General features: G+C 38.7%; 1 pseudogene across 1 annotated transcript; it reads right to left on the bottom strand.

The window, feature by feature from the left end:
• Positions 1 to 14,374: 14,374 nt before the first annotated feature.
• Positions 14,375 to 71,258, bottom strand: Sirpb2l1 (signal-regulatory protein beta 2-like 1; annotated as a pseudogene). The gene is given in 4 exon segments (NR_190565.1): positions 14,375 to 14,569; positions 15,556 to 15,669; positions 26,755 to 27,111; positions 71,199 to 71,258. The product of NR_190565.1 is annotated as a signal-regulatory protein beta 2-like 1 (transcript).
• Positions 71,259 to 72,089: the final 831 nt, after the last annotated feature.

Below are 72,089 nucleotides of genomic sequence, written 5' to 3'. Positions count from 1 at the left end.
TTCCTGTTTTTCCGGCAGACATCCCCCTAATCCCTCCCCCTCCCCTTCTTTATGGGTGTTCCCCTCCCCATCCTCCCCCCATTGCCGCCCTCCCCGCAACAATCTAGTTCACTGAGGGTTCAGTCTTAGCAGGACCCAAGGCTTCCCCTTCCACTGGTGCTCTTACTAGGATATTCATTGCTACCTATGAGGTCAGATTCCAGGGTCAGTCCATGTATAGACTTTAGGTAGTGGCTTAGTCCCTGGAAGCTCTGGTTGCTTGGCATTGTTGTACATATGGGGTCTCGAGCCCCTTCAAGCTCTTCCAGTTCTTTCTCTGATTCCTTCAACGGGGGTCCTATTCTCAGTTCAGTGGTTTGCTGCTGGCATTCGCCTATGTTTTTACTGTATTCTGGCTGTGTCTCTCAGGAGAGATCTACATCTGGCTCCTGTCAGCCTGCACTCCTTTGCTTCATCCATCTTGTCTAATTGGATGGCTGTATATGTATTGGCCACATGTGGGGCAGGCTCTGAATGGGTGTTCCTTCAGTGTCTGTTTTAATCTTTGCCTCTCTATTCCCTGCCAAGGGTATTCTTGTTCCCCTTTTAAAGAAGGAGTGAAGCATTCACATTTTTATCATCTGTCTTGAGTTTCATTTGTTCTAGGCATCTAGGGTAATTCAAGCATTTGGGCTAATAGCCACTTATTAATGAGTGCATACCATGTGTGTTTTTCTGTGATTGGGTTCCTCACTCAGGATGATATTTTCCAGTTCCAACCATTTGCCTGCAAATTTCATAAAGTCATTGTTTTTGATAGCTGAGTAATATTCCATTGTGTAGATGTACCACATTTTCTGTATCCATTCCTCTGTTGAAGGGCATCTGGGTTCTTTCCAGCTTCTGGCTATTATAAATAAGGCTGCTCTGCTATGAACATAGTGGAGCACGTGTCTTTTTTATATGTTGGGGCATCTTTTGGGTATATGCCCAAAAGAGGTATAGCTGGATCCTCAGGCAGTTCAATGTCCAGTTTTCTGAGGAACCTCCAGACTGATTTCCAGAATGGTTGTACCAGTCTGCAATCCCACCAACAATGGAGGAGTGTTCCTCTTTCTCTACATCCTCGCCAGCATCTGCTGTCACCTGAGTTTTTGATCTTAGCCATTCTCACTGGTGTGAAGTGAAATCTCAGGGTTGTTTTGATTTGCACTTCCCTTATGACTAAAGATGTTGAACATTTCTTTAGGTGTTTCTCAGCCATTCGGCATTCCTCAGCTGTGAATTCTTTGTTTAGCTCTGAACCCCATATTTTAATAGGGTTATTTGTCTCCCTGCAGTCTAACTTCTTGAGTTCTTTGTATATTTTGGATATAAGGCCTCTATCTGATTCTAAAGAAGCCCTCCACAGTTCTTCATCATGTGGGCCAACGACCCAGGTTCATGATCTTGTCACACTGCTGTTGACACAGAAAAGGAATCAGAAGCACACACAACAGTAATTGCAATGTTTAGAACTATGAATTGTGCTCACACTTTCTGACTGAGGTCATAGAAAATAACTTCCCAGAAACTTTGATTGATCCCATGAGCTTTAGCATGATGAAATGAGGACAGCATCTATGATTTTCATTTCCAGAACACTTCATCCTTACATTCAATTTTTCAGGTGCTCTACCTCTATCAAATCTGATCAGTATGACTCTGTGAGGTTTCCAGAGTCTAATCACACTTTTTAAAAGCACAAAGACAAAATCTTTCTCCCAAAATACTGTGTTCCTTAGTCTGAAACCAGAAAAGCTTGTATCTTGCACTCTCTCCCAGAGTAATAATATATCCATAAAATTCAAAGTCACACCCATCATGAAGACTAAACAATTTTTTAAAAAGGAAGTAAGCTAAACAATGAGCCTGATAGGCTTTTGTACTCTAAATCAGGAAATTAACCCAAAATTCCTGTGGAGCCCATGTTAAAAGAATTTGAGCTTCCTGTTGTGGTAAATATCAAAAGTAACTACAAACCCTTGCTAGCCAGCATCAACAAGCCATATGGCCTTTAGCAGGGTAATTCATAAAACAAACCAAATACCTTTTATCAATTCCAATATCAATAAGCAACACATCAAACTACGACTGTAGCCCAAAATATCTCAATCTGTTAAACTCTCTACCCGGAGCCACAGATTTTTCTTTAACCTTAATAACTTCTAAAATATACGCCTCCATTCACTCTCCTTGGTGTTATAGACATTTCATCACAACTCTTTTCTTGGAGGTAGTGACTAATTTTTCCTTATCTAAGTTCTGAACCATAGATGAAAATCTCCACGTGATTCGGGTAATCTCTTTACTCTCCTTAAAACAAACTTAAACACCTTCCATCAATCCTAATCCCAACAAACAACTTAAAACTCGGGAATTTAACCCAAAACATATCCATCTGTTAAGCTCTCTACCCGGAGCCACAGATTTTTCTTTAACCTTAATAACTTCTACAATATATGCTTGCATTCACTCTCCCTGGTGTTACAGACATTTCATCACAACTCTCTACTTGGAGGTAGTGACTAATTTTCCCCTACCTAAATCCTGAACCATGGATGAAAATCCCCACCTGATTCAGATAATCTCTTTACTCTCTTCTTTCTAAAAACAAACTCAATCACCTTTTAATAATACCTGTATTTAAGAAGTAGCTTGTCTAACTAGGATGTCAACCCAAAATTCCTGTGGAGCCCATGCTAAAAAGAATATGAGTATCCGGAAAGACTTTCTAAACAACTTTCTTTAAAAAGCAGCTTTTAATCTCTAACTCTCTGATCTGCCATTACTTCTCACACAGCAGGGGACCTACAGATGTCAGCGCAGGTGGCTTCCCCATTTCTTTGTTTGAATTCCTGTGCTTAAGATATCACATGACTTAACATGGTGCCGGCCTCTTCTTACTTAGAAAATAAAAACTTTCAACTCTCAGGATTACTAGTGGATTCTTGCCCATCACCTTCGCACGCCATCTGTGGAATTAGCATCAAAATACAGTAACTTCAGGGCAAACCACAACATTGTTATCAGTTTCCATTTGTGTGATGATGACAGTCATGTTCTCTGATTAATTTTATGGACACATCTAGATTGCAGTGTCATTGTCATTACATGGCATCAGTAGTTCTGTGGTCTGCAGGAGAGAAGGGTGGGACAAAGTGTCTGATTATCCATCCTGGCTACTCTTTGACAGGTTCCTGATACAATTATCCACATAGGGTCCTCACATGCTATCCTTTCTCTACTACTATAGATTGGCTGTACTGTGAGGATGAAGTTTATTATACACTTAGGGAAACTTCTGACTTGTAGAAAAATTTCATCACTATGTCTATTCAGAGTCCATGTGATCTTGGACTTTTCACTTTCCTGTTCCAGGGTTTAGTTATCAGTGAATTTCACTAGGGGAAAGGTTGGTGGCTCTCCACCTAGCTACTTTTTTTGCTTTGTCATACCCTGGGAAACAGAGTAAATTCCTATATCCTTTAATTGGTTTGATATGGATTTTGACATCTGAAATATCTAATGACTCCACCATTTTCCAATATACAGCTTGTGTTTGTCTCAGGTACATTTTGTGAAGCAACAACAAACATGTGTGATTTTTTTCCATTGATAGAGTTATTATCTTACATCAAGATTGCTTTGTTATACAACCCTTTGTGTTTCAGAATAATGTGGCTCAACCTGCAAAACACAAACCCTAATCATTAAGTAATGTGCCAGAGATACCTTTAAGAAAGGAAGCCCATGGTTCCTAAGGTTCAATGAAGACAGCCAGATCAACTTCATTTTCAGGGATCAACTTTCTTATATTGCACATGACTGCATTAGAACACCTTCTGGGAACAGCAATTTATACTTCACTGAGAACTCTACATCATTGATGCAATATGACCTTCTGTTTTCTCAAAGACATCTGTTCTCCATAATTGGTCCCTATGTAGAAAGTGCATGTGGTCCTGAGTGTACTGTAAAAGCTCCTGGCTAATTTAATGAGAAGATCAATAAGAAAAAAGGGAAGGATGAGAGAGTATGGGGGCTTCTATTCTGTAGGTAGCTTTTACATGGTAAGGGGAGGAAAAATCTAGGGTGTCACTATACTCTTAATGTATAGCTTTACTGCAGCCAATAATGGCAAAGCTATCAAATGCATGATCTCAAACCTACTAACAACTGCAGTAATAAGTGGGGTTTCTAAGAACTTGTAATTCATGAGATTATATCATCATTTTCATCTTTCTATGTTGGGGGCTTTACTCAGGACGTATGGCAAGGCATATTAATGGCATTAGCCATAGATTTAAATTAATCACCTGCTGAAGGTTAGAAGAGTTTTACTCTTTAGCATGTGCAGCTTGTTCACCCACATGCACTCTGATCTCAATCTCAACAAAGGTTTTGTCATTATAACCTGTGCAGTGAAAACTGCCTGGACCACTGCTCCCCTTACTTACATGATGAGGTCTGCAGGGCCCCAGGGGCATCCAACTTCAACCAATCTCTATGTATTCACTAATTTCTAGGTAAACCTGGGGTACAACCAGCAGAAATAAGCAACATCCTGCTCCCTGAGATCCATTCCTCTCCACCACCAAAATTCCTACTGACATTAGAAATACCCAGCCAACACAAGGGACAACCATATGATTTAAGGACAACTTAAGAACAGAATCAACAAGTCCCATGCCAATATGATACAACCATATGCTATTCTGTCACAGCAAGTCTTGGAAATACTAACACATCCATAGAAAAGAAAATAACCTTATTCAATCATATAAAGGTTATAGAGAACTTTAGAGTAAATAATTCCATTAAAGAAATAAAGGAAAACACAATCAAACATATGAAGGAAATGAATGTAAGTGATTAAGGCCTGATAATGGAAATAGAAGTAATAAAGAAAACACAAACTAAGAAAATCTTGGAGATGGAGCACCTAGGAAAGTGAGCAGAAACTACAGATCCAAGTACCACAAATAAAATACAACTGGAAGAGAGAATCTCAGGCATAGAATGCATAATTGAAGAAATCAATAAATACACCATTCAAAGAAAAATGTGAAGTCTAAGAATTGATGACAAAAATGCAAGATATCTTGGTCACTATGAAAAGACCAAAACTAAGAACAGAAATAAACAAAGGAGAAGATTCCCAGCTACAAGGACCAGACATTATTTTAAACTAAATTATAAAGAAAATTTACCCAACCTAAAGGATGATATGGTTGTACAAATAGAAGCTTAGAACACCAAATAGATTGCAAGAAAAGAAAGGAAGTCCTGTCACATAATAGCCAAACAGTAAATGTAGAGAACCAATTAAAACACTAAAATATGCAAGGGGGAAAATGTCAATAAAACATAAAGACAATCAGATGCTGGTAGAGTCTCTCAGAGAACAGTCAAGCTAGTTTCCTCTCTGTAAGCACAACATAGTGTCATTAATAGTGTGAGAATTTGGTGTCTGTCCATGGGGTAGATCCGAAGTTGGATTGGTCACTGGTCACCGTTTCTTCAGCTTCAGCTCCATTTTTGTCCCTGCATTTCTATTACAAAAATTTTGAGTCAAAATTTTTGAAGGTGAGTTGGTTTCTCCATCCCTCTACTGAGTTCCCTATCTAACTCTAGGAGGTGGTTCCATCTCCCCACTGTTGGTCATTTGGCTAAGGTCATCCTCATTGAGTCCTGAGATCCTCCCACACCCCAGATCCCTGGGATTTTTCTAGAGGTTCTCCCCTGCCACTCACCTTCATAGCTACATATTGCCATTCATCCTCATGGCTCTCTGGGCTTCTCTCTTATCTACCACAAACCTGATCTTGATTCCACCCACGCCCCCCTCACATGCACTTTGCTCCTTATTTTCTCTCCCACCCCAGTCTCTTCCTTTCTTCGGATTGTTTTCTTTTCTCTTTTAAGTGGGGCTGAAGCATCCTCTCTTGGGCCTTCCTTCATGTTTAACATCTTAGTGTCTATGTGGTATATCATAGGTATATTGTACTTTTGGTTTAATATACATTTATCAGTGAGCACATACTATGCATATCCTTCTGGGTTTTGTTTATCTCACTCGGGTTATTTTCCAGTTTCATCCATTTCCCTCCAAAATACATGATTTCCTTGTTTTTAATAGCTTAATAATATTCCATTGTATAAATAAATCATATTTTCTCTATCCAATCTAAAGTTGAGGGACATCATTATTTCCAACTTCTGGCTGTTAAAAATAAGGCTTCAATGAAGATAGAAGAGGATGTGTCCTTATGGTATGTATGGTGGAGCATCTTTTGGGTATATGCCCAGGAGTGGAATAGCTAGGACTTCAGGGAGAACTATTCCTGATTTTCTGATGAAAGGCTAGATGCATTTTCAGAATAGTTGTACTAGTTTTAAATCCACAATAAATAGAGTTTTCCCCTTTCTCCACAACCTAGCAAGCATGCACTGTAAATTGAGTTTTTGATCTTATCCATTCTAAATTACATAACATGGAATCTAAGGTTTGTTTTGATTTGCATTTATCCAATGACTAAGGATGTTGAATATTTCAAGTGTTTCTTGGCTGTTCCAGATTACTTTGTTGAGAATTCTCTGTTTAGCTCTGTACCATATTTTATTAGGACCAAGGGCTACTCCTTCCATTGATGCCAGATAAAGCCATTCTCTGCTACATATGCAGCATGGATCACTCAATGTGCAGTCTCAATTGGTGGTTTAGTCTCTGGGAGCTCTGGGAGCTCTGGGAATTCTGGGTGGTTGATATTTTTGCTCTTCCTATGGGGTTGCAAACATCTTAAGCTCCTTTAGTCATTTTCTTTACTTAATTCCTCCTTTGGGTTTCATGAACCCAGTCCAATGATTTGTTGTGAGCATCTGCCTTTGCATTTGTCTGGCTCTGGTAGCGCCTCTAGGGAGACTGATATATAGACCTCCTGTCAGCAAGCACTTATTGGTATCAGTCATAGTGTCTATGTTTGGTGTCTGTATATGGGATGGATCCCCAGATGGAGCAGTCTCTAGATGGCTTTTCCTTCATTCTCTGCTCCACACTTCTCCCTAGTATTTCATATAGACAAGAGCAATTCTGGGTTAAAAATTTGGAAATAGTGTTTGGCCCCAACCCTCAGGAAGAGACCTTGTCTAACCTCTGGATATGGTCTGTACAGTTTCTACCTCCCCTTTGTGGGGTATCTCAGCTAATGTTATCCTCATTGGTTCCTGGGATAATCTCACTTTACTGGCATCTGTAACTTTCTGGTGGCTTACCCAGGTCCCCTCACCCACTGCTGTACATCACTATTCAGTTTCCTCATCCTCTGTACATCATCCCAGTCTGCTTCCAAATCTGATACAATCTCCTTTTTCCCTCCTGCTCCACTATTCCTTTGAAGTTGTTTGCACCCTCATCCTCCTGTGAGTAATTTTTCTCCCTTCTAAGAAGGACTGAAGCATTCACTCTTCTTCATGAGCTTCTTATGGTCTGTGAGTTTTAATGTGGGAATTCCAAGCTTTTTGCCTAATATTCACTTATCAGTGAGTATGTACCATGTTTTTTTTTTTTTTTTTTTTTTTTGTGAATGGGTTATCTCACTAAGGATATTTTCTTTCTTTCTTCCTTCCTTCCTTCCTTCCTTCCTTCCTTTCTTTCTTTCTTTCTTTCTTTCTTTCTTTCTTTTTTTTTATTAACTTGAGTATTTCTTATTTACATTTAGAGTGTTATTCCCTTTCCCAGTTTCCGGGCCAACATCCCCCTAACCCCTTCCCCTCCCCTTCTTTATGGGTGTTCCCCTCCCCATCCTTCCTCCATTGCCACCCTCCCCACAACAATCACATTCACTGGGGGTTCAGTTGTAGCAGGACCCAGGGCTTCCCCTTACACTGGTGATCTTACTATGATATTCAATGCTACCTATGAGGTCAGAGTCCAGGGTCAGTCCATGTATAGTCTTTAGGTAGTGGCTTAGTCCCTGGAAGCTCTGGTTGCTTGGCATTGTTGTTCATATGGGGTCTCCAGCCCCTTTAAGCTTTCCAGTTCTTTCTCTGATTCCTTCAACTAGGGTCCTGTTCTCAGTTTAGATATTTTCTAGCTCCATCCATTTGCCTAAGAATTTCATAAAGTCATTTGTTTTTAATAGCTGAGTAATAATCTATTGTGTAAATGTACCATAGTTTCTGAATTCTTCTGGGTTGTTTACAGAATCTGGCTATTATAAATAAGGCTGCTATGAACACAGTGAAGCTAGTGTCCTTGTTATATGTTGGAACAACTTTTGGGTATATGCCCAGGAGTAGTATAATTGGGTCCTCAGGTAGTAGTATGTCAAATATTCTGAGGAACCTCCAGACTGTTTTCCAGAGTGGTTGTCCCACCTTGCAATACCACCAGCAATAGAAGAGTATTCCTATTTCTCCATATCCTTACAGCATCTGATGTCACCTGAGCTTTTCAATCTTAACCAGTCTGATTGGTTGGAGGTAGAATCTCAGGGTCATTTTAATTTGCATTTCCTTGATGACTAAGGATGTTGAACATTTCTTTAAGTTATTCTCAGCCATCTGAGATTTCTCAGTTGAGAATTCTTCCTTTAGCTCTGTACTCCATTTAAAAATAGATTTGGTTCTCTGGAGTACAACTTCTTGAGTTCTTTGCATATAAGGGATATAAGCCACTGGTTGGATGTAGGGTTGGTAAAGATCTTTTCCCAATTTCTTGGTTGCCATTGATCAATTGACAGTGTCTTTTGCCTTACATAAGCTTTGCAGTTTTATGAGATCCCATTTGTCGATTGTTGATCTTAGTGTAAAAGCAAATGGTGTTCTATTCGTGAGTTTTCCCATGGGCCTATGTGTTCAAGGCTCTTCCCAACTTATTCTTCTATTAGACTGATTGTAACTGGTTATATGTGAGGTTCTTGATCCACTTGGATTGAACTTTGTAAAAGGAGATAAATATGGATCAATCTGTGGTCATCTACACACTGACCTCCATTAGAACTAGCACCAAATGTCAAAAATGCTGTCTTTTTTCTACTGGATGGTTTTAACTTCTTTGTCAAAGATCAAGCTACCATAGTGGATGGGTTCATTTCTGGGTCTTCAATTCTATTCCATTGATCTTTCTACCTGTCTCTGTACCAATACCATTCATTATTTATCACTATTGCTCTGTAATTCAGATTTAGGTCAGGAATGATGATTCCCCCGAGTTCTTTTATTATTGAGAGTAGTATTCCTATCCTTTTTTTTTTTTTGGTTATTCCAAACGAATTCACAAATTGCTCTTTCTAACACTTTCATATGTTTGAATATATTATTTTTAAATTTAATGTAGATGTTAGTCATGGTCCTCTAGTCACAAGACATATATTAAAGGAATTTGTTGTGATGAATTACAGTCTGTAGTCCAACAAGCCCAACAATGATCAATCTAGTAGTTGCTCAGTTCCAAGTGGCTAGTTGTTAAAGCTGATATTCTGTAGAAATAGGTACCAATAGATGTGCTGGCAATCAAGGGCAAGTAGTAAAAACAATGAGTCTTTCTTTTTCCAATGTCCTATGTAAGACTCTAGAAGAAGGTGTGATCTAGTTTAATGATGTAATGATGTTTACCACCACTCCTGGATCTGGAACTTGCTTTGTCCCAGGCTGACCTTAAATTTGGAGATGCCTTTGTCTCAATTTCCTGGGACTAAAGACTTGTACTACCTTGCCTGGACCCTAAATTTTTCATGACTCGTATTCCTCAAAATCTTCATGTCAAGATCTATGGAAGAAACTTATGTCTTCCAGCCTAATGTTCTGGAGCACAGTTGTGCCCTCCACTTCTAGATTGTATACTCCAGATACAATAAAGTTGAAAACTGGGAATAGCCATTAAAATCCATCCCTTGTAAATGTGACACAAATCATTTCTCATGTCTAAACCAAACAATAACTAAGTCATAAATACATTAACATAATATAACTGTTCCTCCTATAATCACAAATACATATGCTAATTTAGAATAGATAATGTCACTTTGGAACAACCTTTTAGCATCTCAATTTAATCTCAATTTAAATACTGATTGATGTGAAAAAATTGGAAGAAAGCACAAATATCTATACAAATGTATTCTTAACAAAATATAATATAAAAATATAATCCTTTTTTCTGTAACTAGTCATGTGGCCTTAGATGGTATTTATGTCTTACTTCCTTTACTACCGTTTCTGTATTTCCTAAATTCTCTGCAAGCACCTCAGTGGGTCTTGGCTTTTTTCCTTCGCTGTTTTTTCATGATGTGTCTGGCCCCTTTGTCATCCTGCTTGAATTTAGGCTGTTGTAGCTTTCCATTGACATTTATCACAGAACATGGTAGTAATAAGAGGTGCCCTAAAGAATCCCCTGCACTCCAGATGTAATCTGTCTTACCTCCATTGTGGAGAGGCAATCTAATTTCTCCCTGGTAATCAGAATCTACCATCCCTCCTAACACTGTTATTCCTTTCTTAGCCTGTTGGTTTATGGGAATTAGGAGCCCAAAATGACCAAGGAGAAGTCTTAGCTTCTAGTTCAATGGAGTGTTTATTGTGGCTCCTGGTAGGAGCACTCTCCATTCTGGAACCATAACTTCTAGGCTAGCAGAACCTAGGGAACAGAAAGCAAAAAGTTTTCTATAGGGTCACTAATATTGATAGTGAGTGGAAATATTCCCTTTTCTACCCCGTGATTCCTAAATCTGTGGATCCTGGTTATGGAAGAAATTACACTGGATTCAAAGCATATATGTTCTTTTGAAGAACTCTGCCCTAGCCCTCCGTGCTGGTGCCACCTCATTGGTACTGTAACTATGTCCACAAAATGCCATTCCATTTTTCTATCAGACTAGCTGCTTCATAATGATGGGGAACATAGTAGGTAAAACCAGTGGATTCCATTATCGTTGGCCCACTGTCACACTTCTCTGGCTGTGAAATGAGTTCATTGGTCAGAAACAATACTGTGTAGAATAACGTGATGGTGGATAAGGCATTCTGTAAGTTCACTTATGGCGGTTTTGACAGAAGTATTACATGCAGGAAAGGCAAATCCATAATCAGACTAAATATCTACTCCAGTAAGAAAAAAAAAACAAACCACTGTGCTTTCCACAGAGGAAGTGGTCCAATGTAGTCAACCTGCTAACAGGATGTTGGCTGCTCATTCAAGGAATGGTGTCATATCTGGGACTCAGTGTTGGTCTCTGCTGTTGACATATCTGGAATTCAGCAGTACCTGTAGCCAGGTCAGCCTTGGTGAGTGGTAGTCTATGTTGTTGAGCCCAAGCATAATCACCATCTCGACTACCATAGCCATTTGGTTCATATGCCCATTGTGCAATAACAGGAATGACTGGGGAAAGAGGCCAAGTGTCCACAGATCAGGGCATCTTATACACTTGATTATTTAACTCCTCAGCTGAATTCACCTTTTGGTGAACATTTATATGGAACACAAAGTTCTTCACATCCTTTGCCCATTTGGAGAGAACTCTCCATATACTTCCTTTGCAGATGTCTTTCTCACCAATTTTCCAATCATGATCTTTCTAAGACCCTGGCCTTCCAGCCAATCCATTGGCTACAGCCTATGAGTCATTGACCAATTATACATCTGGGCATTTCTTCTTCCAAACAAAGTTTAATACCATTTGTTCTGGCTGGAGTTCAGCCCACTGTGAAGATTTCTCTTCACCCATATCTTTCAGGGTTGTCCCAGAAATGGGTTATAATGCTGAAACTGTCCACTTCTTGGTGGTACCTGTATAATGTGCAGAAGAGTAAATAAAGCAGGTTCTAGGATTCTCATCTACAGTTAGCCAATCATAGGGAACACCTCATGACACTATAGGTGCATACTTGACAGCAGATGGCATTTTAACAGAAGTAGAAACTATAGACATCTGAAGAACATCTTCATGTAACTTGCTTTTGCCATCAGGACCTGCTTGACCTGGTTGTATATATACCACTTCCATTAGATAATAGACTTCCAGTGTTCACATCCTACTTTATGACTTTAAAGGACTGATAATACCCAGTTTATGAAAGGCAGATTAGGACACATGGTAAATTGGTGTCCTATTGTCAAATGTTTAGTTTCCACTAAGACCCAATAGCAGGTCAAGTGCTGTTTTTCAAAGGGAAAATAATTGTCTGCAGATGATGGTAGAGTTTTGTTCCAAAATCCCTAAGGTATCTTCTGTGATTCCTCTATAGGAACCTACCAGAGGCTCCAAACAGCAGTTCTCTCCACCACCGATACCTCAGGTAACATCGGGTGTGCTTTATCATGTGATCCAAGTGGTAGAGCACCGTGGACCTATTGCTGTGCTTTCTCCTGTTCCTGGCCCTACACAAAGATCACACCTTTCTGAGTCACTTAAGAGCCTGAGTAACACATTCAGATAAGGAGTATCCTCTCTACAGAATCCAAATAGACCACATGGTGCTTCTTTCATAGTGGTTAGAGGGAAATAACTCATCTTTCACCTTAGAAGCAATAACTCTCCATGTCCTACACTTCTGGACTTCTAAGAATTTCACAAAGGTAAACTTTTTAATTTTGGTTGGCTTTATTTCCCAGCCTCTATCATATGTGTTACCAGTGAGTCCAAAATGATTGCTACTTCCAGCTCATTTGGTCCAATCAGTATTATGTCATCAATATAGTTCACCAGTGTGAAACTTTGTGAAAAAGACAATCAATCCAGATCCATTCTAACTAAGTTATTACACAGGAGCAGGAAAGTTAATATATCCTTGAGGGAAAACTGTAAAGGCATACTTCTGGCCTTGCCAAATGAAAGCAAATTGCTTCTGGGACACGTTATGGACAGGAATTAAGAAGAAGCCATTTGATAATTTTTAGGCCAGTATACTGCAGGCTTTCCAAGAAGATATTTGGTCTGGCCAGGTGTTATGGTTAAGGTGAAGGGGAAAGAACATGAGCAGGGTTCTGCTCACTGCCACCACTGCTGAAGCTCCCTCCATATCCACCTCTTCTGCTGATGCTTCTGTTGCTGCAAGATGCTTCATAGGTCACTCTGCACTGAGTTGATCCAGGCTGAGCCAGAAGAGGCTGACTAGGCCAGTGACAGGTGCAGGGGAGGTTCTGGCAACATTTCCAGGAGAGCAGAATTCTTCCCCAAGCAGCAGTGTTACAGCACTTATGACAGAAGCTCTCAGACGATGACAGAGTAATTCTCTCCCACTTTATTCTTTCTGGATATGATCCTTATGTACAGTTTTAGGGTGGATCAGGGTCTGACAGTTGTTGCTTCATATTGGTTTGGTCTGAGAGCTTGGGGATACCTTATCTACATGTAAGAAGGCTTGGAGTGGTGCCCCTACATGACTAATGACCAAAAACCTCTACATGAGATATAGTGGTCTGTAAATACATGATAAGGGCCCGATTTCAGGAGCAGGCAAGGCAGAAGACACGTCAGACTCTCTGAGGCGTTAAACCTTAGCTCAACCTTATGAGGTTTCCTCTCATAGCTCACTACACCACAGTAGGTCAATAACTACATACCAGGTATCAGGAGATATGTTAATTTGCTCAAGTAACAAAACTACATTTGGTACAGACACACATTCATTGAAGAGGTTCTTGGTCTTCAAACTGTCTCAAATCTGAAAATGGATTCACTGGTCAAGATTACCTTCTTCTATGATCCAATGAAGCCTTTCTTTAATTTGTTTGAGAATTTTTTGCTTATACAGATCAAACAAATATGCAGTTTGCTTCCTATCTATTTCATGTCTGGAAGTACCATGTTTAATTAGCCAGTACCAAAGGTGCATTTAAGTTGTGCCATTATAAATTTTATCTTTCTTATGCTGACAATTCTGGGCTAGGTCATTATGAACATTATTTTGTCTACACTGTCCATTATAATCACTATGATCACCTTGTCTCTGGTAATTCATTGCTATTTCTTGTCCCTTGCTTCCCCATGGTCTAAATAAACCCATTGAATTTAATTCATCCAATGCAGCAGTATCTACAACTCTAAGGTCTGGCACAAGGAAAATCACAAGAACAAATTCTTTATATGTCCACATGTTCCTCTAACCAGTTTGTGTCTTATAAGATTCATGAAGGTTCTTCTGGGCCTTCCCATTGTAGAGGATTAGGTTTTACATAATATACCCACTCTAGCTTTACAATTCCCCTGACGCTTAAAGCACCCCTCTTCAACATTAAGCCAAGGAATATCAAATATCTCTAATTCCTTTTCAATAGGTATGCCTTCCAATTCTGGATTGTAGTTCATTAAAGTTATAGTCAAATTGACAACCAAGAATAGACATTACCATGTACGTATTTAAATTCTTTTAATAGTGAAAATAAAGATATCTAGAATACAACTCAATATGCAGAGCACTTAAGCTCTGGGACAATGATACATATGCAGAGGAAGAACCAGAAATTTTGAATTCAAGTTGTCCTAATTGTGTCTCTATAAGCAGTCTTCAGTGGCTTCTCATCAGCATCTATTTCCATACTGAATCTCTACAAGAAAAGTGATGGCAAATATTTAGGCTCCAGTGTGGTAGAGGATAAAAGAAAAAACTATGGAGAATCAATTCTGGCTGGATACTTCTTTCATTATTTACAACTTATCTTACTGCTATAGTGTCCCAGATTCAGCTCTTCTCCTAGCACTCCTGCCCTGAGTGAAAAAGATGCCCATGTCAACAAAGTGGCATGTAGCATTTCAGTCTAGCTCCTAAATCATGCAGTCTTCTGAGTCTATTCTCCATGATAACAGAAAGGTCAAAGCAGTAACTGTCATTTTTACCTGCCATCTGAAATGTCTAAATTTTGGTATTTAATCTGTATTGATATAACCCATGCACTGCTTGTCTTTTACTGAAATCATCTGAAATAGGAACAAGATCCTACCCCTGGGCCAAGGATCATCACATCTTCTAGGATACATTGGGCATCTCTGTAGATTCTGAACTGAAAAATTCTATAATAAGAACAGAGTTTCTGGGATGTTAGGATGCCTCAAAGTGTATCATGAGATTTTTTAGGAGGTTCTATGTCTTAACATTGTGTGATGAATGGCATGGCCATCTTACTCATTTTGTCCCTCTTATGTAGTCCCCAAACTGACATCTCTCTGGTGTTTCAAATACAAAACTTTCTCTATATACTAGGTAGGATATTGATTCTTATTCCCAGTTGGCAGTGCTCTTTGGAAGATTTAGGTGGTACATTATTGCTAGAGAAAGTATATCACAGATACTTAACTTTGAGTTTTAAATGTTTTTTACACTTCTAATTCTTTCAATCTGTTCATGCTTTCTGCTTAAGAATGTGAGCTCTCTGCTGTCTCTCTTGGTTGCCACTACTCTCCAGCATGATGTACTCATAAGATACTAAAATAGTAAGGGGCCAAATAAATCCTTTCATCTATAAACTATTTTAATCATGGACTTTTGTCACAGTAACAGAAATTTAACTAATATAGTTTTATTCCCCTAACTTACGTTCGAGCATTTTGCATCCATGACTGTAAATGAGATTGACAGCAATTACCAGGAGTAGTTTGTATCCAAGGAGTGCAGCTGCAAGGATTTTAGTAATGTGTGATGTCTTCAGTTCTGAAAATCAAGGAGTAGGGGGAACAATTAAAAATTCACAATGTGGTCTCTTTTTGGGTTTGGGCTCATTGTTTTGGCCCATTGCTTAACTTTTAAGCCTAACAAAGCTCTAAGGAGTTTGAGTCTATTTTTTCCCCATGAAATTCACTGGTTTAACTTAGAAAACATGATAAAGAGCATGTCTACATTTAAAAGAATGAAAATAAATGTATATTTATCAACTGCACAAAACCCAAGTCCAAGTGGAACAAAAACAAACAAACAAAAAAAGACTGGATCCAATAAATCTCATAGAAAAGAAACTGGCAAATATCTTAAACGCATAGGTACTGAAATTAATTTCCTAAACAGAATATCAATGGCTCAGGCTCTAGGACCAACAATTGATAAATGGGATCTCATGAAACTATGAACTTCTGTAAGGAAAATGGCACTGTCAATAGGACAAAACTGCAGCCTAAATACTGGGAAAAGATCTTGAAGAAACCTAATGTAACAGAGAAGTAATATTCAAAATTCAAAGAACTCAAGGAGGTAGTCCCCAAGGAAGCAAATAACACAATTAAAAATGTTTATAGAGTTAAACCGATAATTCTCAACATAGGATTCTGGAATGGTCAAGTCATTAAAGTAATGTTCAAAATCCTTAGTCATTGGGGAATTACAAATCAAAAAACTGCAAGGTTCCATCTTACAGCCATCAGAATAGCTAAGAAAAATCTCAAGAGATAGCACATGCTGACGAGAATGGGGAGCAACAAGAACACATTTTAATTGCTGGTGTGAGTGCAACTTTGTATAACCACTTTCAAAATCCATTTGGTAGTTTTTCAGAAAACAGAAAATAATTCTATCTCAAGACCCAGCTATACCAGTCTTTGGCAAATACCCAAAAGATGCTCCAATATACCAAAAAGATGCCTGATTAACTATGTTCATAGCAGCTTTATTCATAATAGTCTAAAACTTGAAACAATGTAGATATCCCTTAAATCTAGAATGGATTTAAAAAACATGGGAAATCTAAACAATGGATTACTATTCAGCTATGAAGAACAATGGCATCATGAATTTTGCAGGCAAATGGATGGAACTTGAGAATGTCATCCTGAGTGAGACCTAGTCCCAAAAAGACAGGTGTAGTATGTACTCACTTATAAATGGATATTAGTTACAAAATACAGGCACCATGCTATATTCTGCAGTCACAAAGATGCTAAAGAAGAAGGAAGCCACTATCAAGGAAGTGAGAATCTCACCTAGAAGTGTGAATAAAATAGGCATAAGAGACAAATGAGGGGAGGGATTTGGGAAGGTGGGATTTGGGGAGAGGTATAATGGTTTCAGAATCAGGTGTGGAAAGGATTAGAGAGATGGCTAGTTGGCCATGGAAATTAATGGAAATCTACAATTGATAGGGGTGAGCACATGAAAGGTCTGTATGATGAAACAGAGACCTGGAATAAGGAAGGCATTCAAGAATCAATAGGGTTGATCTTACTTGGGACTTACTATCTTGATGTCATGGGACCTGAAGAGGCCATTATCTGTAGCCAGACTGAGCCAGACAGTAACCTCAGGGGAGTGATAGAGCCACCAACCCACACACAAAACTTCCAATCCAAGATAGTTCATGTCTCCAAGAGATACAGAAATGGGGCAATGGAACAGAGACTGAGGGAATAGCCATCCAATAAATGGTCCAGGTTGAGACACATCCCATGAATAAGCACCAACCCTTAACCCTACTAATGATACTGTTATGTTTACAGACAGGAGCATGTAGTCCTCTGAGAGGCTCCACTCAGCTGCTGACTGAGACATATACAGACACCCACAGATGAACAGTAAATGGAGTTTGAGGATTCTTTTAAAAGAATAGTAGGAAAGATTGTGGGCCCGAAGGGGTTGGGAGCGCCACAGGAAAACAACATAGTCAACTAACCTGGACCTTTGGGACTCTCAGGGTCTGAATCACCAACCAAAGGACATACAGTGATGGATTTAGGCCTCCTTGTACATAAATAGCAGATGTGCAGCTTGGCCTTCATGTGGGTCCCTCACTACTGAAACAGGGACTATACCAAAAGCTTTTACCTGAATGTGGGATTTGTTCTTCTAGCTTTGCTGCCTTGCCTACATACAGTGAGAGAGGAACTGCATAGTGTCACATGGACTCAATGTGCTTCATTGGTGGAGGATTATCAGAGGGACCCCACTTGCTTAGTGGAGAAGAGGAAGGATGTGGGGAAAGGATTGTAAGAGGAGGTGAGTAAGAGGGGGGCGGCGAGTGGGATGTAAAGTGAATAAGTTAAAAAGAAAAAAGTAAAAGAAAGAAAAAATAGGTGTCCATTTCTCCATTGTACCAGTGTCAGGTCTGTAACTTACAGCACTATATTTTATCAACAAAATTTTACAGAAAGTTGATGAAATTCAAACTGAACCTTTTACAAGGGTAATTGGGTCTTCAGAACACGAATGAGTTCTGGCATATTCCAGATCCAAAGCAAATTATTCTGGATCATATTTGCCCCTCCTATTATATTATCTTCCTTTGTCCCTGACCAAACATCTTTGTGGCAATTCAGGTGAATCATCTGGAGTGTACAAGCAGACTACTAGTTTTACTGTGAAATGTATTAACTCAGTAGATTATTAGTTTCAATCAACCTAAACATTTAGGGTTTCATAAGTTTATATCTAGAGTCTCAATCATGTTTATCTGCTATTTGGTAACACACCCCTTCCATGTTTTCACCAATTAATTTTTTAAAAGAGTCTTGATTTATGACCTTCTTCTATTTCCCCAAAAATTTACAAACTGCTTCCATAGATGGATGCCAGGTCATCCAAATCTGTGTTCCTGCAATATCGTAACTGATAGTTGGATTCAGAATGAAATATTTATTGTCCTCTTTAAGGAGATAATTGTAGTTCTAGCTCAACTGTTAAATGCTTATTTTTAGAGTCCTGTGGGTCAGGGAATACAGTTTCCACAATTCTGGGAGAATTGATCCCTAGGGAGGGTTACAAAGTTAGTTTGATTCAGAGATGCTCCTAATTGGTGGTACTTTGGAAGATCCTTGCTTGCCCCAAGATGATGTAAGTCTTTCAAGTACTCAGGAATAGCTGTGAACTGGATATACACATGAAAGAGTTGGTAAATGGAAAGGATGGGAGTTGATAGGGTGCTTTGTATAGATATAAGCATTTTGGAAAATTCCAGATATGGGGGAAATGAAAGAAACCTGGTGAAGTATAAATCAACCTGATGGGAACACTTGCAGGAATGCATGCAAGAAATGTATGAAATTTTTTTACATAACAGTTCATATTTTAGAGTAATAGTGATAAAAAACTGCATGGTGTTGGTACAAAGACAGACATGTTGATTGATGGAATAAAATTGAAGATCTAGAAATAAAACCACACACTTATGTACACTTGACCTTTGACAAAAATGTCAAAAATATACAATAGAAAAATGAAAGCATTTTCACTAAATGGTGCTGGTTTAACTGGAAGTCTGTATGTAGAAAAATGAAAATAGATTCATATTTGTCACCTTGACAAGTAGCTCAAGTTCAAGTGCATCAAGGACCTAAACATAAAACCAGACACTCAGAATCTAATTGAAGAGAACGTGGGAAAGAACCTTGAGATCGTTGGCACAAAGGGAAATTTTCTAAGAAGCACTGCGATGGCTCTTGCTCTAAGATCAAGAATTGATAAATGGGACCTCATGTTACTGAGAAGCTTCTGAAAGGCAAAGGCCTTACTCAACAAGACCAATCAGCAACCTACAGATTGGGGAAAATCTTCACTAACCCTACATCCGATAGAGGGCTAATGTCCAAAATATACAAAGAACTCAAGAAGCTAAACACTAAAAAATCCATACAACCCAATAAAAAAACTGGGGTATAGAATTAAACAAAGAATTTACAACAGAGAAATCACGAATGGCTGAGGGACACTTAGTGCTCAAAATCTTCAGTCATCCGAGAAATGTAAATAAAAAACGAGACAGAGATTTCACATTTCACCAATCAAAATGGCTAAGATCAAAGCCTCAAGTGACAGCACATGTTGACAAGGATGTGGAGAAGAGGAACACTCTTCCACTGGTGCCCCAACAAGGCTATTCTCTGCTACATATGCAGTTGGAGTCCTGGGTCAGTCCATGTATAGTCTTGTGGTAGTGGTTTAGTCCCTGGAAGCTCTGGTTGGTTGACATTGTTGTTTTTATGGGGCTGCAAGCTCCTTCAACTCGTTCAATACTTCTTCTAATTCCCCCCTAGGCAGTCTTATTCTTAGTTCGGTGGTTTATTGCTAGCATTGAGCTCTGTATTGGATATGCTCTGGATGTGTCTCTCAGGAGAGATCTATATCCAGTACCTTTCTGAGTGCATTTTTTACCTTCATCAATCTTATCTAGTTTTTGTGGATATATATATATATATATCTGGGCCACATGTCTGTCAGGCTGTGAATGGTCATTCTTTGAGTCACTGTTCTAAACTTTGCTTCCATATGCCCTCCTATGAATATTTCTTCCCCTTTTAAGAAGGAGTGGGAGCATCTGCATTTTGTCATCCTTCTTCTTGAGCTTCCTGTGGTCTGTGGATTGCATCTTGGGTAATTCGAGTTTTTTGGCTAATATCCACTTATCAATGAGTGCATACCAAGTTTATTTTTCTGTGATTGAGTAACCTCACTCAGGATGATATTTTTAGTTCATTCGATCTGCCTATGATTTTAAGGAAGTCATTGTTTTTGATATGTGAGTAGTATTCTATTGTGTAGATGTACCAAATTTTTTGAACCCATTCCTCTGTTGAAGGGCATCTGGGTTCTTTCCAGCTTCTGGCTATTATAAATAAGGCTGCTATGTACTTAGTGGAGCATGTGCCTTTGTTGTATGTTGGAGCATTTTTTGGGTATATGCCAAAAAGAGGTATAACTGGTTCCTCAGGTAGTGTAATGTCCAATTTCCTGAGGAACCACCAGACTGATTTCCAGAGTGGTTGTACCAGTTTGCAACCACACCAACAATGGAGGAGTGTTTCTCTTTCCCCTCATCCTCACCAGTATCTGCTGTCACCAGAATTTTTTATCTTAGACATTCTGACTGGTGTGAGGTGGAATCTCAGGGTTGTTTTGATGTGCATTTCCCTGATAATTAAGAATGTTGAACATTTCTTTAGGGGCTTTTTGGCCATTTGATAATCCTCAGCTGAGAATGGTTTGTTTAGTTCTGTACCCCATTTTTTAGTAGGATGGTTTGGCTCTCTGGAGTCTAACTTATTGAGTTCTTTGTATATTTTGGAAATCAGCCCTCTATCAGATGTAGGATTGGTAAAGATCTTTTCCCAGTCTGTTGGTTGCAGTTTTGTCCTAATGACCATGTCTTTTGCCTTACAGAAGCTTTGCAGTTTTATGAGGTCCCATTTGTTGATTCTTGACCTTAGAGCATAAACCATTGGTGTTTTACTCAGGAAAATTTCCTCAGTGCCCATGTGCTCGAGACTCTTTCCCACTTTTTCTTCTTTTAGTTTGAGTGTATCTGGGTTGATGTTGAGGTCCTTGATTCACTTGGACTTAAGCTTTGTACATGGTGATAAGAATGGATCGATTTGCATTCTTCTACATGCTGACCTCCCTCCAGTTGAACCAGCACCATTTGTTTAAAATGCTATCTTTCTTCCATTGGATGTTTTTAGGTCCATTGTGAAAGATCAAGTGGCTATAAGTGTGTGGGTTCATTTCTGGGTCTTCAATTCTGTTCCATTGATCTACTGGCCTGTCAATGTACCAATACCATACAGTTTTTATGACTATTGCTCTGTAAAACTGCTTGAAGTCAGGGATGGTGATTCCCCCAGAAGTTCTTTTATTGGTGAGTATAGTTTTTGCTATCCTGGTTTTTTTGTTATTCTAAATGAATTTGCAAATTGCTCTTTCTACCTCTATAAAGTATTGAGCAGGAATTTTGGTGGGGATTGCGGTGAATCTGTAGATAGCTTTTGTCAAAATGGCCATGTTTACTATATTAATCCTGCCAATTCTTAAGCATGGAAAACCTTTCCATCTTCTGAGGTCATTCTCAATTTCTTTCTTCAGATATTTGAGGTTCTTTCCATCTTCTGAGATCATCTTCAGTTTCTTTCTTCAGATATTTGAGGTTCTTGTCATACAGATCTTCCTCTTGTTTGGTTAAAGTAACACCAAGATATTTTGTGTTATTTGGGACTATTGTGAAGGGTGTCATTTCCTTAATTTCTTTCTCAGTCTGTTTATCCTTTGAGTAGAGGAAGGCTACTGATTTGTTTGAGTTACTTTTATACCGCAACACTTGGCTGAAGTTGCTTATCAGGTTAAGTAGTTCTCTGAGGGAACTTTTGGGGTCACTTAAGTATACTATCATATGAACTGCAAATAGTGATACTTTGATTTCTTCCCTTCCCATTTTATCCTTTTGAAGTACTTTCACTCTCTGATTGCTCTGGCTAGAACTTTGAATACTATATTGAATAAGTAGGGAGAGAGTGGGCAGCCTTGCCTAGTCCCTGATTTTAGTTTGATGTTAGCTACTGGTTTGCTGTATATTACTTTTCCTATGTTTAGATATGGGCCTTGAATTCCTAATCTTTCCAGGACGTTTATCATGAAGGGGTGTTGAATTTTGTCAAATGCTTCCTCAGCCTCTAATGAAATGACCATGTGATTCTTATCTTTGAGCTTGTTTATATAGTGAATTACATTGATGGATTTTCATTTATTAAACCATCTCTGCATCCCTGGGATGAAGCCTACTGGATCATGAAGGATGATCATTTTGATGTGTTCTTGGATTTGGTTTACAAGAATTTTATTGAGTATATTTGCGTCAATATTCATAAGGGAAATTGGTCTGAAGTTCACTTTCTTTGTTGGGTCTTTGTGTGGTTTTGGTGTAAGAGAAATTGTGGCTTCATAGAAGGAATTCCATAGTGCTCCATCTGCTTCAAGTTTGTGGAATAGTTTGGACAGTATTGGTATGAGGTCTTCTATGAAGGTCTGATAGAATTCTGCACTGAACCCATCTGAACCTGGGCTCTTTCTGGTTGGGAGAATTTTAATGACTGCTTCTATTTCTTTAGGGGTTGTGGGGTAGTTTAAATGATTTATTTGTTCCTGATTTAACTTTGGTACCTGGTATCTGTCTATAAAACTGTCCATTTCCTCTACATTTTCCAATTTTATTGAATATAGGCTTTTGTAGTAGGATCTGATGATTTTTCTAATTTCTTCAGATTCTCTTTTTATGTCTCACTTTTCATTTCTGATTTTTTTTAATTTGGATACACTCTCTGTCACTTCTGGTTATTCTGGCTAAGGGTTTATCTATCTTGTTGATTTTCTCCAAGAACCAGTTCCTACTTTTGTTGATTTTCTTGTATAGTCCTTTTTGTTTCTACTTGGTTGATTTCAGCTCTGAGTTTGATTATTTCCTGCCTTCTATTCATCTTGGGTTTATTTATTTCATTTTGTTCTAGAGCTTTAAGGTGTGCTGTCAAGCTGCTGACATATGCTCTCTCCTTTTTCTTCTTGCAGGCACTCAGAGCAATGAATTTTCCTCTTAGTAATGATTTAATTGTGTCCCATAAGTTTGGGAATGTTCTATCTTCATTTTCATTAAATTCTAAGACATCTTTCAATTCTTTATTTCTTCCTTGACCAAGTTGTTATTGAGTAGAGCATTGTTCAACTTCCATGTATATGTGGGCTTTTTGTTCTTACTGTTGTTATTGAAGACCAGTCTTAGTGCATAGTGATCTGATAGGATGGATGGGATTATTTCTATCTTATTGTATCTGTTGAGTCCTGGTTTGTTACTGATTATATGGTCAATTTTGGAGAAGGTTCTGAGAAGAAGGTATATACTTTTGTGTTAGGATGGAATGTTTTATATCTGTTAAATCTAATTGGTTCCTAACTTCTGTTAGTTTCTCTATGTCTCTGTTTAATTTCTGCTTCCTGATCTGTCCAGTGATGAGAATGGGGTGTTGTTATCTCCTACTATTATCGTGTGAGGTGCAATGTGTGCTTTGAGTTAAGTAAGGTTTCTTTTATGAATGTAGGTGCCCTTGCATTTGGAACATAGATATTTAGGATTGAGAGTTCATCTTGGTGAATTTTTCTTTGATGAATACGAAGTGTCCTTCCTTGTCTTTTTTAATGACTCTTGGTTGAAAGTCAATTTCATTTGATATTAGAATGGCAACTCCAGTTTGTTTTTTGGTCCATTTGCTTGGAAAATTGTTTTCCAGCCATTTACACTGAAGTAATGTCTGTCTTTGTCTCTGACGTGTGTTTCCTGCATGCAGCAAAATGCTGTGTCCTCTTTACGTATCCAGTCTGTTAATCTATGGCTGTTTATTGGGGAATTGAGTCCGTTGATGTTGAGAGATTTTAAGGAATAATGATTGTCGCTGCCCATTATTTTTGTTGTTATGGGTGGAATCATGTTTGTTTGTCTCTCTTTTCATTTCATTGCAAGGAAATTATATTCTCGCTTTCTGTACAGTATAGTTTCTCTCCTTGTGTTGGAGTTTTCCATCTATTATCCTTTGTAGGGCTGGATGTGTAGAAAGATATTGTATAAATTTGGTTTTGCATTGGATTATCATGGTTTCTCCATCTGCATTAATTGAAAAATTTGATGGACACAGTAGCTTGGCCTGGCATTTATGTTCTCTTAGAGTCTATTTGACATCTGTCCTGGATTTTCTGGCTTTCATAGTCTGTGGTGAGAAGTCTTCTGTAATTCTGATAGGTCCCCCTTTATATGTCACTAGACCTTTTTCCCTTACTGCTTTTAATATTCTTTTTTTGTTTTGGTGTTTTAACTATTATGTGATGGGGGGAATTTCTCTTCTGGTCCAATCTATTTGGAGTTCTATAGGCTTCTTGTATGTTTATGGGCATCTATTTCTTTAGGTTAGGGAAGTTTTCTTCTATATTTTTGAATATATTTACTGACCCCTTAGGTTGGCAGTCTTCCCTTTGTTCCATACCTATTATCCTTAATTTTGATCTTCTCATTGTGTACTGGATTTCCTGTATGTTTTGGGCTATTAGCTTTTTGAATTTTACATTATCTTTGACAGTTGTTTCAATGTTTTCTATGGTATCTTCTGCCCCTGAGATTCTCTCTTCTATCTCTTGTATTCTGTTGGAGATGCTTGTATCTATGACTCCTGATCTCTTTCTTTGGTTTTCTATATCCAGGGTTGTCTCTGTTTGTGCTTTCTTTATTGTTTCTATTTTCATTTTTATTTCCTTCACCTGTTTAGTTGTGTTTTCCTGTAATTCTTTCAGTGATTTTTGTGTTTTCTCTCTAAGGGCTTCTACTTGTTTACTTGTGCTTTCCTGCATTTCTCTAAGGGAATTCTTTATGTCTTTCTTAAAGTTCCCCATCATTATCAAAAAATATGTTTTCAAATCTAAATCTTGCTTTTCTGGTGTGTTTGGATATCCAGTATTATCTTTGTTGAGAGCACTGGGCTCTGATAATACCTAGTAGTCTTGGTTTCTGTTCATTAGGTTCCTGAACTTGCCTCTATCCATTGGGTTGTCTCTGTTGTTTATTTGTCTTGCTGTTTCTGGGAGTGACTTGACCCTGCTGTAGGCCTCAGTGTCAGCACTCCTGTAAAACTGTTTTCTTGTTTTCTTTCTGCCTTTCCTGAGAACAAGTGTTCTGTTCTCAGCTGTGGTGGCACTCCTAGAGACTGTCCTCCAGATCTAGTCATGGGCAGGAATCAAAGGGTCCTGCCCCTGATTGCTTGTTTAGGTCCTTGTACCCCTTGGGCACAGTTGGCATTATGCAATTACCTCTTGGGTCTGGACTGTGGATAGAGGGTATTCTCCTCTGACTTCTCAGCAGTATCCACACTTCTGAGGTTCCAGCTCTCTCCTCCATGGGATTTGGGTGCAGGGAGCTGTTTGGGCAGATCAGTTCAGTCTTGGTGGCAGACCAGGACCATGGGTACCGGAGGCTGTCTGTTCCTATATTCCTCTGTCCAGAGGCACTGTGCAGTTTCCCCTTGGACCAGAGATGTGGGCCGAGGTATGCAAAGGTGGCAGTCTATCCTGTGACCTCAGGACGTCTGCACTCCAGGGTAGTTCACTCTCTTCCCCACAGGATTTGGGTGCAGGAAACTGTGGAATGGTATCAGTTCACTTCTGGGTAGAGCCAGGAACAGAAAGTGCCCTGACCCAGAGGACTTCTGCCTCTGTATATCCTGAATACACCAGGCAGGTCACTTGGTAGCAGAAAAGTGGGTCTTGCCTCTGCTCTCAGCTGTGGCGGCACTCTTGTCAACTGTCTTCCAGCTCTAGGTGTGGGCAGGAATCAAAGGGTCCTGCCTCTGATTGCTCTTGTAGGTCCTTGCACCCAGCAGGCAGAGTTGGCACTATGCAATTCCCTCTTGGGTCTGGACTGTGGGCAGAGGGTATTCTCCTCTGACTTCTCAGAAGTATTCACACTTCTGAGGTTCCAGCTCTCTCCCCCACGGGATTTGGGTGCAGGGAGCTGTTTGGCGGGATCAGTTTGGTCCTGGGAGCAGACCAGAACCATGGGTATTGGCGGCTGTCTGTTCCTATATCCCTCTGTCCAGAGGCACTGTGAACTTTCCCCTTGGATGAGGGAGGTGAACCGAGATGTCCAGAGGGGGCAGTCTGTCCTGTGGCCTTGGGATGTTGGGATGTTTGCACTCCTGGGTGGTCTTCTCTTTTCCTCACAGGATTTGTGTGCTTTCATGGTCTTTTTACAGCCACTAATGTGAGACAGTTTGAGAAATATAAGTTGGGTGAGGCAGACAGACAAACGTATGAATTTAATCCATTTTCCGGAAGGGGAAACCTCTTATATATAGCATGTGCTCTCTTCTCCTCAGCTTTCTTGGTCCGGAGATGGAGTATCGTGAACTTAAGTATATTGTGGTCCTTCTACATTTTTCTTTTTTTGCTGTTCATAGAGTATTCAACACTATTTCAACCTGTAGGAGAAATCAAGGATAAAAATGAAAATGTAGTACTTACCAAATACTAACAACTGAGTGCCACCTCCACACTGAGTCTCAATGTCAGGCTCTACTATTCCTTTCTGGAACTTCACACAGTAGTAGGTACCTGCGTCAGCAGGTGTGACATTACTGATGCGGATAGAAAAGTCCAGGTTGTCTCTCTTTGTAGCATCTGAGACATATGTTACTCTGGGGAAATGGTCTCGGTTGAAGTTATATATCAGGTGCCTATTGTGTCCTACACCCCTGAACCACTTGATGGGCCCCACAGGGGTGAGAGATGTGACTGTGCAATTCAGAGTGACTGATCCTCCAGCATCAACACAAACTGATTTCACAGACTGGATCACCTTCAGCTCTTTCATATCTGCTACTGCAATAAAATAATAACAACAACAACATCAAAAACCAAACAATAACAACAACAACAACAACAATAACAAAACAGTTAGTGCTCATCCTGGTGGACAGCCACGGGCTCTTCAAGTGTATGAGAAAAAAAAACATACTCACTATAACTCAGCACGAACATTAGTATAGTTCTTCTAATGTGGGCTTTTTAATACAAGAATATAATACAGAAAAGACAATTGAATAACAGAGATAATTGGAAGTTGGCAGTATTCTAATTGAACCCCTAAATTTATATGGTGTTATCATGCTTCATACAGTATTTGTTTCTGTTTCATTTTCTGTGAAAGTGGCCTAGGGATATTCTGTTATAATAGTGTTGTGTGTGATTATGTAACTCTTTTACCCCAATGACATATGAACATAAGTGCTTAAGTATACATTTGATTACAAAATCCTTCTGATGGTGTTTGGTTTATCAGGTAGAGTGATCATGCTATAAAATGTCTATGCATACTAATTAAAAATTAAACCCCCAACCAGAAAAGGTAAGTGCCTCATCTATTCTCTCAACCCTTCCATCCTCATTTCCTTGATTTAGAGCCCAAAGAAACAATGTCCTCACACTGAGCACAAATCTCTACCTTTCCTCCTACTTTACTTTCTCCCAGTTCCACTACTCAGGGGAACATTCACTGTTCAGGTGCTGGCCATACCATTAAAAAATGGCAAGAGCCTTACCTACAGCCTGAACTTTCTACTTCATTGGTTTGGAAGCCATTACCCAAGCCCCTCATACATTCCACTACACACTGCCCCTACCTCATTCAATGTACTTTCCCCTATTTGAGCAGAGATTCACTGCTCATGTGCAGAGCACATGATCCTGAACAGGTAAGATCGCCATCTGCAACTGAAACCCTTCTACTCCCTCTTTTCATCATAAATGAGTGAAGCTTCTAACATGAAATTGGATGGTATGCATTGAGGAGCTCTGCCCTGTCCATTCATCCATCTATTCAAATGTTTATATCTGTTTGTCTATATGTACATGTGAAGGTATATTTATGCATGTAAACGTTTGGAAATGCTTGTAGAGATGATTGTACCTGTATAAAGCATTTTAATTCCCTTCCTTCCTAGCTGGCTCACAAAGTGTTAACACATCTCACTACAGAGTCTTCTGGCTGCCTGGACAGAATAGAGAACAATAGCAATAATATTTTCACTCAATTTCCTGCAGCTACACATCAGGTATTACTCTCCCACGTTAGTAATTTTTAAACACAGAATAAGCAAGAAAGTTTTTTAGAAAATTTTTTAAAAGTTTTAAGCAGCAATCCAGTAGAGTTAGATAAATAGAAGGCCAGAGACCATAAGCATTCAAAGCTACCTCTATATCCAATGATGTGTCTCACTTCAAATCATTTCAAGGTGAGCTGGATCCTGGAATGAACACATATCTCAACTTCCACACCACCATATAGCCCCAGATTCCTGTTATTCATGTAAATATTCATTGCTCAGGTGAAGATCATGAAATTCAGAAAAGGTAAGAGACATACCTGCTGTATTAAACCTCCTGTATTCTCAGTTTGCAAGTCATGACACAAGCCACTAACACCTCCTGCTGTCCACTGACCCTTTCTATACACCTTCGCCTAATAGGACAGACAATGAGTGCAGGCCACAGAAGGAAGACAAGATATGATCCCTCCTGTTATGTGAAAACACCAACAAATTCTGTTCAGGATAAAGAGACCCAAGTTTCTGATACATCATTTACTACCTGCTCCTTGTTGCCATACCCCACCCTTTTATATTATCCATTGATAATGCAAACTCCCCTAACCTAAAGAAAGAAATGCCCATAAACTTACAAGAAGCCTACAGAACTCCAAAGACATTGTACCAGGAAAGAAATTTCTCCCATCACATAATAGTCAAATCACCAAATGCACAAAACAAAAACAACAACAACAAAAAAAGAATGTTAAAAGCAGGAAGGGGAATAGGTCAAGTAACATATAAAGGCGGACATATCACAATTATACCAGAATTCTCAGCAGAGACTATGAAAGCCAAAAGATCCTTGACAGATGTCATGCAGACCCTAAGAGAAAAAATTCCAGCCCAGGTTATGATATCCAGTAAAACTCTCAATTAACTTAAATGGAGAACACAAGATATTGAAGAATAAAATCAAATTCACACAAAACCTTTCCACAAATCCGGCCCTACAAAGAATAATACATGGAAAACTCTAAAACAAGGATGGAAACTACACCCAAGAAAAAGCAAGAATGTACTCTCCTTGCAAGAAAACCAAGAGAAGAGAGCCATACAAACATAATTCCACCACTAACAACAAAAATAACAGGAAACAACAACTAATCCTTAATATCTCTTAATATCAGTGAACTAAATTCCCCAATATAAAGATATAGACTAACAGAACAGACACAAAAAGAGGATTCAACATTTTGCTGTATAAAAGAAACATACCTCGGTGACAAAGACACTAACTCAGATTTAAAGCCTGGGAAAAATTTTTCCAAGCAAATGGTGACAAGAAACAAGCTGCAGTAGCCATACTACTATTGAATAAAATTGACTGTCAACTAATTGTTTTCAAAAAATATTAGAAAGGACACTTCATATTCATCCAAGAAAAAAGTTCAACAAGATGAAATCTTAATCCTGAATATCTAAGCTCCAAATGCAAGGGCACCTAAATTCATAAAAGAAACTTTACCGAAGTTCAAAACTCATGTTGCACTTTACAAGTAATAGTGAGAGATTACAACAACCCACTCTCATCAGTGGACAGATCATGGAAACAGAAACTAAACAGAGACACAAATGGATTTAACACACACACACACACACACACACACACACACACACACACACACATTTCATTCTTAAAAAAATATACCTCCTTATTAACGCATGGTACCTTTTCCAAAATTGACCATATAATCGGTCACAAAACAGGCCTCAACAGATACAAGAAGATTCAAATAGTCCTATGCACACTATGAGATCACCACAAAGTAAGGCTCATCTTAATTAATAACAAAAGCAATAGTAAGCCCACATACACAGAGAAGCTGAACAATGATCTACTCAATCATGACATGGTCTAAGAATAAATAAAGAAAGAAATTAAGGATGTCTTAGAATTTTATGAAAATGAGGCACAACATACCCAAATTTATGGGAAACAATGAAACAATGAAAGCAGTGCTAAGAGAGAATTTCATAGCTCTGGGTGCCTCCAAAAAAAAAAAAAATTGGAGAGCTTGCAGCTTGACACTAGCTGCTTGATGGCACACCTAGAGGCTCCAGAACCAAAAGAAACAAATACACCCAAGGGGAATACACAGCAGGAAATAATCAAACTTAACTGAAGTCAACCCAAATGAAACAAATAGAATTATACAAAGAATCAACAAAACCATGAGCTGGTTCTTTGAGAAAAACAGTAAGAAAAATAAATCATTACCCAGAATCAACAAAAAGTAAGAGAGTGTATGTGAATTTTTTAAAAAAGAAATGAAATGGGAGATATAACAGCAGAATGAGAAAAATTTAAAAAAAGTCATCAGATCCAACTATATTCAACAAAACTGGAAAATTTAGATGCAATGAACAATTTTCTAGACAGATATCAGATAACAAATTTAAATCAGGATCAGAGAAAGAATCTAAACTGTCCCATAACTTCTAAAATAATAAAAGCATTTATTAAAAGTCTCCCAGCCAAAAAAAAAAAAACCCAGGACCAGATGGGTTTAATAGAGATTTCTATCAGATCTTCATAGAAGACAATACCAATACTGTCTAAACTATTCCACAAAATAGAAACCCAGGGTATAGTAACACATTCATTCTTTGAAGCCACAATTATGCTTATACCTAAACCACAAAAAGACTCAACAAAGAAAGAGAACTTCAGACAAATTTCCATTAAGAATATTGATGCAAAAATACTCAATAAAATTCTCACGACCTTAATCCAAGAAGTCATCAACATGATCATCCAATATAATCAAGTAGGCTTCATCTCAGGGATGTAGGGATGGTTTAACAAATGGAAACCCATCAATGTAATCATATATATATATATATGATTATATTGAATATATATATGTATATATATATATATATATAATAGGAAAAAAACACATGATCATCTCATTACATGTGAAAAAGCATTTGACAAAACTCAACACCCCTTCATGTTAAAAGTCTTGGAATGATCAGTAATTCAAGACCCACACCTAAACATAGTAAAAGCAATACACAGCAACCCAGTAGCCAACATCAAACAAAATGGAGAGAAACTTGAATCAATCGTGCTAAAATCAGGGACTAGACAAGACTGCCAAATCTCTCCCAACTTATTCAATATGGTACTTGAAATTCTAGCCAGAGCAACCAGACAATGAAAAGGGGTCAAAGGGATCTAAATTGAAAAGGGAAAAGTCAAAATATCACTATTTGCAAATGATATGATAATATAATTAAGCCACCCCATAAATTTCACCAGAGAACTCCTATACCTGATAAACCACTTCAGCAAAGTGGCTGGAACTAAAATTAACTCAAATGAATCAGTAGTCTTACTCTACTTAAAGGATAAACAGGCTAGACAGAAATTAGGAAAATGACACCCTTCGCAATAGTAGCAAATAACATAAAAGACTTCAGTATGACTGGAGCCAAGCAAGTGAAAGATCTGTATAACAACAACTTCAAGTTTCTGAAGAAAGACATTGAAGAAGATCTCAGAGGACAGAAAAATCTTCCATCCTCATGCATTGGCAGAATTAATATCGAAAACATTGCCAATTTGCCAATAGCAACCTACAGTCTCAACGCAAGTCCCATAAAATTCCAATGTGATTTTTTCATAGAGTTAGAAAGATCAATTTGTAAATTCATTTGGAATAACAAAAAATAAACAAGTTATTGAAAACTATCCTCAACAGTAAAAGAACATCTGGGGGAATCACCATCCCTGATCTGAAGCTATATTACAAAGCAATAGTGATCAAAACTGTATGTTACTGGTATATAGACTTGCAAGTAGATAAATGAGATAAAATTCAAGACTCAGAAATGAACCCACACACCTATGGTTACTTGAGTTTTGACAAAGGAGCTAAAACTATCCATTGGATATCATTTTCAGTGAATGGTACTGATTCAACTCGAGATCAGCAAGTAGAAGAATTCACATCAATCCTCTCCTGTCACCCTCTACAAAGCTCAAGTCCAAGTGGATCAAGGACCTCTACATACAACCAGATACACTCAAAGAAATAGAAGGAAAAGTGGGGAAGATCTTCAAACACATGGGCACTGGGGAAAATTTTCTAAAAAGAACACCAATGCCTTATTCTCCATGATCAATAATCGACAAATGGACCTCATAAAATTGCAAAGCTTCTTTAAGGCCAAAGAAACTGTCATCAGGACAAAAGGGCAACCAAAAAAGTTGGAAAACATCTTTAACAATCCTTTATCAAATAAAGGGTTTATATCTAATATATGCAAGAACTCAAGAAACTAGAGTCCAGAGAGTCAAATAATTCTATTAAAAAGTGGAATACAGGGGTTGGGGATTTAGCTCAGTGGTAGAGCGCTTGCCTAGGAAGCACAAGGCCCTGGGTTCGGTCCCCAGCTCCGAAAAAAAAAAGAACCAAAAAAAAAAGTGGAATACAGAGCCAAACAAAGAATTCTCAGCTGAGGAATATTGAATGGCTGAAAAATACCTAAAGAAATGTTCAACAACTGTAGTAAGCAGGGAATGCAAATCAAAACAACCCTGAGATTCCACTTCACGGGTGTCAGAATTGCTAAGTTCAAAACCTCATATGACAACAGATGCTAACAAAGATGTTGAGAAAGAGAAACACTCCTCCATTGTTGGTGGGATTGCAAGCTGGTACAACCACTCTGGAAGTCAATCTGGAGTTTTCTCAGAAAATCGAATGTAGGAAACAGGGGTACTACTACTACCCAAATGATGCTCCAACATATAACAAGAACACATGCTCCACTATGTTCATAGCAGTCTTAAGTACAATAGCCAGTAGCTGGAAAAAACCCAGAGTCCCTTCAACAGAGGAATGGATGCAGAAAATGTGGTACATTTACACAACAGAATACTACTCAGCTATCAAAAGCAATGACTTCATGAAATTCGTAGGCAAATGGATGGAACAATGAAATATCATCCTTAGTGATGTAACCCAAACACAAAAAAAAACCCACACATGGTATGCACTCACTGATAAGTGGATATTAGCCCAAAATGTGAAATTGCCTAAGCAGATACAATGAAAAAAAAAAAAAAACACATGAAGCTCAAGAAGAAGGACAACCAAGGTGCAGATTCTTTAATCCTTCTTAAAAGGGGGAACAAAAATAGTCATAGGAGGAGATATAGAGACAAAGTTTGGAGCAGAGAGAAAAGGAATTCGGGGCCTGCCCACCTGGATATCTAGCCCATAGACATACAGACAGAAAACCCAGACAATATTGCTGATGCCAATAATTGCATGCTGCCAGGGGCCTGATATAGCTCTCTCCGGAGAAGCTCTGCCAGCACATGACAAATACAGAGGAGAATGTTAACAGCAAACTACTGAACTGAGCATGGAGTCCCTGTTAAAATAGTTAGGATAAGGATTGAAAGAGATGAAGTGGCTGGCAACCCCATAAGAACAATAATATCAACCAATCAGAGCTTTCAAGAAATAACCACTACCCAAAGAATACACATGGACAGACCCATGGCTCCAGCTGCATATGTAGCAAATGATGGCTTTATCAGGCACCAATGGGAGGAGAAGCCCTTGGGCCTGCCAAAGCAGAACACCCCCCCAGTGTAGGGGAATATCAGGGTGAGGAGGCTGGAAGGGGTGGGTTGTTGAGGAGAGGAAAACAACCATAGAAGTAGGAGGAGGGTAGATGGGATGGGGTTTTTGGATGGGAACCCAGGAAATGGAATAACATTTGAAATGTGAATAAATAATATCTAATATTTTGTTCAAAATGATCATAGACCCTGAGTAATATTGCTGTCCCTGGGGGACTTCCATTCTCCTTCTACCACTCCCACTACCTTCATGAGATGTACATGTCCTGAACTGTACAGATAAGCTTCCCTTTACCCTTCTATCTTCCCTATTTGCTGAACCCTCTGTTCAATGCCAAGTTGTGCTAAGAAGCTGATATCTCAGGGGAACCTTACTCTACTGCTACCTCTCCCCCAACTTTGTCCATAGCTGTGGATCATGAACCATACAGTTAATCTCCCCTTTCCCCACCAATCTTGCCTGCTCTCTGAACCTCAAGTTGCCCTGAGCAGCCTGTTGTCCCAGGAGACCTCTATTCTTCTGTCTTCCGCATTATCTTCATCAGACCTGAAACTTCTGAACATACAGGTAAACTTCCCTTTCCCTACCAATCTTACATGTTCTCTGAACCACTTGGGCCACACCAACTTGCCCTGAGCAACCAGCTGTCCTAGGGAATATCCATTCTTCTGTCACCCCCCCACCTTCATCAGAACTGAGACTTCTCAACACACAGAAGTCTCACTTACCCCCACCCATCTTCCCTGATCTCTGAGCTCTCTAGAGAAAGCCTAATCTTCTTGAGCATACTGCTAGGCTAGGGGGACCATTAATTCCCACCAGTTGTCCTCTTTTGTCAGACCTCTGAGGAATACACATAAGTTTCTTTTAAAACACTCATCTCTCCTGATATTTTGGCCTTCCAAGCCAAGCTGCAGTGAGAAGTCTACTGGCCCAGGAGGACCTCTTTACTTCTGCGACTTCTCTAGCCACATTTATGAGTCCTGCAGCTCCTGAACAATATAAACCTGCAGGTCCAGAATGATACGGCTAAAGTATATCCATTACAGGCCTTTCACATCAGGACCATTGATGGTCATGCCCATCCTAATAATTCTACAATAAGAACCACCAGGACCCAAAACATCCAGATGAGCACAGAACTTTTAAATAACAGAGAAACAAAAGCCAGAGAATATGACACAGATGCCCCACGACAGCAAGCCCTGGATATCATAACACAACTAAAACCCAAGAAAAATGACCTTAAATCTAATATTGTAAAGATAATCAAGGCCTTAAAAGAGGAAATGGATAGAAATAGGACAGAAATACAGGAAATATAATCAAACAGAGCTCTTTAAAGAAAGAACAAATAAATTCCTTTAAAACATACATAAAATACAATTAAACAGATGAAGAAAATTTCATAAAATGCTGTGCAAGACCTGATAGTGTGGAAATGTAAGAAACAAAGAAAATACATACTGGAAAGATAAAACTGAGGAAAGGGAACAGGACAAATAGGTACAGGCATAATCAAGAGAATAAAAAAGATGAAAGAGAGAATCACAGAGATAAAATGTACAAGATATTAATACATTAGTCATAGAAAATGTTAAATTAAAAATTTCCTGAGCAAAATCATCCAGCAAATCTGGAATACCATGAAAAAAAGCTAATTTAAGAATAATAGGATTAGAAGTAGATGAAGAGTTTTTCCTAAAAATTTTTCCTAACCTAAGAAACATATAAGAAGCTTATAGAACACGAATTAGATGGGACCAGAAAAGTAAATCCCCCTGGCACATAATAATCAAAACACATAATCTATAGAACAAAGAAAGAATATTAAAAGCAGCAAGGGAGCCACAGGTCACTGCTCCTAAACCCCGTGGGAGAGAGAGCTCATTGCCCATACAAGTGGACACTCCTGAGAATGCAGGGCAGGAGAGACCTCCAGTACTGCCCACCATTGCCCACATACCTGGCCCAAGAGGAAACTGTACAGGGCCTCTAGGAACAGGAAGATAGGGGCACTCAAGCTGCAGGTCCCCTGCAGTCCAGACACCACCCGGATATGAAGGGACCCGGTCAAACAGGTCCCTACACCCAAATCCTGTGGGAGAGAGAACTAAACATTCAGAGGGGCAGACATGCCTTGGAAGCCAGAAAAGACTAAACTCTGCCCACATTTCTTACTCTAGAGGAAAACGCTTAGTGCCATCTGGACTCCCTGTGCACAGGAACCTGAGAAAAGGTGGGGCAGGCCCTTCTGGTTGCTGCCCTCATGTAAAGCTGAAACACAGCCCCCGAGGAGCGACTTCAGGCCTGAGGCCAGAGGTAAGAACCAATATTTCTGCTCCAAGTGACCTGCGTGTTGGACTCATGACACACACCCACAGTAACAGCTGAAGACCAGTTGACGGGAAAGACTTCATACCTGAAAGCAGAACACTCTGTTTCCATAACTGGGTGAAAGAAAACAGGAAAACAGGTCTACAGCACTCCTGACACACATGCCTATAGGACAGTTTAGCCACTGTCAGAAATAGCAGAACAAGGTAACACCAGAGAGAACATGATGGTGAGAGGCAAGCGCAGGAACCAAGCAACAGAAACCAAGACTACAAAAAACCATTGGAGTCGTCTCTGCTCCCAGACCCCGTGGGAAAGAGACCTCACCGCCTGGTCAGGTGGGCACTCCTGAGGCTGCAGAGCAGAAGAGACCACCAAAACTGCCCACCCCTGCCCACATCCCTGGCCCAAGAGGAAACTGTATAAGGCCTCTGGGCTCCCGTGGGGGAGGGCCCAGGAGCGGCAGGACCCCTGCCTGAGACACCGCCGGACCCTGAAGGAAACAGACCGGATAAACAGTTCTCTGCACCCAAATCCCGTGGGAGGGAGAGCTAAACCTTCAGAGAGGCAGACAAGCCTGGGAAACCAGAAGAGACTGCTCTCTGCACACACATCTCAGACGCCAGAGGAAAACACCAAGGGCCATCTGGAACCCTGATGCACTGAGGCTTCCAGAGGGGGCGGCGCAGATCTTCCTGGTTGCTGCCGCTGCGGAGAGCCCGTGGGCAGCACCCCGCGAGCGAACTTGAGCCTCGGGACCACAGGTAGGACCGACTTGTCTGCTGCCGGTGACCTGCCTGGTGAGATCGGGAAACACAGAGGCAGAATTCCTCTAGGACCGGGCACGTCCTGTGTTTACCGGAAGTCCCACACCCGCGGATAATCTGATGGTGAGAGGCAAGCGCAGGAACCCAAGCAACAGAAACCAAGACTACATGGCATCATCGGAGCCCAATTCTCCCACCAAAACAAACATGGAATGTCCAAACACACCAGAAAAGCAAGATCTAGTTTCAAAATCATATTTGATCATGATGCTGGAGGACTTCAAGAAAGACGTGAAGAACTCCCTTAGAGAAACACAGGAAAACATTAATAAACAAGTAGAAACCTACAGAGAGGAATCACAAAAATGCCTGAAAGAATTCCAGGAAAACATAAATAAACAAGTAGAAGCCCATAGAGAGGAGACACAAAAATTCCTGAAAGAATATCAGGAAATCATAAATAAACAAGTAGAAACCCATAGAGAGGAGACACAAAAATCCCTAAAAGAATTCCAGGAAAACACAATCAAACAGATGAAGGAATTAAAAATGGAAATAGAAGCAATCAAGAAAGAACACATGGAAACAACCCTGGATATAGAAAACCAAAAGAAGAGACAAGGAGCTGTAGGAACAAGCTTCACCAACAGAATACAAGAGATGGAAGAGAGAATCTCAGGAGTAGAAGATTCCATAGAAATCATTGACTCAACTGTCAAAGATAATGTAAAGTGGAAAAAGCTACTGGGCCAAAACATACAGGAAATCCAGGACGCAATGAGAAGATCAAACCTAAGGATAATAGGTATAGAAGAGAGTGAAGACTCCCAGCTCAAAGGACCAGTAAATATCTTCAACAAAATCATAGAAGAAAACTTCCCTAACCTAAAAAAAAAGAGATACCCATAGGCATAAAAGAAGCCTACAGAACTCCAAATAGATTGGACCAGAAAAGAAACACCTCCCGTCACATAATAGTCAAAACACCAAACGCACAAAATAAAGAAAGAATATTAAAAGCAGTAAGGGAAAAAGGTCAAGTAACATATAAAGGCAGACCTATCAGAATCACACCAGACTTTTCACCAGAAACTATGAAGGACAGAAGATCCTGGACTGAAGTCATACAGACCCTAAGAGAACAGAAATGCCAGCCCAGGTTACTGTATCCTGCAAAACTCTCAATTAACATAGATGGAGAAACCAAGATATTCCATGACAAAACCAAATTTACACAATATCTTTCTACAAATCCAGCACTACAAAGGATAATAAATGGTAAAGCCCAACATAAGGAGGCAGTTATACCCTAGAAGAAGCAAGAAACTAATCGTCTTGGCAACAAAACAAAGAGAATGAAAGCACACAAACATAACCTCACATCCAAATATGAATATAACGGGAAGCGATAATCACTATTCCTTAATATCTCTCAACATCAATGGCTTCAACGCCCCAATAAAAAGACATAGATTAACAAACTGGATACGCAACGAGGACCCTACATTCTGCTGCCTACAGGAAACACACCTCAGAGACAAAGACAGACATTACCTCAGAGTGAAAGGCTGGAAAACAATTTTCCAAGCAAATGGTCAGAAGAAGCAAGCTGGAGTAGCCATTCTAATATCAAATAAAATCAATTTGCAACTAAAAGTCATGAAAAAAGATAAGGAAGGACACTTCATATTCATCAAAGGAAAAATCCACCAAGATAAACTCTCAATCCTAAATATCTATGCCCCAAATACAAGGGCACCTACATATGTAAAAGAAACCTTACTAAAGCTCAAAACACACATTGCACCTCACACAATAATAGTGGGAGATTTCAACACACCACTCTCATCAATGGACAGATCATGGAAACAGAAATTAAACAGAGATGTAGACAGATTAAGAGAAGTCATGAGCCAAATGGACTTAACAGATATTTATAGAACATTCTATCCTAAAGCAAAAGGATATACCTTCTTCTCAGCTCCTCATGGTACTTTCTCCAAAATTGACCATATAATTGGTCAAAAAACGGGCCTCAACAGGTACAAAAAGATAGAAATAATCCCATGCGTGCTATCAGACCACCACGGCCTAAAACTGGTCTTCAATAACAATCAAGGAAGAATGCCCACATATACTTGGAAATTGAACAATGCTCTACTCAATGATAACCTGATCAAGGAAGAAATAAAGAAAGAAATTAAAAACTTTTTAGAATTTAATGAAAATGAAGGTACAACATACCCAAACTTATGGGACACAATGAAAGCTGTGCTAAGAGGAAAACTCATAGTGCTGACTGCATGCAGAAAGAAACAGGAAAGAGCATATGTCAGCAGCTTGACAGCACACCTAAAAGCTCTAGAACAAAAAGAAGCAAATACACCCAGGAGGAGTAGAAGGCAGGAAATAATCAAACTCAGAGCTGAAATCAACCAAGTAGAAACAAAAAGGACCATAGAAAGAATCAACAGAACCAAAAGTTGGTTCTTTGAGAAAATCAACAAGATAGATAAACCCTTAGCCAGACTAACGAGAGGACACAGAGAGTGCGTCCAAATTAACAAAATCAGAAATGAAAAGGGAGACATAACAACAGATTCAGAGGAAATTCAAAAAATCATCAGATCTTACTATAAAAACCTATATTCAACAAAACTTGAAAATCTTCAGGAAATGGACAATGTCCTAGACAGATACCAGGTACCGAAGTTAAATCAGGAACAGATAAACCAGTTAAACAACCCCATAACTCTTAAGGAAATAGAAGCAGTCATTAAAGGTCTCCCAACCAAAAAGAGCCCAGGTCCAGACGGGTTTATTGCAGAATTCTATCAAACCTTCATAGAAGACTTCATACCAATATTATCCAAACTATTCCACAAAATTGAAACAGTGGATCACTACCGAATACCTTCTATGAAGCCACAATTACTCTTATACCTAAACCACACAAAGACACAACAAAGAAAGAGAACTTCAGACCAATTTCCCTTATGAATATCGACGCAAAAATACTCAACAAAATTCTGGCAAACCGAATCCAAGAGCACATCAAAACAATCATCCACCATGATCAAGTAGGCTTCATCCCAGGCATGCAGGGATGGTTTAATATACGGAAAACCATCAACATGATCCATTATATAAACAAACTGAAAGAACAGAACCACATGATCATTTCATTAGATGCTGAGAAAGCATTTGACAAAATTCAACACCCCTTCATGATAAAAGTCCTGGAAAGAATAGGAATTCAAGGCCCATACCTGAACATAGTAAAAGCCATATACAGCAAACCAGTTGCTAACATTAAACTAAATGGAGAGAAACTTGAAGCAATCCCACTAAAATCAGGGACTAGACAAGGCTGCCCACTCTCTCCCTACTTATTCAATATAGTTCTTGAAGTTCTAGCCAGAGCAATCAGACAACAAAAGGAGATCAAGGGGATACAGATCGGAAAAGAAGAAGTCAAAATATCACTATTTGCAGATGATATGATAGTATATTTAAGTGATCCCAAAAATTCCACCAGAGAACTACTAAAGCTGATAAACAACTTCAGCAAAGTGGCTGAGTATAAAATTAACTCAAATAAATCAGTTGCCTTCCTCTATACAAAAGAGAAACAAGCTGAGAAAGAAATTAGGGAAACGACACCCTTCATAATAGACCCAAATAATATAAAGTACCTCGGTGTGACTTTAACAAAGCAAGTAAAAGATCTGTACAATAAGAACTTCAAGACACTGAAGAAGGAAATTGAAGAAGACCTCAGAAGATGGAAAGATCTCCCATGCTCATGGATTGGCAGGATTAATATAGCAAATCAACCAAAATCTACCAAAAGCAATCTACAGATTCAATGCAATCCCCATCAAAATACCAATCCAATTCTTCAAAGAGTTAGACAGAATAATTTGCAAATTCATCTGGAATAACAAAAAACCCAGGATAGCTAAAGCTCTCCTCAACAATAAAAGGACTTCAGAGGGAATCACTATCACTGAACTCAAGCAGTATTACAGAGCAATAGTGATAAAAACTGCATGGTATTGGTACAGAGACAGACAGATAGACCAATGGAATAGAATAGAAGACCCATAAATGAACCCACACACCTATGGTCACTTGATTTTTGACAAAGGAGCCAAAAACATCCAATGGAACAAAGATAGCAGTTTCAGCAAATGGTGCTGGTTCAACTGGAGGTCAACATGTAGAAGAATGCAGATCGATCCATGCTTATCACCCTGTACAAAGCTTAAGTCCAAGTGGATCAAGGACCTCCACATCAAACCAGACACACTCAATCTAATAGAAGAAAAACTAGGGAAGCATCTGGAACATATGGGCACTGGAAAAAATTTCCTAAACAAAACACCAATGGCTTACGCTCTAAAATCAAGATTCGACAAATGGGATCTCATAAAACTGCAAAGCTTCTGTAAGGCAAAGGACACTGTGGTTAGGACAAAACGGCAACCAACAGATTGGGAAAAATCTTTACCAATCCTACAACAGATAGAGGCCTTATATCCAAAATATACAAAGAACTCAATAAGTTAGACCGGAAACAAAAAATCTTATTAAAAAATGGGGTTCAGAGCTAAACAAAGAATTCACAGCTGAGGAATGCCGAATGGCTGAGAAACACCTAAAGAAATGTTCAACATCTTTAGTCATAAGGGAAATGCAAATCAAAACAACCCTGAGATTTCACCTCACACCAGTGAGAATGGCTATGATCAAAAACTCAGGTGACAGCAGATGCTGGCGAGGATGTGGAGAAAGAGGAACACTCCTCCATTGTTGGTGGGATTGTAGACTGGTACAACCATTCTGGCAATCAGTCTGTAGGATCCTCAGAAAATTGTACATTGAACTGCCTGAGGACCCAGCTATACCTTTCTTGGGCATATACCCAAAAGATGCCCCAACATATAAAAAAGACACGTGCTCCACTATGTTCATTGCAGCCTTATTTATAATAGCCAGAAGCTGGAAAGAACCCAGATGCCCTTCAACAGAGGAATGGATACAGAAAATGTGGTACATCTACACAATGGAATATTACTCAGCTATCAAAAACAACGACTTTATGAAATTCGTAGGCAAATGGTTGGAACTGGAAAATATCATCCTGAGTGAGCTAACCCAATCATAGAAAGACATACATGGTATGCACTCATTGATAAGTGGCTATTAGCCCAAATGCTTGAATTACCCTAGATGCCTAGAACAAATGAAACTCAAGACGGATGAACAAAATGTGAATGCTTCACTCCTTCTTTAAAAAGGGAAAAAGAATACCCTTGGCAGGGAAGGGAGAGGCAAAGATTAAAACAGAGACTGAAGGAACACCCGTTCAGAGCCTGCCCCACATGTGGCCCATACATATACAGCCCCCCAATTAGACAAGATGGATGAAGCAAAGAAGTGCAGACCGACAGGAGCCGGATGTAGATCGCTCCTGAGAGACACAGCCAGAATACAGCCAATACAGAGGCGAATGCCAGCAGCAAACCACTGAACTGAGAATAGGCCCCCGTTGAAGGAATCAGAGAAAGAACTGGAAGAGCTTGAAGTGGCTCGAGACCCCATATGTACAACAGTGCCAAGCAACCGGAGCTTCCAGGGACTAAGCCACTACCTAAAGACTATACATGGACTGACCCTGGACTCGGACCTCATAGGTAGCAATGAATATCCTTGTAAGAGCAACAGTGGAAGGGGAAGCATTGGGTCCTGCTAAGACTGAACCCCCAGTGAACTAGACTGGTGGGGGGAGGGTGGCAATGGGGGGAGGGTTGGGAGGGGAACACCCATAAGGCAGGGGAGGGGGGAGGGGGATGTTTGCCCGGAAACCGGGAATGGGAATAACACTAGAAATGTATATAAGAAATACTCAAGTTAATAATAAAAAAAAAAAACCATTGGAGTCCAATTCTCAAAACAAAGCAAACACTGAATGTCCAAACAAACCAGAGAAGCAAGACCAGATTTAAATTCACATTCGATCATGATGATGGAGGACTTCAGGAAAGATATAAAGAACTCCCTGAGAGAAACGCAGGGAAACATAAATAAACACATAGAAGCCTATAGAGAGGAATTACAAAAATCCCTGAATGAATTACTTAGAAATAGAAACAATGAAGAAAGCGCAAAGGAGACAACCCTGGATATAGAAAACCAAAGGAAGAGACAAGGAGCTGTAGATACAAGCATTAACAATGAAATACAAGAGATAGAAGAGAGAATCTCAGGAGCATAAGATTCCATAGAAATTATTGACACAACTGTTAAAGATAATGAAAAATGGAAAAAGTTACTGGACCAAAACATACAGGAAATCCAGGATACAATGAGAAGATCAAACCTAAGGATAATAGGTATAGGAGAGAGTGAAGACTCCCAGCTCTCAGGACCAGTAAATATCTTCAACAAAATCATAGAAGAAAACTTCCCTAACCTAAAGAAAGAGATGCCCATAAACATACAAGAAGCCTACAGAACTCAAAATAGAAAAGAAACCCTTCCCATAAAATAATAGTTAAAATGCCAAATGCACAAAAAAAAGAATATTAAAAGCAGTAAGGGAAAAAGGTCTAGTGACATATAAAGGCAGACTTATCAGAATTACACCAGACTTCTGAACAGAGACTATGAAAGCCAAAAGATCCTGGACAGATATCATACAGACCTTAAAAGAACAGAAATGCCAGCCCAGGTTACTGTATCCAGCAAAACTCTCAATTAACATACGTGGAGAAACCAAGATATTCCATGAGAATACCAAATTTACACAATATCTTTCTACAAATACAACCCCACAAAGGTTAATAATGGTAAAGCCCAATGCAAGGAGGCAAGCTGCACCCTTGAAAAAGCAAGAAATTAATCATCGTTAAGCAAAACAAAGAGAAGACAAGCACACAAATATAATCTCACATCCAAATACGAATATAACAGGAAGCAACAATCACTATTCTTTAATATCATTCAACATCAATGGACTCAATTCCCAAATAAAAACGCACATATTATCAAACTGGATATGCAATGAGGAGCCAGTATTCTGTTACTTACAGGAAACACACCACAGAGACAAAAGACAGACACTACCTCAAAGTAAAAGGCTGGAAAACAACGTTCCAAGCAATGGTCTGAAGCAGCAAGCTGGAATAGCCATTCTAATATCGAATAAAATCGATTTTCAAACAAAAGTCATCAAAAAAGATAAGAACAGTCACTTCATACTCAGGAAAAAAAATACACCAAAATGAACTCTCAATCCTAAATATCTATGTTCCTAATACAAGGACACATACATACATAAAGAAACCTTACTAAAGCTCAAAGCACACATTGTGCCACACACAAGAGTAGGAGATTTCAACACCCCACTCTCATCAATGGACAGATCACGGAAACAAAAATTACACAAAGACATAGACAGACTAAGAGAAGTCACGAACCAAATGGACTTAACAGATATTTATAGAACATTCTATTCTAAAACAAAAGGATATACCTTCTTGTAACCTCATGGTACTTTCTCCAAAATTGAACACATAATTGGTCATAAAACAGGCCTCAACAGATACAGAGAGATGGAAATAATCCCATGCATCCTATCAGACCACCATGGGCTAAACCTGGTCTTCAACAATGATAAGGAAAGAACAACCACATATACATGGAAGTTGAACAGTGCTCTACTCAAAGATAACCAGTTCAAGATAGAAATAAAGACAGAAATTAAAGACGTCTTAGAATTTAATGAAAATGAAGGTACAATATACCCAAACTTATGGGACACAATGAACATTGTGCTAAGAGGTAAAGTCATAGCTCTGAGTGCCTGCAGAAAGAAACAGGAGAGACCATATATCAGCAGCTTGACAGGACACCTAAAATCTCTAGAACAAAAAGAAGCAAACACACCCAGTAGGAGCAGAAGGCAGGAAATAATCAAACTCAGAGCTGAAATCAACCAAGTAGAAATAAAAAGGACTATAGAAAGAATAGACAGAACCAAAAGCTGGTTCTTTGAGAAAATCAACAAGACAGATAAAGCCTTAGGCAGACTAATGAGAAGACACAGAGAGTGTGTCAAATTAACAAAATCAGAAATGAAAAGGGAGACATAAGTACAGAATCAGGAAATTCAAAACATTATCAGATCCTACTACAAAAGCCTATATTCAACAAAACTTGAAAATCTGCAGGGAATGGACAATTTCCTAGACAGATACCAGGTACCAAAGTTAAATCAGGAACAGATAAGCCATTTAAACAACCTCATAACTCTGGAAGAAATAGAAGCAGGCATTAAAAGTTTCCCAACCAAAAAAGGCCAGGTCCAGATGGTTTCAGTGCAGAATTCTATTAGACCTTCATAGAAGACCCCATACCAATACTATCCAAACTATTCCACAAAATTGAAAGAGATGGCGCGCTACTGAATTCCTTTTATGAAGCCACAATTACTCTTATACCAAAACCGCGCAAAGGCCCAAAGAAAGAGAACTTCAGACCAATTTCCCTTATGAATATCGATGCATAAATACTCAATGAAATTCTTGCAAACTGAATCCAAGAGTACATCAAAACAATCATCCATCATGACCAAGTAGGCCTCTTCCCAGGCATGCAGGGATGGTTTAATATACGAAAAACCATCAACATAATCCAGTATATAAACAAACTTAAATATAAAAGCCACATGATCATATCATTAGATGCTGAGAAAGCATTTGACAAAATCCAACACCCCTTCATGATAAAAGTCCTGGAAAGAATAGTAACTCAAGGCCCATATCTAAACATAGTAAAAGCCATATCCAGCAAAACAGTAGTTAATATTAAATAAATGCAGACAAACTTGAAGCAATCCCACTAAAATCAGGGACTAGACAAGGCTGCCCACTCTCTCCCTACTTATTCAATATAGTTCTCAATGTTCTAGTCAGAGCAATCAGACAACAAATGGAGATCAAATGGGTACAGATTGGAAAGGAAGAAGTCAAAATATCACTTTGCACAGGATATGATAGTATATTTAAGTGATCTTAGAAGTTCCACCAGACAACTTCTAAACCTGCTAAACACCTTCAGCAAAGTGGATGAGTATAAAATTAACTCAAATAAATCAGTAGCCTTCTTCTACACAAAAGAGATTCAAGTAGAGAAAGAAATCAGGGAAACAACACCCTTCATAATAGTCCCAAATAATATAAAATGCCAAAAGCGATCTGTAGATTCAATGCAATCTCAATCAAAATACCAATCCAGTTCTTCACAGAGTTAAACAGAACAATTTGCAAATTCATCTGGAATAACAAAAATCCCAGGATAGCTAAAACTGTCCTCAATAATTAAAGGACTTACCGGCAAATCAATATCCCTGAACTCACACAGTATTACAGAGCAGTCGTGATAAAAACTATATGGTATTGGTACAGAGACAGAGAGATAGACAAGTGGAACAGAATTGAAGACCCAGAAATGAATCCACACACCTATGGTCACTTGATTTTTGACAAAGGAGCCAAAAACATCCAATGGAAAAAAAGATAGCATTTTCAGCAAATGGTGCGGGTTCAACTGGAGTTCATCATGTAGAAGAATGCAGATCGATCCATTCTTATCACCCTGTACAAAGCTTAAGTCCAAGTGTGTCAAGGACCTCCACATCAAACCAGATACACTCAAACTAATAGAAAGAAATTAGGGAAGAGCCTCAAACACATGGGCACTGGGGAAATTTTCCTGAACAAAACACCAATGTCTTATGCTCTAAGATCAAGAATCGACAAATGGGGTTTCATAAAATTACAAAGCTTCTGTAAGGCAAAGGACACTACTGATAGGACAAAATGGCAACCAATAGATTGGGAAAAGATTTTTCGGTCCTACAACTGATAGATGTCTCATATCCAAATATAGAAAAGACTCAAGAAGTTAGACAGCAGGGAGACAAATAACCCTATTACAAAATGGGGTTCAGAGCTAAACAAAGAATTCACAGTTGAGGAATGTCATATCGCTAAGAAGCACCTAAAGAAATGTTCAACATCTTTAGTCATAAGGGAAATGCAAATCAAACAACCTTGAGATTCCATGTCACACCAGCCAGAATGGCTAAAATCAAAAACTCCGGCGACAGCAAATGCTGGTGAGGATGTGGAGAAAGAGGAACACTCCTCCATTGCTGGTGGGATTGCAGACTGGTAAAACCATTCTGGAAATCAGTCTGGAGTTTCCTCAGAAAATTGGACATCGAACTACCTGAGGATCCAGCTATACCTCTCTTGGGCATATACCCACAAGATGACCCAACATATAAAAAAGACACATGCTCCACTATGTTCATAGTAGCCTTATTTATAGTAGCCAGAAGCTGGAAAGAACCCAGATGCCCTTCAACAGAGGAATGGACACAGAAAATGTGGTACATCTGCACAATGGAATACTATGCCACTATCAAAACAATGACTTTATGAAATTCATAGGCAAATAGATGGAACTGGAAAATATCATCCTGAGTGAGGTAACCCAATCACAGAAAAACACTCATGGTATGCACTCACTGATAAGTGGATATTAGCCCAAATGCTCGAATTACCCTAAATGCACAGAACACATGAAACTCAAGACAGATGACAAACATGTGAATGCTTCACTCCTTCTTTAAAAGGGGAGCAAGAATACCCTTGGGAGGAAAAATGTAGAACAAAACATAAGGAACGCCCATTCAGAGCCTGCCCCACATGTGGCCCATACATATACAGCCACCAAACTAGATAAGATAGATGAAGCAAAGAAGTGCAGGCTGAAAGGAACCAGATGTAGATCTCTCCTGAGAGACACAGCCAGAATACAGCAAATACATAGGCGAATGCCAGCAGCAAACCACTGAACTGAGAATGGGACCCCTGTTGAAGGAATCAGAGAAAAGACTGAAAGAGCTTGAAGGGGCTTGAGCCCCCATAGGTAGCAATGAATAGGCTAGTAAGGGCAACAGTTGAAGGGGAAGCCCTTGGTCCTCCCAAGAGTGAATCCCCATTGAATGGTATTGTTGTGGGGAGGGCGGTAATGGGAGGAGGCTGAGGAGGGGAACACCCATACAGATGGGAAGGGGGAGGTGTTAGGGGGATGTTTGCCTGGAAACCGGGAAACGTAATTACAATTGAAATGTAAATAAGAAATACCCAATACAAACAAAACAAAAAAGCGGCAAGGAAAAAAGAGCAGGTATATACAATGGCTGGCCTATTAGAATTTCGAATTACTCCTGGAGTCTCAACAGAAACTCTAAAATCTAGAACGACTTGGACAGATATTTTGCAACTGCTACAAAACTAAATATCTGGACTACAATATCCAGCAAAATTCTCATTCACCGTAGATGGAGCAAACAAAATACATCAAGGCAAATCAAAATTCAGACAGTATGTATCCAAATAAGCAAAATCAGAAATAAAACTGTATATATACCATCAGTCATTAGAGAAATTTTAAGAAGTATTAGGTCTCACTTCAAAAGCCTATACTCCACAAAATTGGAAAATCTTAATGAAAAGGATAGTTTTTCTAGAGAGCTACTACTCAACAACTATAAATCAAGATGAGGCAAACTATTTAAACAGCCATATAGCCCCTAAAGAGATATAGGAATTCATCAAATATCTCCCAAAAAAGGCCAGGGTCATGTGGTTTTACTGCAGAATTCAGCCAGAATTTGAAAGAAGACCTAATATCAGTACTCCTCAAACTCTTCCAAAAAGTAGAAACAGCAGAAAAAGGGCAAAGATTATTCCTTGAGGACAGAGTTTCTCTGATACCTAAACCACACAAAAACTCAACAAGAGAACTTCAGATTGATTTCTCTTATGAATATTAATGAAAAATATTCAATAAAATATTTGCAAACCAAAATCAGGAACATATCAAAGACATCGTCCATCAAGGTCAAGTAGGCTTCATCCCTGAGATTGAATTCGGGGATGGTTCAAGATATGAAAATCCATCATCCTAATACACCAAAAAAAAATAAACCTGGAAGAAAAAGTCAAATGATTGTCTCATTAGGTGCTGAAAAAGCCTTTGATAAAATCAAACACCCCTTCATGTTAAAGGTATTAGAGAGAGCAGGCATTCAGGGCACATACCTAAACATAATCAATGGAATATGCTGCAAGTCAATAGCCACATCAAACTAAACATAGAAAAAACTTAAAGCAATTCCACTAAATCAAGGGACAGTACAAGGCTACCACTCTCTCCCTATCTGTGCACTCTAGGAATTGAAGTTCTAGCTAAAGTAATATAACTACTAAAGGAGATGAGGGAGATATAAATTGAAAAGGAAGAAGTTATAGTATCACTATTTGCAGATGATATGATAGTATACATAAGCAGCCCTGAACTTACTACTAGGAAATCCTACAGCTGATAAACAGACAGGATACAAAATTAACTAATTAATTAACTAAATTAGTTAAGTAATCATTATACCTCATTTACACAACTGATAAATGGGCTAAGAATTAAAATACAAAAACAACACCCTTTACAATAACCATGAATAATATAAAATATCCTTAAGTAATTCTATGGAGCAAGTGAAAAATCTGTAAACCTGAACTTTAAGTCTCTGAATAAAGAAGTGAAGAAGATATTAGAAGATGGAAGGATCCCTCATACTCATGGATAGGTAGGAATAATATATTGAGAATGTCCATTTTAATGAAAGCAATCTACAGACTCATTGCAGACCTCAAAAAAATTCCAATACAGTTTTTGAAAAAAAAATCTTTGAAAGAGTAACTCTCACTTTCATAGATTAAAACAACCAAAGAAACCAAAACTATGATAGCCAAAACAATCCTAAAAAAATTAAAAAAAAACTTTTGTAGAAATCAGCATGCCTAAACTCAAGCTGTACTATATAGTATTAGTGATTTAAAAAAAAACTTGCATAGTACTGATAAAGAAAGAGATACTTCGATCAATGAAATAGAGTCATGACCCAGAAATAAACATACACACTTATGGATATTTAAATTTGGTCATAGGTGTGTTGGATCAATTCTATTTCATTGGCCTAACTCCCTGTCTCTGTACCAATACCATATACTATTCCTCTGTAATACAGATTGCGGTCAAGGGTGGTGATTGCCCCAGAAGTTTTTTTATTGTTGAGGATGGTGTTCGATATCCTGGGTTTTTTTGTTATTCCAAATAAATTAGCAAATTGCACTTTCTAACCCTATGAAGAATGGAGTTGGAATTTTGATGGGTATTGCATCAAATCTGTAGATTGCTTTTGGTAAGATGGCCATTTTTACTATATTAATCCTGCCAATCCATGTCTATGAGCATCTGATATATTTTCATCTTCTTAGATCTTCTTCAATTTCTTTCTTCAGAGGCTTGAAGTTCTTGTCATACAGATCTTCACTTACCTGGTTAGAGTCCCACTGAGGTATTTTATATTATTTCTGACTACTGTGAATGGTGTCATTTGCCTAATTTCTTCCTCAGCCTGTTTATACTTTGAGTAGAGAAAGGTTACTGATTTATTTGATTTAATTTTATATCCAGCCACTTTGTTGAAGTTGTTTATCAGGCTTAGTAGTTCTCTGGTAGAACTCTAGGGGGTCACTAAATTATACTATCATATCATCTGCAAATCATGATATTTCAACTTTTTCCTTTTCAATTTGTATCCCTTTGACCTCCTTTTGTCATGTGATTGCTCTGGCTAGGAATTCGAGAATTATATTGAATAAATAGGGAGAGAGTGGGCAGTCTTGTCGAGTCCATGATTTTAGTGGGATTGATTCAAGTTTCTTTCTATTTAGTTTGACGTTGGCTACTGGTTCGCTGTACATTGTTTTTACTATGTTTAGACATGGACCTTGATTTTCTGATCTTTCCAAAACATTGACCATGAAGGGGTGTTGAATATTGTCAAATGCTTTCTCAGAATCTATTGAAATGATCATGTGGCTTTTATTCTTTGAGTTTATTTATATAGTGGATTACATTAATGGATTTCCAAAAATAGAACCATCCCTTCATCCCTGGAATGAAGCCTACTTGATCATGATGGATGATCATTTTGATATGTTCCTGGATTCAGTTTGTGAGAATTTTATTGAGTAATTTTGCATCAATATGCATAAAAGAAATTGGCTTGAAGATTTATTTCTTTGTTAGATCTTTTTATCATTTAGGTTTAAGTGTAATTGTGGCTTCAGAGAAGGAATTGGGTATTATTCCTTCTGTTTCAATTTTGTGGAATAGTTTGTACAGTATTGGTATTAGGTCTTCTACAAAGGTCTAATAGAATTCTCCACTAAACCCATCAGGTCCTAGGCTTTTTTGGTTGGTAGACTTTTAATGACTGCTTCCGTTTCTTTAGGAGTTATGAGACTGTTTCTCTGATCCTGATTTAACTTTGGTACCTGGAATCTGTCTAGAAAATTTCCATTTCATCCAGATTTTTTAGTTCTCTTGAGTCTTGAGTATAGGCTTTTGTAGTAGGATCTAATGATTTTTTTTGTATTTCCTCAGTTTCTGTTAGGTCTCCATTTCTTTTCTGATTTTGTTAATTTGGATACTCTCTATGTCACCACTGGTTAGTATGGCTAAGGGTTTATCTGTCTTATTGATTTTCACAAGGAACCAGGTCCTGTTTTTTTTTTTTGTTTTTTGTTTTTTGTTTTTTTGTTTTTTGATTCATTGTATAGTTCTTTTTGTTTCCCCTTGGTTGATTATAGCTCCGAGTTCGATTCTTTCCTGCTGTCTACTACTCTTTGGTGTATTTGTTTCTTGTTGTAGAACTTTTAGGTGTGATTTCATGACACTAGTGTATGCTCTCTCCAGTTACTTTTTGGAGGCACTCAGATGTATGAGTTTTCCTCTTCGCACGGCTTTTGTTGTGTTCCATAAATTTGGGTTTGTTGTGCCTTAATTTTTATTAAATTAATATGTCTTTAATTTATTTCTTTAATTTTTCCAGGTCCAAGTTATCACTATGGAGAACACTGTTCAGCTTTCATGTGTGTAGGGGCTTTCTGTCATTTATATTTTTATTGTCTTGGAAAATTGTTTACCAGCCTTTTACTCTTTGTCACTAAGGTGTGTTTCCTTAATGCAGCAAAATGTTGGGTCCTGTTTATGTATCCAGTCTCTTAGTCTATGTTTTATTTTTATTGGGGAATTGATTCTATTGATGTTGAGAGACTTTTAAGGACCATTGGTTGTTGTTTCTTGTTGTACTTTTCATTGCAAGTGAAATTATATTTCTGTGGTTATCTTCTTTTGGGTTAGTTGAAAAAGATTACTTTCTTCCTTTTTCTAGCATGTAGTTTCCCTCTTTGTGTTGTAGTTTTCCATCTATCATCCCTTGTAGTGCTAGATTTGTGGAAAGATATTGTGTAAATTTGGTTTTGTTGTGGACTATCTTGGTTTCTCTATATGTGTTCATGGAGAATTTTGCTGGTTATAGTAGCCTGGTCAGGCATTTCTGTTCTTTTAGGGTCTGTATGACATATATCCAGGAACTTCTAGCTTTCATAGTCTGTTGAGAAGTCTGGTGTAATTCTGATACAACTGCCTTTATATGCTACACTTGACTTTTTCCCTTGCTGCTTTTAATTTTGTTTCTTGGTTTTGTGTATTTGGTGTTGTGACTCTTATATGAAGGGAGGGATTGCTTTTCTGGTCCAATCTATTTGGAATTCTGTAGGCTTCTTGTATGTTTGGGGGCATCTCGTTCTTTAGGTAGAAAAGTTTTCTTCTATAATTTTGTTGAAGTTATCTACTGACCCTTTATGTTGATGTCTTTGTTAAGGTCTTATTGCTGTGAACAGACACCATGACCAATGTAAGTTGTATAAAGGACAACATTTAATTGGGGCTGGCTTATAGGTTCAGAGGTTCACTCCATTATCATTAAGTTGGGAGCATGGAAGCATCGCAGCATACAGGCAGGCGTGGTACAGGAGGAGGTGACTTCTACATCTTCACTCAAAGGAAGCCAGGAACAGACTCAGCATCCTAGGAGGGGCTAAGAGGAGGGTCTTCAAGCCTAACCGCATAGTGACACACTTCCTCCAACAAGGCCACATCTTCTAATAGTGCCGTACACTGGGCCAAGCATATGCAAACCATCACATTCCACTCCCTGTCCCAAGCATTTGCAAACCATCACAGTTAGGAATCTTCCCTTTCTTTTATACATATTATCCTTAGGTTTGGTCTTCTCATTGTGTCCTGGATGTCCTGTATGTTTTTGGTAGGAGCTTTTTACCTTTTTCATTTTCTTTGACAGCTATGTCAATGTTTTTTTGGTATCTTCTGCCCCTAAGATTTTGTCTTCTATCGCTTGTATTCTGTTGATCATGCTTGTTTCTATGACTCCCGATCTCTTTCTTAGGTTTTCTATCTCCAGAGATGTCTGCCTTTATGATTTCTTTATTGGTTTTATTTCCATTTTTAGATCCTGGGTGGTTTGGTTCAATTCCTTCACATGTTTGGTTGATTTTTGTGGATTCTCTTTAAGGGCTTCTACCTGTTTACCTGTTTTGTCCTGTATTTCATTAAAGTAGCTATTTTAGGGCTTTTTTCCTCTCCATCTTTATTAACTTGGGTATTTCTTATTTACATTTCAATTGTTGTTCCATTTCCTGGTTTCCCGGCCAACATCCCCCTAAACCCTCCTTAAACCATCATCCTCCCACCATTACCAACCTCCCCCCAACAATCACATTCACTGGGGGTTCAGTCGTGACAGGACCAAGGGCTTCCCCTTCCTAGGTGCTCTTCCTAGGTTATTCATTGCTACCTATGCGGTTGGAGCCCAGAGTCAGTGCATGTATAGACTTTGGGTAGTGGCTTAGTTCCTGGAAGCTCTGATTGGTTGGCATTGTTGTTCATATGAGGTCTTGAACCCCTTCAAGCTCTTCCAGACCTTTCTCTGATTCCTTCAACGGAGGTCCCATTCTCAGATCAGTGGTTTGCTGCTGGCATTCGCCTATGTATTTGCTGTATTCTGGCTGTGTCTCTCAGAGGGATCTACATCTGGATCCTTTCAGCCTGCACTTCTTTGCTTCATCCATCTTATCTAGTTTGGTGGCTGTATATGTATGGACCACATGTGGGGCAGGCTCTCAATGGGTGTTTCTTCAGTCTCTGTTCTAAACTTTGCCTCCCTATCCCCTCCGAAGGGTATTCTTGTTCCCCTTTTAAAGAAGGAGTGAAGCATTTGCATTTTGGTCATCCTTCCTGAGTTTCATTTCTTCTGTGCATCTAGGGTAATTCGAGCATTGGGTCTAATATCCACTTGTCAATGAGTGCATGGCATGTGTGTTTTTCTGTGATTGGCTTACCTAACTCAGGATGATATTTTACAGTTCCATCCATTTGCCTGTGAATTTTGAAAAGTCATTGTTTTTGATAGCTAAGTAGTATTCTATTGTGTAGATGTACCGCATTTTCTGTATCCATTCCTCTGTTGAAGGCCCTCTGGGTTCTTTCCAGCTTCTGGCTATTATAAATAGGGCTGCTATAAACATAGTGGAGCATGTGTCTTTGTTATATGTTGGGGAATTTTTTGGGTATATGCCAAAGAGAGGCATAGCTGGGTCCTCAGGTAGTGTAATGTCCAGTTTTCTGAGGAACCTCCACACTGATTTCCAGAATGGTTGTACCAGTTTGCAATCCCACCAACAACGGAGGAGTGTTCCTCTTTCTCCACAACCTCGCCAGCATCTGCTGTCACTTGAGGTTTTGATCATAGCCATTCTGACTGGTGTGAGGTGGAATCTCAGGGTTGTTTTGATTTGCATTTCCCTTATGACTAAAGATATTGAACATTTCTTTAGATGTTTCTCAGACATTCGGCATTCCTCAGCTGAGAATTCCTTATTTAGATTTGAACCCCATTTTTTAGTAGGGTTATTTGTCTCCCTGCTCTCTAACTTCTTGAGTTTTATTTATATTTTGGATATAGGCCCTCTATCAGTTGTAGGATTGGGAAAGATCTTTCCCCAATCTGTTGGTTGCCGTTTTGTCCTAACAACAGTGTCCTTTGCCTTAAAGAAGCTTTGTGGGGTTGGGGATTTAGCTCAGTGGTAGAGCACTTGCCTAGCAAGCTCAAGGCCCTGGGTTCAGTCCCCAGCTCCAAAAAAAAAAAAAAGAAGCTTTGCAGTTTTATGAGATCCCATTTGTCGATTCCTGATCTTAGAGCATAAGCCATGGGTGTTTTGTTCATGAAATTTTCTTCAATGCCCATGTGTTCGACGTTCTTCCCCACTTTTTCTTCCATTAGTTTGAGTGTATCTGGTTTGGTGTGGAAGTCCTTGATCCACTTGGACTTAAGCTTTGTACAGATGATAAGAATGGTTTGATCTGCATTCTTCTACGTTCTGACCTCCAATTGAACCAGCGCCATTTGCTAAAAATTCTATCTTTTTTCCATTAGATGGTTTTGGCTCCTTTGTCAATAAATCAAGTGGCCATGGGTGTGTGGGTTCATTTCTGTGTGTTCAATTCTATTCCACTGGTCTGTGTGTCTCTGTACCAATACCATGCAGTTTTTATCACTATTGTTCTGTAATACTGCTTGAGTTCAGGGATAGAGATTCCCTCAGAATTCCTTTTACTTTTGAGGATAGTTTTAGCTATCCTGGTTTTTCTTTGTTATTCTAGATGAATTTGAAAATTGTTCTTTTTAACTCTATGAGGAATTGGGTTGGAATATTGATAGGGATTGCATTGAATCTGTACATCGCTTTTGGTAAAATGGACATTTTTAGTATATTAATCCTGCCAAACCATGAGCATGGGAGAACTTTCCATTGTCTGAGATCTTCTTCAATTTCTTTTTTCAGAGGTTTGAAGTTCTTATCCTACAGATCTTTCACTTGCTTGGTTAAAGTCACACCGAGGTAATTTATATCATTTGACACTATTGTGAAGGGTGTCATTTCCCTAATTTCTTTCTTGGCTTCTTTCTCTTTTGTGTAGAGGAACCTACTGATTTATTTGAGTTAATTTTATACCCAGCCACTTTGCTGAAGGTGTTAATCAGGTTTAGTTGTTCTCTGGTGGAACTTTTTGGATCACTTAAGTATACAGTCATATCATCTGAAATAGTGATATTTTGACTTCTTCCTTTCCAATCTGTATCCGTTTGATCTCCTTTTGTTGTCTGATTGCTATGGCTAGTACATCAAGAACTATATTGAGTAAGTAGGGAGAGAGTGTGCATCATTGTCTAGTTCCTGATTTTAGTGAGATTGCTTCAAGTTTCGCTCCATTTAGTTTAATATTAGCTATTGGTTTGCCGTATATGGCTTTTACTATCTTTAGGTATGGGCCTTGAATTTCTGTTCTTTCCAGGACTTTTATCATGAAGGGGCGTTGAATTTTGTCAAATGCTTTCTCAGCATCTAATGATATGATCATGTGGTTTTTATCTTTCAGTTTGTTTATGTAGTGGATTACCTTGATGGTTTTCCTTGTTAAACAATCCCTGCATCCCTGGAATGAAGCCCACTTGATCATGATGGAAGATTGTTTTGATGTGCTCTTGGATTCAGTTTTCAAGAATTTTATTGAGTATCTTTGCATTGATATTCATAAGGGCAATTGGTCTTTCTTTGTTGGGTCTTTGTGTGGTTTGGGTATAAGAGTAATTGTGGCTTCATAGAAGGGATTCGGTAGCGCTGCATCTGTTTCAATTTCATGGAATAGTTTCCATAGTATTGGTATGAAGTCTTCTATGAAGGTCTGATAGAATTCTGCACTGAACCTAACCGGACCTGGGCTCTTTCTGGTTGGGAGAGTTTTAATTAGTGTTTCTATTTCTTTAGGAGTTATGGTGTTGTTTAAATGGTTTCTTTTTTCCCTGATTTAATTTGGGTACCTGGTATATGTCTAGGAAATTGTTCATTTCCTCCAGATTTTCAAGTTTTGTTGAATATAGGCTTTTGTAGTAGGATCTGATGATTTTTTAAATTTCCTCTGGCTCTGTTGTTATGTTTCCCTTTTTCATTTCTGATTTTGTTAATTTGGAGCCACTCTCTGTGTCCTCTGGTTAGTCTGGCTAAGGGTTTATCAGTCTTTTTGATTTTTCTTGGATGAAACAGCTTTTGGTGCTGTTGATTCTTTGTATACTCCTTTTTGTTTCTTCTTTGTTTATTTCTGCTCTGAGTTTGATTATTTTCTTCCTTCTACTCCTCCTGTGTGTGTTTGCTTCTTTTTATTCTAGTGTTGTTAGGTGTGCTGTCCAGCTTCTGATATATGCTCTCTCCTGTTTCTTTCTGCAGGCCCTCAGAGCTATGAGTTTTCCTCTTAGCACAGCTTTCACTGGGTCCCATAAGTATGGGTATGTTGTACCTTCATTTTCATTAAATTCTGAGAAGTATTTAATTTCTTTCTTTATTTCTTCCTTGACCACATTATCATTGAGTAGAACATTATTCATCTTCCGTGTAAATGTGCACATTCTTTCCTTACTGTTATTGAAGACCAGCTTTAGCCGGTGGTGGTCTGATAGGATGCATGGGATTATTTCTATATTTCTGTGTTGTGGTTTGTCCTTAAGTTAACTGTATTTTGATGCTAATTCCACTGCCCCAAGGACAGCTGCCTAGTCACATACTCAGGAATCAGGTGACTTGATCAGAACCCTTTCCCCATTGAATTTGTAAAGTACAGGTGAGGGGCTGGTACAGGATAGAAGGAGGCCTGTCATTGAAGGAGAAGGAAGGGTGGGAGGGAGAGAAGTTTGAAGGAAGAGGAGGAGACTAGGACAGAGAAAGGAGGAGACAGGAGAGACGGAGAGAAGGAGAGAGGGGAGAAGCCATGGCAGGTGATGTTAAGATTCTGCTCTGTGTATTTACAATATTCCTAAGGGATGTATGGTACCGGGCTTTGTATGTTTAAGTGGGCAATTATATCTTATCAATTGGGTCTAAGATTACTGTGTTGTGTGTTCTTTCATGTGGGGGTTTGAGTGTAGGAAAGTGTGGCTGGGATGTGTTTCCACTGAGATATCTAGCAGATATCTTGGGACACCGCAGTGCAGACCTAGTGGGGTAAAAGACACCAATACTTTTTGATTTTTATACTTTTACAACAACATTTCTGTATCTGTTGACGCCTGTTTTATGACCAATCATATGGTCAATTTTGTAGAAAGTATCATGAGATGGTGAGAAGATGGTATATTCTTTTGTTTTAAGGTAGAATGTTCTATAAATATCTGTTAAATCCATTTGGTTCATGACTTCTCTCAGTCTGTCTATGTCTCTGTTTAATTTCTGTTTCCATGATCTGTCCATTGATGAGAGTGGAGTGTTGAAAGCTCCTACTAGTATTGTGTGAGGTGCAATGTGTGCTTTGAGCTTTAGTAAGGTTTCTTTTATGTATGTAGGTGTCGTTGTATTTTGAGCATAGATATTTAGGATTCATCTTGATGGATTTTTCCTTTGATGAATACTACGTGTCCTTCAACTTCATTATCAGCTGTTATTTTAAATCAAAATCTTGCTTGTCCAGTGTTTAGAAGTATCCAGTGCTTGTTGTTGTGGTGGAAGAGAATTCTGATGATGCATGTGTTCTTGGTTTCTGTTTCTTAATTTCTTGCCCTTGCCTCTCACCATGTACTTATCTCTGGTGTTAACTATTCTTGCTGTCTCTCACATTGGATTTTCCCTCCTATAAGCCTGTGTGCCCATTCTATTGGGAGACCAGCTCTCGCCCCATTTGATCTGGGTATAGAAAACTGTAGTTCAGAGTCAATTCAGGGTGCTGGCAGAAACTAGAAGTATCCTGCCCCTGATTTCTCCTTGGTACCTGTCTCCTGTGAGCTCCAGACAGATTACTCTTTGGCCATTAATATGAGCAAAAATGCTGGCATCCCATGTGCTCTCAGGTGTTTCAGCTCTTCTGAGAAACTAGCTTTCTCCTAGTGGGATCTGGGAAGAGAGGGGTATGATGCAGGGTCAGCTCAAGGCTCAGGGAGCAACTGGATGCACACATTTGATTTTATAAAAAGAAGCTACTATCAATGAACAATGAAAACATATTAAAGCAATGGTACTAGTCTATCTTGGTGTCTGCATTGAGGCAAATGAAAATGGATTAATTTTTATCACCCTGCACAAAACTTAAGTCCAAGTGGGTGAAGGACATCAACTTAAAACCAGATACCTTAGATGCTTAGATGAGAAATTGCGGGAAAACACATGAATGCATTGGTACAGGAGACAGTTCTAATACCAACAATTGATAATTGGGGCCTCATGACACTTCCGACTTCTGTAAGGCAAAAGACACTGTCAATAAGACAAAACAGCAGCCTGCAGATTGGGAAAAGATCTTAACTGACCCTACATCTGACACAGGGCTAATATCCAAAATTTACAAAGAACTCAAGATGGTGGACTCCAACAACCCAAATAACCCAATTTAAAAAAATTGAGTGAAGTACTAAACAGTGAATTCTCAACAGAGAAATCTTGAATTGATGAGAAATACTTAATGAAATATTCAAAGTTCTTAGTCATCAGGTAAATACAACCTAAAACATCTCTGAGATTCCTTCTTATACCCATAAGAATGGCTAAAGTGAAAAAGAACCTCAAGAAAGAGCACAAGCTTTTGAGGATGTCTAAAAGAGGAACACTTCTTCACTGCTAATGGGAGTGCAAATCTGTACAACCATTATGGAAATAAATTTGGTGGCTTCTAAGAAAACTAGAAATAATTCTACCTCAAAACCCAGCTATACTGGTCCTGCACATATACACAAAAGATGCTCCCACAAAGACACTTGCTATGCTCATAGTAGTTGTATTCATTAAAGCCAGTAACTGGAAACAACTTAGATAATCCTACAATAAAAAATGAATAAAGAAAATATGATGGATTCATACAATGAAATACTGTACAGATATGAAAAATAAAGACATCATGAATTTTGCAGGTACCCCTTTCAGAAAATTGTCTCCAATGCATTCAACAATATTTCCTAAATTCATGATGACTTAAAAAGCATCACATGGCCAAGCACCATTTAATAACACTATTAATAATATTCTATTATGCTTGCAGACAGGCTATGTCTTCTGAGAGACTCCATCATGCAGTTGACTCAGACAGATAGAGCCAAACAGTAGATGGAGGTTGGGCACTCTTATGGAAGAACAGGAAAAAGAATTGTGTGCCCTAGAGGGAATAGAAGCTCCACAGGAAAACCAACAGAGTCAACTATCCTGAATCCTTGGTGCTTTCAGATTCTGAATCACCAAATGATGTACACACATAGTCTGGATGTAGGACTTCTTTCACATTTGTAGCAAGCAGATGAACAGCTTGGTCTTTATGTGAGTCCTGAAAGACTAGAGTGGAGGTTATCCCAAAAGCTGTTGCCTGTTCATAAGATAAGTTCTACTACGTGGGCTACCTTGTCTGACATCAGTGGAAGAGGAAGTATCTAGCCTCTCAGAGACTGAAGAGCCAGGGTAGAAGGGATACCCATGGGGAACCCACCTGCTGAGAGAGATGAATGGAGGGGGGTAAGTTAAATATTGTGGGAAGGGTGGAATGGAGGAGCCAGTGAGCCAGATGTAAAATGAATAAATAACAAGTAAAATATTTTGTAAAATAAAGAGCTATATATTTGATCTGAGGTGATTTGATTATGAGAGACTCATTTTTGTATGCAGTACCCAAAGGCAATATGGCATATTGAGCAATTTCAACCTTAAAAAAATAGAAAATGATCATAAAATCAACTTTATGAAAATGATAAGTGTCCTTGAGGAAGAAATGAATAGCTGAAATGGGATGGAAAACAAAACAAAACAAAATTATTGTGGTAACCCAGACATAGAAAGGCAAACTCTCTTATAAGTGGATTTTAGCTGTAAAATAATTTATAATTATGCTACAATACAAAGACTCAGATAGACTAAGTAGAAAGAAGGGGTCAAGGGGTGACACATGAATCTCCCTGGGTGGGGAAAAAAAGAATAGATTTGAGAAAAATGGAAATGGGGAGGTGGCATGGGTATGGGAAGAGGAGGGATCTGGTGGCTGAAGAAAAATGGATATTGGAAGAAACACCTGAGTTGGGGGGGTGCATTTGAGGGATGAGGTGGAAACGTATCAATGGAAATGCCCAGGAATGAGGGAGGAGGAACTTAGACAAAATTAGTAGCAAGGGGGGGATATGGAACCTAAACTGGCCATCACATATATGATATGATTAAGATTTTATGATTTAATAATGTTATCCAAAGGAAATAAGAACTTTGTTTAAATTTATCTATTAAATATATTATAGTATATTATCATATCATTTTATATAAATATAATATGTCCTCTGGAAGAGCTGGAACTCTCTGGTCCCTGAATTATATTAATATTAACTTAGATATAATAGCTTCCTATAAAGATTATGGCTTTAAATAACAGGCATTTATTATTTTATGCTGTGTGGTTCAGAAGTTCAAATTCGGTGAGTCAAGGCAATGAATATGAGGTCACATATCCCCAGTGTCCAGGAAGCCCAGATTCTGTCCTTGAATAGTGTGGTTTCCTGAGGATACTCTCCTTTATTGTTTTCCTATCACTGCACCATTTTCTCAGTATCTCTGACTCTCATAACTCTGACAGTTCAGACCCCTTCTTGCCTGGACTTTGATGATCAGTAAAGGGTGAACTGTAATGGATTCACTGTATTATACTACTTGACCAAAACTATACAATCTTCATTTAATATATGAAAAGAGCAAAGGGAAAGTATGGAAAAGCAGTAAAGAAAGTGGTGTCTGAATAGCAAAATAAGAACACAAAACAGAGAGAACCTGTAAGCAGAAACAAAACGATGTTGGAAAGTCAAGATGTATGGTAAGTTAAATATTAAATTTACAAAGTATAGAGAAGGATTTGAGCATTTTATGAAAAAATACAAATGTAGAAATGAGTACAGTAACATTATTTACAAGTTCAGTGGTCAAAAATAGGGAAGAAAATAATTTGGATTGTGGGCATATTATTTATAAAATATTGTCTCAAATCTTCCTATTTTGATAAAATAGAAGTATAAATCTAACATTGTGAACTAATTCATTTGATATAAACTCATAGAAAGTCACACTAGCATACATTATAATTCAAATGAAAAACAGCAGACTACTAATCAAAGGCTGAAAGCAGAAAAAGGCATGATTCATCTCTTTCAAGATTCTGCAAGGTAATATAAACACAGCTCATTCAGAAAAGATGACATTTAGTAAGTAGTGGAATTGTGTGTTCATTTAATAGAGAAAATACATCCAGAATTTAAATAAAAAATGGATCCTACATACAACACTAAGGAATCAATCTCAGTTCATTATGCTATCTGCTTTGCAGGGAATGCTAATGAGCTTCCTTGGGCCAAAGTAAAAGATTCATAGAGTAAGCATTGTAGTGAAAGACAATATAAGTTTTGGCTGTATAATGATTTCTACATTTTGGTAAAGTATGCTGAGTCCAGAGTTTCCACTTTGTTTTTGGATAATGCTGGCTCTAATCTTCCACCTTGGTGGTATCCAAATATCTTAGATTGGCTCTACATCGGTAGCTGATGAGAAGTAGAGGGATAGCTTCAGCCTATACAGTCACTATTATGCCTGAAACTGTTATGTCTGATGGTGACACTCAGCTTTTCTAGATAACTGAAGCCAAAAGCAAAAGGAACTTTGAGATGTTAAGACTTTATCTAATAAACTAATGCAGGTTCTAATAAACTTGAGCATACTATTAGGATGTTATCTGGTGAGAAACTAACATATTGTGTAAACCTATGTAGTAATTTGTATTTTGGCATAAGTATTTACACAAAACTAATATTTTTAAATTTTCATAATTTGTTCCAATTGGAAATACAAAAACAATATACCAAACTTATAGCCTAAAATATCTGTGTCCAAATAGGATAGACATCAAAAAGTCTTATTAGCTTCTGGATTAAGATAACATAAAACAACAAACTGAAAAAGGAAGCAAATCTTAAAATTTTATCAACTTATAATAATGGAAAACAACATTGCAACTTAAAATTTTATTTAGCACTGTAATTTATAATGTGTAACACAGAGTAGAAAAACAGTATTTAGTATTATAGCTTGCTTTTCTAGTAGAATATAATATTGCTTATCTGGGATAAGAGTACTGAAAACTAAACTAAGTATTCAGATATCTGTGCAATTTCATTAACAAAGGGGATTTGAGAACCTCAACTAATTTTGTTTGCATGGCTGTGTACAATTATAGGTAGTGGAACTATCCAGTTATTACAGTTTAGCTGTTATAAGGGGACTAACTGGCATCTTTACAACAACTATGCTTGGTATAATGCCCCTTCACCTTCACTCTTTCATCCCCAAAGACCAGGCTGCAGTGCCCTTGTACTATCTAGTGAATTGCTTCTGACTTGATGCTGATTGGGTTGTTGAAGGACAGACAATTCTTCAGGTCCTCCGCTCTGAGTGCACAGAAATCTCAGGATACTAGCACAGGAATTGCAGGGTTACTGTCCAACCTTGGCAGAAGAATGTTGACAAGAACAAGCAAGGCCCTGGAGTACCCCATGATTCGGGAGAAATGTATTTCACCCCAGAGGAGAGTAGAGCATATTTCATAAGAACAAGAACCAAGTTTGCTTCATCTCTTCTACCAAAGGTTATGTGGCTCTCTACGTGGGCATATGTTAATGCTAGGACCAAGAACTGGTGGTCTTGGAATATCCACCACAGCATTCCTTATATAAGTCCCTAAAGAATCTTTGTTCATCATCAGATAGAAATAATCAGTTTGAAGCTCAGATCAGGGTATGGGACTTCTCTGTTCCAAGCCTGAAGTGGCTTCCATTCTCCAGGACTAAAAAACTCTGTCCAGGAAAATGGGAAGAAGCTCTTTGGCAAAGGTTATTTCCTTCATATATTCTGAGGCCTTCAATGAGGTCCTTCCAGAATGTTTGGCTACATGATTCATTCTCACATTTTTTAAATCATTTTATCCATGTATCTTTTTATCTAATTTCCTCTTCTTCATAATGCTCACCCACTCTACCTTGTTTTTAACATCTAAGCCAGCAGTGCCTCCTTATCTATAGACAGTAGGACATAATTCACATATATTTTTTTATTAACTTGAGTATTTCTTATTTACATTTCGAATGTTATTCCCTTTCCTGGTTTCCGGGCAAACATCCCCCTAATCCCTCCCCCTCCCCTTCTTTATGGGTGTTCCCCTCCCAGCCCTCCCCCCATTGCCGCCCTCCCCCCAACAATCACGTTCACTGGGGGTTCAGTCTTAGCAGGACCAAGGGCTTCCTCTTACACTGGTGATCTTACTAGGATATTCATTGCTATCTATGAGGTCAGAGTCCAGGGTCAGTCCATGTATAGTCTTTAGGTAGTGGCTTAGTCCCTGGAAGCTCTGGTTGCTTGGCATTGTTGTTCATAAGGGGTCTCGAGCCCCTTCAAGCTCTTCCAGTTCTTTCTCTGATTCCTTCAACGGGGGTCCCGTTCTCAGTCCACTGGTTTGCTGCTGGCATTCGCCTCTGTATTTGCTGTATTCTGGCTGTGTCTCTCATGAGAGATCTACATCCGGCTCCTGTCAGCCTGAACTTTTTTGCTTCATCCATCTTATCTAGTTTGGTGGCTGTATATGTATGGACCACATGTGGGGCAGGCTCTAAATGGGTGTTCCTCTGTCTCTGTTTTAATCTTTGCTTCTCTATTCCCTGCCAAGGGTATTCTTGTTCTCCTTTTTAAAGGAGTGAAGCATTCACATTTTGATCATCCATCTTGAGTTTCATGAATTCACATATATTTTAAAATATTATACATTTCATCTTTTTTCTTAATTATTTTCCTTAGAGGAATTTAAGATATGCATATGTGACTCTGTCTCTACTTTTATTCTCCAGTGCCACATATGTTCACAAAATAACCTCTAGTTTCTTGTGAGTATCCAACAAATATCTTCCCTGTGTATTATTTGTCCAGTGTAATATCTTCCTATGATATTGAAAACCATTTTAATTAAGTAATCTGTGGACTAGAAACCAGCATCAATGAGCGGAAATGCCCTTGGTCCTGTGAAGGCATATTTCACCACTGTAGGGTAATTCCAGGGTGTTGAGGTTGGAGTGTGTGTGTGGGAATGGGATCATCCTCATAGGAACAGTGGGAGGGGGATGGAAGATGGGAGAGGGGAAAAGGGGATAATATTTGAAATGTAAATACACAAAATATAAAAAATAAAATCATTAAAAATAAAAGAAAATAAACCAAATTTCTCATGAGAATAACATTTTCAAGAAAAGCTCTTTGCATATAATGATGAAGGGCTCAGTAAAGAAAATCATCAACTCTCTTCTCATTTCACACAAAAGATCATGGGATTGATCAAAGTTTCTGGGAAGAGTGATTGCTAATCTCATGACCTCCATCAGGCAGATTAATTCCAACATACAGCTCTAATCACTTCAATTAGTGCTGTTTGTGCATCTCATCCTTTTTCTGTATTTGTGTCTCTGTGAAAATAACATTAACTTGAGTTGTTGTTCCACATGATGTAGGAGTACTTCCCACAGTATCACATGCAAATGTCATAAAAATTAAATTGTAATTTCTCAGTTGGTTTGCTGAGTCATGAAACCTTCAACTGAGATCAGATGATATGCACAGAGACATAGAGCTAGGTACAGTTTATTAAATTATGTCTAGCTCTAGATACAGATGGGAATCTGGATATAATAATTGCTGGCTGAATTAGCTTTTATATGAATTGAAAAATAACTGGAAACAGAAATTCAAGTGAATTAATATTTCCTCTGGTTCATTATTTCAGAGTCAATTATTCTGATGATTGACTCTTCCATTTTAGACTACAAATCTTCTGTAAGGCAAAAGACACTCTCATTAGGACAAAACGGCAACCAACAGATTGGGAAAAGATTTTTTCCAATCCTACAACTGATAGTGAGGTAGTAAACAAAATATACAAAGAACTCAAAAAGTAAGACTCCAGAGTACCATATAACCCAATTAAAATGGGGTACGGGGCTAAACAAAAACATTCTCACCTTAGGAATATTGAATGGGTGAAAAGCACCTAAAGAAATGTTCAACATCCTTTGTCATAAGGGAAATGCAAATCAAAACAACCCCAAGATTCCACCTCACACCAGTCAGAATGGCTAAGATCAAATACTCAGGTGACAGCAGATGCTGGCCAGAATGTGGAGAAAGAGGAACAGTCCTCCATTGTTGGTGTAATTGTAAACTGGTACAATCACTTTGGAAATCACTCTGGAGGTTCCTCAGAAAACTGGACATTGAACTACCTGAGGACCCACATATACCTCTCTTGGGCATATACCCAAAAGATGCCCCAACATATAAAAAAGTCACGTGCTCCACTATGTTCATCGCAGCCTTATTTATAATAGCCAGAAGCTGGAAAGGACCCAGAGGCCCTTCAACAGAGGAATGGATTCAAAAAATGTGATACAGCTACACAAGGGAGTACTACACAACTATCAAAAACAATGACTTAATAAAATTCACAGGCAAATGGAATGGACTGGAAAATATCATCTAAGTGAGATAACCCAATCACAGAAAAACACACTTGGTATGCAGTCATTGATAAGTGGATATTAGCCCAAAACCTCAAATTACCCAATATGAAATCTATAGGACACAGGAAGTTCAAGAAAGAGGATGGCCAAAATGCGGATGCTCCCACTTCTACTAGAAAGGGGAAAAATTATCCATAGTAGGAGATATGGACACAAAGTTCAAAGCACTGACTGTAGGAATGGCATTCAGAGCCTGCTCCACATGTGGCCCATATATCATATATATGTATTTATACACAGCCACCAAAACTAAAACAGATTGATGAAGGTAAAAGTGCATGCTGAAAGGGACCGGATAAATATCTCTCGTGAGAGACACATCCAAAGCATGTCCAATACAGAGGTCAATGCTAGCAGGATATCACTGCACTGAGGACATTTTGAAACAAATACTTCTACAAGGTTAGATTGCATAGCACCTCAACCAAAGTAGAGCATGGGACTGCTAAGCCAGATCAGAACTTATGGAGTCAGTCATGCAACATGCAATCTTAATCAGAGAGAGAGAGAGAGAGAGAGAGAGAGACAGAGAGAGACAGAGAGAGACAGAGACAGAGAGAGAGAAAGAGAGAGAGAGAGAGAGAGAGAATTCCTTCTGTTTCAATTTTGTGGAATAGTTTGAAGAGTATTGCTATTAGGTCTTCTTTGAAGGTCTGACAGAATTCTGCACTAAAACCATCTGATTCTGATTTTGGTACAAAAAAATCCCAACTCAATTCTTCAGAGAGATAGAAAGACCAATTCTCAAATTGGAAAACCAAAAACACAGGATAGCAAAATCTATTCTCAGCAACAAAAGAATTTCTAGGGGAATCACCAAACTGACCACAAGATGTACTACAGAGCAATAGTGATAAAAACGGCATGGTATTGGTATAGAAGCAGATAGGTAGATAAATAAATTAAATCGAAGACCCAGAATTAAACCCACATAACTATGGTCACCTGATCTTTGACAAAGAAGCCAAATTATCCAATGGAAAAAAGACAGAATGTTCAACAAATGGTGCTAGGAGACACTGGATCACCAACCAGGCCACATACATCAGCTGAGATGAGGCCCCCAACACATATACAACAGAGGACTTCCTGGTCTGTGTTTAGTCAGAGAAGATGTACCTAACCCTCAAGAGACTGGAAGTCCCAGGAAGTATAGAGTTCTGGTTGGGTGATGGGGAGGTGATGTGGGGACATCATCATGAAGATGGGGCCAGGAAGAGAGTCAGAGAGGAGGTATGGGATGTGGAACAGTCCAAGGGTGGACAGGGAGGGGAATAAAATCTGAAGGATAAAAATAAATACAAAATTAAAAAAGTGGAAAGCAAATTGATCAATTCTATCCTCCTGTACAAAGCTCAAGTTCAAGTAGATCAAGAACCTCAACATAAAACCAGATACACTGAATATAATAGAAGAGAAAGTGGGAAAGGGCCTTGAACACATGAGCAGAGGGCAAAATTTCCTAAAGAAAACATCAATGGCTTGGGCTCTAAGACCAATTTTTGACAAATGGGATCTCACAAAATAAGCTTCTATAAGGCAAAAGACACCGTCCATAGGACAAAAACAATAACTTACCAATCAGAAAAAGTTCTACTAATCCTACATTCAATAGAGGGCTAATATTGAAAATATACAAAGAACTCAAGAAGGTAGACTTCAGAGAAAAAAATAACGTTATTAAAAATGGGGTACAGAGGTAAACAAAGAATTCTCAATTGAGGAATCTCTAATGGCTAAGAGGCCAATAAAGCAATGTTCAACATCCTTAATCATCAGGGAAATGCAAATCAAAATGACCCTGAGATTCTACCTCACAGCAGTCAGAATAGATAAGATCCAAAAGTCAGTTTCTTTGTCCTTTTATCTAATTCCACCATTGTCAACTCTATGCTCAGTAAAATGGTTGGCTGCAAACACCCACCTCTGTATATTAGGCTCTGGCAAAGCGACTCAGGAAACAGTTATATAAGGCCCTGTCAGCTTGCACTTCTTTTTATCTACAATAGTGTCTGAGTTTGATGACTACTTTTGGGCAGTCTCTGGATGGCCTTTCCTTCAGTCTCTTCTCTACACTTTGTCTCTGTATTTCCTGCTGCGAGTATTTTGTTTCCCATTCTAAGAAGGACTGAAGCATCCACACTTTGGTCTTTCTTCTTCTTGAACTTCATGTAGTCTGTGAATTTGGACTAATAGGAAGAACAACAATATCAACCAAGCAACCCTCCCAGAGCACCCAGGGACTAAACCACAAACCGAAGAATACAAGTTGAGGAGTGACCCATGGCTCCAAATGCATATGTAGCAGAGGAAGGCCATGTCTGGCATCAATGGTACGAAAAGACCTAGGTCCTGTGAAGACTTGATGTCCTAGTGTGGGGGAATGTCAGTGTCGGGAGCCCGGAGGAAGTTGATGGGAGGGTGGATGAGCACCATCATAAAAGCATGGGATAGGGGGTTTCTAGAGTGATAACTGAGAAAGTGATAACATTTGAAATGCAAATAAAAATATCCAGTAAAAGAAAAGAAAAAATCTTAGGGTGACAACAGATGCTGGTGAAGATATAAAGAAAGAGGAACATCTTCTATTGCTTGTGGAATTATAAGCTGGTACAACTCTGGAAATCAATCTGGTGGTTTCTCAGAAAATTGGACATAGTGCTATCAGAGGACCCTGCTATACAACTCCTGGGAATATACCCAAAAGATGCTTCAACATATAAGAAGGGCACATGTTCCACTATGTTCTTATCAGTCTTATTTATAATAGTCAGAAGCTGGAAATAATTCAGATGTCCCTTAACAGAGGACGGGATACAGAAAATATGGTACATTTACAAAACAGAGTACTATTCAGCTACTAAAAACAATGACTTCATGAAATTTTCAGGCAAATGGATGGAACTAGAAAATATCATTCTGAGTAAGAATTCAGTTACAGAACATACGTGGTATACACTCACTGATAAGTGAATTTTAGGCAAAAAGCTTAGAATACCCATGATAAAACTCACAGACTATATGAAGCTCAAAAAAAAGGAAAACCCAAGTGTGGATTCTTCAGTCCTAGTTAGAAGGGGAAAGAAAATTATCTGGGGAGATAGAGAGAGATTGGGAGGGACCTGAGAGCAGGAAGAGGAGGAAAAAGTGGGACAGGATCAGGTGTGGGAGAGGATGGGGAGAGAAGTACAAAGGGTCAGGACATAGAAAGGACATAGGCATGAAGAATTTTTGGGTAGTCTCTGGAAAGCCCCAGATTCTAGGAAAACATGAGGTTCCTGGAACACAATGGAGAGAGCATAAACTGAAATACCCAACAAAGAGAGAACCTGTAGAAACCAGATTTAAGGGTTCAGCATGGCCCCCGTTTGAGGGATGAAGCCACCCACTCATCTTAAAAATATTAACACAGAATTGTTCATGTCTAAGGGGAATGCAGGGACAAAAAGTGGAGCAGAGACTGAAGGAAAGGCCATTCAGAGATTGTCCCACCTACTGATCCAACCCATCTGCAGCCATCAAACCCAGACACTATTGTTGATGCAAAGAATTGCAAGCTCACAGGAACCTGATATAGCTGTCCCTTAGAGGTTCTGCTAGGGCCTGACCAATACAGATACAGATGCTCACAGCTGACCATCTGATCAGGAGACCACAATGGAGGAGTTAGAGGAAGGACTGAAGAAGTTGAAGGGGTTTGCATCCCAATAGGAAGAACAGCAGTATCAACAAATGAATGCCTCATCCCCCAGAGCTCCTAAAGACTTAATTACTATCAAAACAATACACATGAAAGGCTCCAGCTGCTAATTTTGCAGAGGATTACTTTATCTGGCATTCATGGGAGGGGAACTCCTTGGTCCTGTAGAGGCTTGATGCCCCAGTGTAGGGGAATGCTAGTGTGGTGATGTGTGAGTGTGTGGGTGGGTGAGGGAGCACCATAGTAGAAACATGGGGATGGGGCTGGGATAGGTGTTTTTCAGAAGGGGAAGTGGGAATTGGGATCGCATTTAAAATGTAAATGAATAAAATGAATTTTTAATAAGGAAAAAGAAAACCTGATAACATATAGGCACCATGTAGAATATTACTAACCCCATTTGGCACACATGGAAGAAGTTAAAGCTCACTGGAAAGGGTCCAAAAGAGCAGGGATGTGTGGTAAACTGTTATTGATGAATCATTTATACTCTATTTATCAAAATTATGAATTCACATGCCAGTTCAGGCAGTGCTCAGAATTCTGGATCTATTATGTAAGAAAATATTCTGACCTTCTCTGCTGTGAAAGTTCAGGTAACTAACTGGAATCCTTTACTTTCAAAGGTAAGAGTAGCTCAAAGACAAGGACATAATTCTATTCTTGGGGCATGCTTACCTTTAAGTTCCAGAAGGAGGATCAAGAGCAAGGAACTGTAAAGAATGTGGGTCCAGGTATCTAGGCGAAGCATGGTTGGGGTTAAGAAACCTCTTGTGATCAGAATCAGTTTTCATGGGATCCCAGGTTCTTATATGTAGAGAAAGGAAGTACTGTGACTTAGTATGCATAAGGGTCACATCAGTGTTTCATGAAAACAGGAACTATACTGCATATTTTGAAATAGATATTCAATGTTGCGTGCAGCTGCAAGGAAGGAGTTCATATTTATCATTTGTTTTTACAGGCACTTAGATGTGTATAACACAATTCTCTCTCTGAGCTGGAGCCATATTATCTCCAGTATCTTGTCTTGCTAACACACCAGTTAGAATCCAGTATAAAAGAATGTTTCCCAAGCACCTAAGATCCTAGATGTTGTTGATTTGTGTCAAATTTCTTTCCAAGTGTCACATAAAAGTTGTCAGTTGGGCCCATATACTATTTGTGGGAGCAGCTGCAGTAAACTAGCTGTTCTCTTGGAATGATATCCTGTATATTGTTTCCTGATATCAGGGTAAGTATAGTCCAATTGAAACTTAGGAGTCTTTTTCCTACACAAGCAAGTAAAATATGTTATAATTAGTATTAATTGCCAACTTCTCACAGATAAAGGAAGCCACAAGGGACATCTGTGAGAAATTGTTGAAGTGTGACTGTATCTTAGCACATCTGTGAGGGATTGTCTTTAGTTAAGTGTCTTGGGAAAACTCATCTTAATTTTGTGCAAAATATTGTCCTACAGAGTACATTGCAGTGTAAAACTGGGGAGAGACAGTTGAATACTAGCATGCTTGTATTAGTTCATTTGTCTCAGCTATTGTTACACCCTGCCTCAATATCATGCCACCT

This window comes from Rattus norvegicus, chromosome 2, assembly GCF_021556685.1.
Source record: "Rattus norvegicus strain SHRSP/BbbUtx chromosome 2, alternate assembly SHRSP_T2T, whole genome shotgun sequence".
NCBI classification, from domain to species: domain Eukaryota; kingdom Metazoa; phylum Chordata; class Mammalia; order Rodentia; family Muridae; genus Rattus; species Rattus norvegicus.
Note: the sequence above shows the minus strand (reverse complement) of the source record. Positions and strands in the feature narration are given on the sequence as shown.